The sequence below is a fragment of the Narcine bancroftii genome, chromosome 12, assembly GCF_036971445.1.
Source record: "Narcine bancroftii isolate sNarBan1 chromosome 12, sNarBan1.hap1, whole genome shotgun sequence".
Lineage (NCBI taxonomy): Eukaryota > Metazoa > Chordata > Chondrichthyes > Torpediniformes > Narcinidae > Narcine > Narcine bancroftii.
The window spans coordinates 74,734,863-74,806,951 of record NC_091480.1 but is presented as its reverse complement, the minus strand read 5'-3'; the positions used below and the strand labels follow the sequence as shown (position 1 = coordinate 74,806,951).

Sequence of the window (72,089 nt, the reverse complement as noted above, 5' to 3'; positions counted from 1 at the left end):
TCCATAGTGAAATTTAACACCATAGCAAAAAAATCAAACCACTGGTGAAAATCAGCCGGTTGGAGGCCATCTGCGGAAGAAAGGTGAAAATCAGCCGGTTGGAGGCCATCTGCGGAAGAAAGGTGCTGGATGCTTTGCTTCAAAATCCTTGATCAAGTCCCAATGAAGGGCCTCAGACAAAACATCGACAATTCATTCCCCTCCGCAGATGTTGCTCGACCTCCTGAGTTCCTCCAGCGGTTTATTTTGCTTCAGATTCCAGCATCTTCAGACCCTCTGTCTCCATTATAAACCCACAGCCTCTGACTCAAAATCAAGAATGTTCCCATGGAACCCAAGCCAAAAACTATCAAAGGGCTTGGCTTAAGAAAAAAATCCCATAATTCTTTGAAGAAAAATGTGGGGCTTTTTGTGACAACAGAATTTGCTTCCTGAACACTTTTGGGTGTATTTTATGGATTTTGGCGTGCTGATCACAAAAATCAACTTAAACGTTTCCTACCATGTACCATTTTTTTTAAGATATAACCTCTTTTTGTGATTTCCCATCATATTTTAAGTCTACTTCAAGCACACAAAACCAGGAAGTGCAATATGTCATTGAAAATTCATTTTGTGTGTTCACACTTGGACTCCTTCCCTGCTGATCTTGGTGCAGTCAGTGATGAACATGGCAAAAGGTGTCACCAGGACATTGCCACCATGAAAAAGAGGTATCAGGGCAAATGGAATCCATCAAAGGTGGCCGACTATTGTTGGACACTGACACAAGGGCCATCTGATGCTGAGTACAAATGCCATGTGTTAGCATCATTATGTGATTAAACATGCTAAATTCAATCAGAGTTAATTCAATATTTCTCCAACTTCCTACGTGATACAGCAATGCAGCAAATCTCAAATTATCTTTGTGTTCATCTTGAAGTTATCTTTCATAATCCCTATTTTATTTAGGAAGCAAATCTTTGAAAAGAATTGGGTCTTCCAGAAGATATTGAAGGGACAGATCTGGTGAAGTTTTTTCAGAAATGGATACCAGAGATGTTGGGAAAATATGTTTTTCCAGAAGGATTGGAATTGGATAGAGCACATAGAGCGATACGGCGGAAGTCTTTTCCATATCAACCACCACGAGCGGTGCTTATTCGTTGTTTAAGGGTTATAGGTTTGCGTTTAGATATCCTGCTGGGTTGAAGGTGTTTTATGGTAATTTTCAGGCTCAGTTTTTCGATGATGAAACTGAAGCTTTGTCTTTTGCTAATTCTTTGCCAAATAACCCACATAGTTTTGAGTTGCAGAAACAATCGAAATCGCAGGGATCTCCGAAGCGGAACGGGAATGGGAATGGTAATGGCAGAAAGAAAGTGGAGGAACAACATCTGATCCAGAGGGGAGATGATGATCAAGTTACTGGTGCCATTGGTGTTGAAGATCAAGCAACTGGTGTTATGGGTGCTGTGGACTGAATTTCTTAATACCATTTAGTGATTTTTTGAGATACGAGAATATCAGCTGGGGGGGGGGTGGGTGTATGGCTCTGTGCCTTCTGAAGTCATCTGCCACTAGTGGTTTAGACCACACCCGGTTTGTAGAGGCGGGTACCACTTTGGTGCATTTTTTTCCTTTTGTGGTAGTTGTTTTCATTTTGGGGGGGGGGGTGGTTTAGTTTTACCTTTTTTTATTAAATTTTCTTTTGGGTAGATTTAGAGAGGGGGGGTTCCTTTTTTCTTTTTTATTGGCGCTTATATTTTTGTGAAGCTTTGTTGTTTTTGGGTGTCATTTGTTAAGACAGAATGAGTAAATTGAATTTTGCAACATTTAATGTCAAAGGGATGAACCATCCGATAAAATGGAAGCGTGTGTTGGATTACATTAAGAAGATAAAGGTGGATATTGCTTTTCTGCAAGAGACCCATCTGACGGAAAAGGAACATTTGAAACTGAAGTGAGATTGGGTTGGACATGTCTTGGCATCTTCCTTTAATTCCAAAGCCAGGGGAGTAGCGATTTTGATACACAAAAAGGTGCCTTTTGTTTCAGAATCTTTTTCTGAAAATGCTGGAAGAGTTTTGAAGGTTAATTATAAACTGTTTTCGGAAGCTTGGACTTTAATGAATTTGTATGCACCAAACAAAGTTGGTTGATTCTTCCTGATAGATTCAATTATAACTGCTTCAATTATTGTGTATAATAAACTAAAATTGTCTTCTGCTACATTCTGAGAAGATTATTATTGGTGCCTAGGTAAGTGGCACACAGCTTCTCTATACACAAGAAGAGGGTGTCAGGAAGAAAAAGTTAAACGTGTTCAAAGGGTTACGGAGAATACTTGACAAATCTATATGTCAGGCAGACAAAATATGTTTGTTTGTCAGGTTACAGTATAAGATTTTTAACCAGAACTGTGTCCTGGTACATTTCTAACAGAGTGTGAATTGTAATCCATGTTTCAGTATTAAATTCTATTGCCTATCACTGTGCTCATCTTATCAAACCTTTAATATCATTCTGTAGCTAAAGATGAAAATCTATGTTCTCATAACGACCACCAATTCTTCTATTATTTGCAAATTGTTGATTGTCTGTTCATATCCAGATTGTTAATGCACAAAACAAACTGCAAAATTTCCCACTGGTCATAGTCGTCCAATCACAAAACCATTGCTCTCCACCTCCTATTGCCAAGTTGACTTCCTAAATTCCCCTGGATCCCATAAACTCTTACCTATTGCATAAGCCTTATCAAAGACCGATTGAGAAGAAGACCAACTGAACAACACTCACTGACAGACTTAGTCACCTACTCATAATATTCAATCAAATCAATCATACAGGATCTCGACTTAACAAAGCCATGTTGACAAATCCCACCCCTCAGTAACTTTTCCAATTGTTTCCCACTGATCTATAATTCCTGGTTTATCCTTTACTGCCCTTCTTTGAATTGTGATTGTATTTGCTCTCTCCCAGTCATCTGGCACCTCACCAGCAGTGAGAAAAGAAATTATTTGCTTTTATGAGAACCCTATCAATCTTCTTTCTTGCCTCTCAAAAATCATCTAACTTAAGCCTGCTTATTTAGCCTCCTGCTTTTCAATGGTGCTTTCCTCTTGAGTTTCACCTGAATTTTAATTTAGTTTTTTAATTTAAACACACAGCATGGTAACAGGCCCTTTTGGCCCACGAGCCCGTGCCGCCCACTTACACCCAATTGACCTATAGCCCAATACAATTTGATCGGTGGGAAGAAACAACAGCCCCCAGGGAAAACTCACACAGACATGGGTGTGGTGCGCTGAGGTAGCAACAAGCCAGCACAAACTCACAAAAGACTGTACAACAGGCTTTATTCCAGTAAAATTCCAAACACGAAATTTATGCCTTGGTGGCTCCCCATGTGACTGGCTCAGGAGGGGCCGGCTCAGGTTTATATTCAGGTCGGCAGATTGACAGCCGGCCAGGTGAAATCAGCTCCTTAGGTGGTCTTCCTGCAAGTACAGAGATCGCCCCCTGCAGTCGGCTGGTGGTCATATCACCACATTGGAGAGAATTTACAAACTCCTTACAGCATTGCACGAACCGCTACGCCAACCATGCCATCTTGATTTCTCTGGTGGTCCCGTATACTTTTTCATAGATTTGTCTTTGCTATGTTTTATTATTTAGCAGGTGCTCAGTTACAATTTCAACTGGCACACAATGAAGTAAGTTCAAGTTCAAGGTTACCTACATTCTGTACAACCTGACAAAACAGCATTCTCTGGTTCGTGGTGCAAACACATACAGACAAACTCTCCATATCCACAGATACATAGAACCTACGTGTCACGGTTAGTGTGGGTGGGTGGGAAACTCCAATGATCCTCCCTACCACTCTTATGGTCCTGTGAATTGATGTCCAATCCATTTCTCTGCAGTAACCACACCACACTGTGATGCAACCGGCCAGGACACTCTCGATAAAGTTGTTGAAATTTTCAGATTTCAGATTTCCGACTTATTGTCAGAGTACATGTGTGAGATAACATACAACCCTGAGATTCCTTTTTCCTGCGGGCGTGGCAGAATTATCAGTAATTGGTAGTGCAAAAAATAAACTGTACACAGCATAAACATGTAAATAAATAAAGAAATGTAAACAGATAATGAACGTAAACAAACTGACTGCAATACAGAGAGAACAAAAGAAAATCAATAAAGTGCACAAGGGTCCTTAAACGAGTCCCTGATTGAGTTTGTTTTTGGTGGAGGGCGAGCAGCTGTTCCTGAACCTGGTGGTGTGCGTCTTGTGGCTCCTAGACCTCTTTCCTGATGGCAGGAGTGAGAACAGAGTGTGTACTGGATTGTGTGGTCTTTGAATGGTGGCCAGTAGCCATGCCCGCTTCAGTCTTCCAAGGAAGTGCAGTCACTGTTGAACCTTCCTGACAAGCCAGGAGATGTGTGTCCAGGATAGGTCATTTCTTAAGTGGACTCCATGGAACTTGGTGCTCTCTCCACTACTGAGCTATTAATGTGGTCCTCCTGATGTCTACAATCATCTTTGTCTTATTCACGTTGACACTAAGGTTGTTACTTACATCATTTCACAAGATATTGGACTTCTTCTCTGTAGCGTGACTCATAGTTGTGGCTGATGAGGCCAACTACTGTCATGACATCTGCAAGTTTGATGATTTTGGTGGAGCTGGATCTAGTGATACAGTCATGGGTCAGTAGCATAAACAGGAGCGGGCTGAGCCCACAGCCTGTTCTCAGCATGACGGTGCTTGACATTCTGCTGTTGACCCAGACAGACTTTCCATTGGGAAGTGCAGAATCCAGTTATAGAGAGGGGTGTTGAGTTCCAACGAGGACAGCTTCTACACCAGCCTCTGGGGTATGATTATATTAAATACTAAGCTGGTCAATGAACAGCACAGCCCGGTGTCGTTCTCCAAATGGATCAGGATGGAGTGGAAGGACATGAGTGGAACGGTTCCTTCTGTAGGTGAAGTCACTCGGAGGCTCCATCACCAGACGCTTGAAGCATTTCATAATGGTAGAGGTCAGTGCTACTGGTAGTCATGTAGTCATTATGACCTGTTACTGTTGCCCTCTTTGGTATTGGGATGATGGTAGCTGCCTTAAAACCTGCAGGAACGATGGACTGCTGCAATGACATGTTGAGGATCTCCATAAGGACTTCCTTCAGTTGGTCTGTCCTTCAGTACTCGAGGAGGTGTGTTGACGATTCTGCTGTCTTGTGCAGGTTCACCCTAGATAGGATTCTCCTCACCTCAGCAGCGACTATGCAAAATTCTGTTCTTAGCCAATCCTATTTTAATGAAACACCTGAAGGGATTTTTTTGGACCTGAAGGTAAATCTCAGGGAAACAGCTCCTCCCAATGGCTCAGTTAATAAATGCATGTCTAAAAAATACAGAAGTTCCCAGTTTTCTTCAATGGCCTTCAATATCTGAGTTTTCTGATCTACAATTGTCCACTGGCAGAGTAATCCAGCCTCGAGAATTGTCTTTTAGAGTCTCCAGGTAATGGCAATTCAAATTATAGACATTGCTATAAACAACTTGAAAAATTTTTACAGAACGTTAAAAATAATTCTCAGACCTTGTGATTTTGGTGTTAAGAGACTTGCATTTTTTAGGCACCTTTGATCACACCCCACTAGTGCTTATGATGTAGAAATGAAGCAATGAATTTGCAGGCACCAAACTCTTACAAAGAGTTATCAGATCAGATACTGTTTATTGTCATGTAATAAAACAGAAATGTAACATTACACAAAATTGTGTTTAGTGGCAAAGATTTTCCATTAGCATCATACAGTCAGAGAAAGAAAAACAAAAGAGAGTCACCAAGTGTCAGTGGATTTGCCTCCAGCGCTTCTGCAGCCTCTGCAGCTACACAAGGCCCCACTTCAGTTCAAACTATCAACAATCCCAGCCCAGATCCAAACCTCTTAACATGATGAGGAAGCCTTCAGCGCACAGGGCCCTTTAGGAGCCTTCCTTGCCCTCAGCATTCTTTCAAATCCTGGTTTTCATGAACCAATCTCCAGCAGCCCCTAGCCTGGTGTTAGACCTCTTTGCCAACAGCCTGCGGCCTGGGTGTGTCCTTCAACCGGTGAGCATCTCTCTGGTCCGCCACCATGGTCATTGTCTCCTCTGCTCCTTCTTCTCAGCAGGGGATATTCTCCCTGTCACTTGTGCCCTGCGCCAGGCTGCTGCTCCCCTGGACTCTGCAACTCCTCGCGGCCATTGACCAACATAGGTAGCACCATCCTGGGCCCAGACCTGCGGTCGCAGAATTTTGAATAAAACACCGACAGCTCCTTTATCAGGCCATTTAAAGTCTGTTCAGAGCCATCAGCAGTAGGACTGGGCAATAGGACCCCGAGTGGCAGCACTGTGTCACTGTGTCTCCGTTCCATGGTCACCCCTGGTCTGCACCAGTGGCAGCGTTGTCATTAAAGGAGCACTGGTAGAACTGCCATTTTTCTTTAGGGATGTTTTTGAATATCTGAGTTATCTGATCAGACAACTCAGATATTCAACCCAAAACATTGATGGATGCTGCCTAACCTACTGAGTTTATCCAAGCTTCTTTTTCACTGCTCAGGGCCGCAGCATCAGTAACTTTGTGTGTTATACCTAGATAACCTGCTTTAGATATTGGCTCAGGATGCAATGGTTAACTCTTTGTTCCAAAATCATATAATTATGTTTATGATATCAGGACTTCTGAGGTGAACAACGAGACTGGGATCCTGAAACTCTATGACACGTAGGTCAGGGGCAGCGTGACATGACAGACTGAGGTGTTTCCCTGTTTCTACTCTTCTGGTTTCGTTTTGGATATCTAGCATCTACATAACTTTTCCCCACCTCTCAAGTGAGTTATTTTGACACACAAATTTTTGGAGTTGTGGCTGTTTGACCTAATTCACTTTTTCCTTCGGCAATTGTTCAGGATGGAGGATGATTTTTTTTCTACTCCAGCACTTTGGGTTCTGATGTGGCTGATGAGGCCGAGGTGGCACTTGTAGACTCCGTCCCAATTGGAAGGGAGTGCACCTTTTATTGGTTCTATGTTCCCAAGGTTCATAAACTCAAGGTTCTCAATGCTTGGGACTCAACACCCCACTGTGTAATTGGATCTTGGATTTCCTTACCTCCAGACTACAATCAGTACTGGCGCACCACAGGACTCTGTCCTTAGACCCCTGCTCTACTCATTTTACATGTACGACTGTGTGGCTTGGTATGACAAGAACACCATCTACAAATTTGCTGACGATACCACAGTAGTAGGTTGTATAAAGAAAGGGGATGAGTCAGCACACAGGGTGGAGATTGAAAACTTGGCTGAATGGTGCACCAACAACAAACTTGGACTCAATGTCACCAAAACTCAGAAGCTGATTGTTGACTTCAGAGGTGTACAATCCAGTGATCATTGGGGAATCAGAGGTGGAGAGGTTGAGCAAATTTAAGTTATTGGGAGTCACTATCTCAGAGGTTCTTTCCTGGAACGATCACACTAATGGCATCATGAAGAAAGCATGCCAGCACCTCCACTTCCTCAAGAGTTTGTGGAGGTTTGGTATGACACCAGAAACCTTGGAAAATTCCTACCGATGTGTGGTGGAAAGTGTTCTGTCCAACTGCATCACGGTCTGGTATGGAAACCCCAATAACCTTGAGCATAAAGCCTCTCCAAAAGGCAGTGGACATAGCCCAGGACATCACAGGCAAAACCCTCCCCACTACTGTGAACATTTACAGGGAGCACTGATGTCGGAGAGCAGCAGCAATCTCCAAGGATCCACACCACCCAGCACACGCGCTGTTCTCACTACTGCCATCGGGTGCCATCCCAAATGGTGCCACGAAACTCACACCACCAGATTCAGGAACAGCTGCTACCCCTCCACCATCAGACTCCTCAACAACAAACTCAATCAGGGACTCATTTAAGGACTCTTGTGCACTTTATTGATATTTTTTATTCTTTCTGTATTGGCCAGTCAGTTTGGTTACATTCATTATCTGTTTACAATTCTTTATTTGTTTACATGTATATGCTGTGTGCAATTTTTTTTGCACTACCAATAAGTAGTAATTCTGTCTTGCCTCAGAAAAAAAGAATCTCAGGGTTGTATGTGATATGTCACATTAATTTATAGGGCTAGGTGTTAGTTTTGGTTAGATTGATCTTCTCTCATAGAATTAGTACGGTTGGTTGCCTCGATTACAATATGGAGGATGACCACTAAGGAATATTATCCGGTGTCGGGCACATCATCAGTTATATTCCCTGGGATCATTGGCTGTTTCGGCCTTTTAAACACAAGATACCCTCTTCCAAGGTAGGTCCACTACAGGCTGATCAGACCTGGGTGTATGTCCCATTGTGGCACAATCAATGATCATCTACAGACATGAAGCAAGTGTCAAGGGCTTTATTCATCAGAAAACTTTGGCATGTCTCTACATGCTGCTGGCTCATGTCCAAGGCAGGTATGGAGGGAGGAGACTAGGACTATCATCCTTTATAAGGGACCTTACGGGGAGGAGCTACAGGTACAGAAGGTGGGTGAGGTCAAGCCTGCAGAACCACATTCATACCTTTTGTTGAATGAAGTCCAGCGGGGTGACACGGGACAATCTCCATCGGCACTGGTCGTGTAGTCCATAACAGTTCATAGGTTCAGTTGATCTGATGGTTTTATCCAGCGCTTCATTCACTGCAGCACCAGCTGTGTTATTGGTTCCTGTGGAATGGTGGCTTGTTCGGCAGGCTGAGTGTTGGAGGGCTGAACTGTGTCTGTATTTACCGGTTCCTGGGGGGGGGGGGTGGGGGACTTGTTTGTAGGGGTGGAGGAGGTAGCAGCCTGAGGGGCCGTGGTGGTGGATTCACTTCGTCACTTGTCAGGATGGTCCCTGATGGGGGTTACTGCATGCATCTTCCGTGCCGGGGCCCCAGCTCGTCAGGTCCCGGGTGGACACAGTGTCGTCCCGTCTGGGAACTGTACCAGAGCATACTGGGGGTTTGCATGCTAGAGGTGCACTTCCTCAACCAGCGGGTCCACCTTGTGGGTTCTAACATGCTTCTGGAGAAGCATCAGCCAGACCGGCAGCGTGGTTCCTAATGCCGACCTCCTAGGGAAGGAGAACAATTTTTCATGTGGGGTGACATTAGGCACAGTGCAAACTAGGGGCCTGGTGGCATGCAGTGCTTCTGGAAGGATCTCTTGCTACTGGGATATGGGCATCCCTTTTGACAAGGGCCAAAAGGATTGCGCTCCAAATCGTGCCGTTCTCCATCACCACCTGCCCGTTCCTGCAGGGGTTGTAGCTGGTGGTTCTGCTCGTGGCTATGCTCTTGGAAAGGAGATATTGCCGCAACTCCTCACTCATGAACGTAGACCCCTGATCACTGTAAATGTAACTGGGGTATCCAAACAGGGTGAAGATGGTGCAGAGGGCTTTAATGACCGTGGATGTAGTCACGTCGGGTGGGGATGACGAATAGGAAATGTGGGTACTTGTTCATGATATTCAGGAAGTACACATTCCGATTCATGGACAGGAGGGGCCCCTTGTAGTCCATTCTGAGATGTTCGAAGGGATGAGTGGCCTCGATGAGCTGGGCTCTCTCCAGTCATTAAAAATGCGGCTTGCATTCTGCGCAGACCGAGCAATTGCAAGTCCATTCCCTGGCCTCCTGCACTGAGTAGGGGAGGTTATGGCCCCTCACAAAATGGTACAATCTTGTGACGCCAGGGTGGCAGAGGCTATCGTGGAGGGCATGGAGCTGATCTACTTGTGCTCTGACACAGGTTCCCTGGACAGGGCATCAGGTGGCTCATGGAGCTTGCCCAGCTGGTACAAGATCTCATAATTATAGGTGAACAGCTCAATTCTCCACTTTACGATCTTGTCATTTTTGATCTTCCCCTGCTGTTTATTGTTAAGCATAAAAGTGACAGGTCTCTGGTCCATCAGCAGAGTGAATGATTGCCAGCCAAGTAGTGCCTCCAGTGGTGCATGGCCTCAACTATAGCCTTCTGAATGGCAGAGTGCCTGAGTTCAGGACCCTGGAGGGTTCGGGAGAAAAATGCCACTGGCCTGCCTGCTTGGTTCAGTGTGGTGGCCAGGGCAGAGTCGGAGGCATCGCTCTGCACTTGGAAAGGGACGGATTCATCAATGGCGTGCATCCCCACCTTGGCAATCTCATCCTTGATGCCCTTGAAAGCCTTATGGGCCTTCGCCGACGGGGGAAAAGTGGTGGTTTTCACCAGGGGTTGGGCCTTGTTGGCATGGTTTGGGATTCATTGGGCATAATACAAGAAGAGCCCCAGGCACCTTTTTAAAGCCTTGGGGTTCTGGGGCAGAGGTCATTTCAGAAGGAGTCACATGTGCTGGGGGTTGGGAGCGATGACATCATGCTCCACCACATACCCCAGGATTGCCAGCCGCTTGGTGCTAAACACGCACTTTTTCTGATTGTACGTGAGATTGAGGGATTTTGAGGAGGCCAGGAACCTCCGCAGGTTCTTGTCGTCTTCCTCCTGGTTCCAGCCACAGATGGTGACATTATCCAAATAGGGATAGGTAGCTTGTAGTTTTTGCCATCCACCATGCGATCCATCTCCCTTTGGAACACTGACACCCTGTTTGTGAGGCCGAATGGGACCCACAGGAAGTGATAGAGGTGGCGGTTTGCCTCAAATGCCATGCAAGGCTGGTCTTCCAGGCGAATCGGAATTTGGTTGTACGCCGATTTCAGGTCTATGGTGGAGAAGAACCTGAACGGGGCAATCTTATTCATCATGTTGGCTATATGGGAAGAGGGTAAGTGTCTAATAAGGTGACCCAGTTGACGGTCTGACTGTAATCTATGACCATCCGGTACTTCTCCCCCACTTCTTGCACCCTCCAGGGGCTGTTACTAGCCTGTCCTATTATGCCCTCCCCCAGCAGTCACCCCACTTCCATTTTTATGAATTCCCTGTCCCCGGGGCTGTATCGCCTGTACTTAGTGGTGATGGTTTGCAGTCCAGGGTGAAGTTTTGGAAGGGGGGGGATGGCAGAGGGATCTGGAAGGTCTGCTACCCTGCCCAGCATTCGGGCGAGTGATTGTACGCATTTGGGAAGACGGGCAGGCCCTCTAGGAATTGATTATTACTGACCGTCGGTGGTGGGGGGAAAGGGTCCTTCAAACTGCATCAGCACACCCTTAAGCTGGCACTGGAAATCCATCCCCAGTATGATGGGTGCGCAGAGGTGAGGCATCACCAGCAGTTTGAAGTTTTTATATTTCGTGCCCCTTACAGTTAGGGTCATGAGGCAACACCCGCAAATTTCTGTGGAGAGGGATTTGGAGACTAGCGCTACCTTGCACTTCGCCAAGGACGCAGTCAGGGAATAGCGTTGGGCCGTACCCAGCTGTATGAAACTCTCTGTGCTTCCCATGTCGAACAGGCAGCCCATGGTTTGGCCATTCACCTCGATGTCCATCATCGATCACCCCAGCTGGTGTGGCCTGTTCTGGTCTAGCATGATGGAGGCCAACATTAGCTCACTGTCCAAATTGCTGCTGCTATATCATTGGGACTGTTGCCGCCAAGATGACCACCTGGGAGATCACGAAGATTGCCGCCCCTGTGGATCGCACGTGGTGGAGTCCGGAAGAGAAGCCGGATGTGACTCCTCCGTGTCATTGCGCCCTTGGTCTGAATGCTCAGTTCTCGGCAACAGGAAATGACGCCGGAAGTGGGTCGGCCCAAGATGGCGACACAGGCCACGGTCTGCACATGGCACTGCTAGAGTAGGGTTTAGAGCGGCATGCCTTTGCACAGTGCCCCTTCCTTCAGTAATTTGAGCAGGTCACACTACGGGCCGGACTGTACTTCTGTGGGTATTTGCTTTGGCCGTAGTAGTTGCATCTTGTTTACTCGGGATTGGCACCGGCAGTCAGGGACCCTGAGTTCCAAGATGGTGGCACCTGTTCTCCCCACCTGGTAGCCGCATGGCCTTCCATGCTCTTTTGGGCTGTCTCCAGTGAGCAGGCCATCTGCACGACTTCCTGAAGGGTCTGGTCACCCTTCTCCAAGAGTTGTTCCCTTAGGTGATGGGAGTGGAAGCCCGTGACTAGCCTGTCGTGAATGTGATCCTCACTGCATCTCAGCACCTGCAGGCTCAACCCAGCTCTCACAAGGCCCTTACAAAATCATCTACTGACTCACCAGGGCCCTGATGTTGGGTGACCATGTAGCGGGCATACATGGCATTCATCGGGGCTCTGTATTGCTGTTGCAGTCGGACCATTGTCTCTTCGTACCCATTACAGTCACAGATTATCTAATCTGCGAAGAGCAGATCATATCGATCACCATCGGCTACATGTAGCCACATGTTGAACCTGATGGAGGCCTCTGGTTCCTTTGAATCGGTTTCCAGATTCTCCAGTTTAATTGCTTTGTCCATGGCAATTAAAATTTCTGATTAGTACATTGTGGCGTGATCAATGACCACCCGCAGACACGAAGCAAGTTGTCAAAGGCTTTATTAATCAGAAAACCTCAGCATGCTGCTGGCTCGTGTCCAAGGCAGGTATGGAGGGAGACTAGGGCTCTCAGCCTTTATTAGGGATCTTACAGGGAGGAACTACAGGAACAGCCTAAATAGGATCCCCCCCCCCCCCCATTTTTTTTAGCCAGAGCCAGTCACTGCTCCTTTCAGCTGAGTTGGAGGGATTTAATTGCCTTTCTGAGGGTCTGCCCTGAGACCCCTACAGAAGCTTAGTCATGGATTTGTTACCGACTTCAACCGGGCGCACCCTCACTTTCCAGCCTTGCTCTTCTGCGGTGTGTCTAATCCATGTATGTACTTTTGACAATAAATCTGAAATCCCTACACAAAAACGATGGTACGTTATCCAGGCAAGTCAACGTCTATGTGGCACAGCAGGTAGGGCAAGAATAAAGACAATGTTACCGTAAAAGTGGCAGCATTTTTCACGACTGTAATGAGGGGACAAGGACCGAGCCTTGAACTCGGAGGTCATGTTTCCGAACTCACGTAGCTTACGCCAGAAGGGAGGAGGAGATTCTGGTCGACGTGAAACATCCTGATCCGCTACGTTGAAGCAGCACAATTGCCAATGGAGAAAGGTTTGAATTCGGAGACCGTCAGCTGACCAAGAGGGGGGCTGATCCGAGTGGAGTCGGGACGTCCGGAACGAGGTAAGGGCTTCAATCTCACCCTCTCTTTTCCATCAGCAGAGTGAATGATTGCCAGCCAAGTCGTGCCTCCAGTGGTGCATGGCCTCAACTATAGCCTTCTGAATGGCAGAGTGCCTGGATAGATCTCATCGCCCACTGCCGTGGATCGAAGGAAGTGACAGGACAGAGGGGTTGCCATTCGACAGTTTCGCTACTGTCTCCATTTCATCGTCGCTTTGAGCCCCTTTCTGTGGCTCTACTGGCAGACTTGCAATGCTCCAGGTGAAGGGCATCCAGTCGGGCCGCTGTGAAGTGGCGGATGGATTGGGCCCGGGGAGCTGCAGTGACATCTGTTATTGTAGCCATTGCGAGCCGGTTCATTACCCTTCTGACTCCTGTCAGGCTGCCTGTCTCCTTCAGAAGGTCACAGATGTGGTTGCTGCTCCAGTCAAGGCTGATCCTCCTCCCGGGCCAGCGCCGAGGAGGGACTGACTGCCCCGTGGGAGGTGCTACGCTCTTCCGAGAAGATTTAGGTAGTACTTCGCCGTTTCCTAACGAGTATTCACCCGGTCCTGAACTCGGGTCCCTGCGTGTCGGCTACTTCACCTGCTGTATTTCCGACCACAGCGGCAGAAGTGCCCAATGTCCAATAGGGTGAACCGACCTGAAGTGGGCGAGGCTCGCAGAGTTCATAAACTACCTTTATTTCGGTATTTTAAATAAACCATTTTCCAACGTTGTTTGGTGACATGGGCGGAGAATTATCCGGGACGGGGTCCAGTGGGAAAAGGAAAACAATTAGCACGCCAGGCATTGACAGCCTCGACCCCGACTCCTATCCCATGAAACCAGTGTTTCCAGTTGAGGGGAGACTCTCCTATCCCCGGGGATGAGTTGTGTGTTCAGTGGCAAGTGTCCTGGTTAAAGGTGGCCCAGTGGAAACAGCACAGGCGGCTTCCTCTCCCGGGATGCTGTACAGCGAATTAACTTGGGCTGCCAGTGGAAATAGGGCTAATAATTATCGTTGCCTTCACAGGGTCGGGTCCAGCAGTTGGAAGCGTGATTCTGCTTTGTTTCTTGTTGCACTTGGATGTTCTGATTGTAGTTGCCTTGGCGAACTGAGAGCAAATGATAAAGTGAGGAAGTTTTGGGATGAGGGTTGATTATGTGTACAAGTACTATGCAGGTGTGCGGTAGAGAGTGTAAAATGTACTGTGGCCATATTATCCCCTAGTGTGAGGAAACCATTCATTCTCCAGTAAATTTCCAAAATTAGGTGGAATTGTAATTCTGAAATTAATTTACAAATTCATCTTGATGTTGATGACATGGTAGGATTGATATTGCCCAACTTTGCTATTGTATCACCCTGAGATACTCCTTTGTTGCAGAGGATTCAACCGTTTTAAGTCAGGGACCTTGAAGGAATAATGACTGTCCTGGAGAAGGGAGTGCAAATGAAAAAAGCCTTGTGTTCTAAATCCCATGCCTGTAGGTAATACAGACTTTGGTGTGATATCTCCCTTCTATGCAGAATGGCAGAAAGCGCCCTCTGTGTTCCCTCGTCTTGTGACTGCTTTGTTGCTCTCCCACCGGCCACTGAAAGGAAAGAAGTGATTTTTGGGAAAAATTCAGACAGACCACGGGAGGAAGTCCAGGAAGTGGTCTACTTTCCTGCAGCCGAGCATGCAAAAGGCTCCAAGGTAGAGGTAAGAGTGTGGATGCTACATGTCAACTGCAGCATTGGATTCATGAGTTCCATGTTTGTGAGGAGCCGGACATTGATTATAAACCAAAAATTACATGTCATTGGGCTGCCAGCATTGACAAATAGATTGGCATGGAATTGATGCCCTTTATTTCTTCTTCCCTTGTGTCTATTTCACAAAAAGCAAAGAATAAACCCACATTTGTATCAGATGGAGGTGAGGTCAGATTAATGGCTCAGGCAGCATAGTGGAGGCATTTGATCATAAGAAATAGAAGTGGACTGCATGTCTCCCTCTGCCGCTCAGTAAAGGCAATAATCCTATAACTCAAATTTATTTTTCTGCCTGAACCGGATTCCCTACTGTCCCAATAATTGAGATCAGTGGACTATTGGGACCAAGCCTTGCAGATACTCATGATGAGTTTAAAGGTGCAGCCATCTGAACGTTCCAAAAATATGTAACCTTCTATGAAGAAGTGCCTAATTCACGAATGGCCAGTTTAAGGCGATTACCTTGGGATTTTTCTCCATCTCCGAATCCCATGATTAAAATTAAAGTGGAAGGCTTTGCACAGACATTTATCACGAAACATTTACCTTTGCAAAAAGACTGCGAAAACCAAGAATTTTCACTATTGGGTAAACAAGTCTGCAGATGCAGGGAAACTGAAGCAACATGCACGAAGTGCTGGAGAATTTCAGCAGGGTCAGGCAGCATTCATAGAAAGCACTAGACAGTTGACATTTCGGGCTGAAAACCCTTCATCGAAAATTTTTACTATTGCATCTAATTTGCAAGTTGAAAAAGATGATTATTTTTCATTTGCATATATACACAACAAAATCCCCAGTATCCAGCACCTATGGGGATTGCGGATGCCGGATATGTGAATTTCCTGGTTGCCTGAAACACACTTTACAATGCTTAACTAATGTGTTAAGAATAAACAGTTATTTTCAAAAAAAAAACAAAAGACAGTGCGAAACGTAAAGTAATTTGAAAAATAATCAGTATTGTAGACCTTAATTATGTCAAGTTCATTTTAATCAGGTAATTCCCGTAACTTACAAAATTTAAATTCAAACCCCGGTCGCTGGCTCTGTAATAGCGTTATGCTAACTGCTACGCTAACTGCCACCATCATAATTAACTCCCCCACCCCACCCCTTTCCCCAGGTTTAGAGAAAAAGCCTTACTAATATACTAATAAAGATAAAAATTTACTAGGCAGGGATAGGGAGACACTTTGGGAGAGACGCCTCAATGGTGAGTGGCATTGGCCGGCTCTTCATCCTGGGTGTATTCAAACAACTTTAGTGAAACTTTATTCAAACAGCTGCTGTGGGCAAGGCATGGTCGGGATGATCTGCCGGCTGAAAGTTTGCTCCCATCTTTACTGAGGGCTTGTGTGTTGCTTTGGAGAACATTAATTTTACTATTTTAAATTTTTATTTATTTTTTATTTATTCTTATCTATCTTACATTTTATTTATCTGTTTATTTCCTTAACCTTTTTTGTTGATGCTTGAATTCTGGATAATGGAGATTTTTAATGTACCTGGAATCTAATCTGTGCTTACAGAGCCTTGCGAGAAAGAATGTGAGGGAGTTTGACAGGGATATGAATTTGATCATGTATACAGGTGGACTGAGCCACATTAGGTACATTATACATTACTTTGTGAGAAATGCAATTTTTTGAACAAGCTGACACTTGAATGGAAGCCAAGGTGGGGAGGGAGGGGGAGGGGAAGAGATTTGTTGAGTCTAACCTTTTTTCATATTGTTTCAGAAGTATAAAGTTAGCTGTAAAATGTTATTGACACTTAATATCCAAACAATATCTCTTCACATTCTCTGAAGAATGATCTTGGAGAATCATGGATTCATGGCAGTTAATGTGAGTTACATTACTGGATGAATACTTAATATGTTCAAAAATTCTCTTCCCACTAGATTAGAGGAAAATAAAATATCTGTTTGGGGTAATAACAGGAATTTGCAGTGAGAATGTTGAACAATAAAGTACAAGCACGTAGTATTTTCAAGGTTTTGATGTATTGATAGCTCTCAATAGAGATCCTTTGTAATGCTATAATTTTCTATGTATCTTATTCTCTGGCAATAGTTCAATCCTCCATTACCAGTTGAGAATAGTTTATTATTCTTTGTTCTGAGGCATGCATAGCTTTTAATTTTGCTATATGAAAGATTACATGGTACAGATTTCCTGTGCACTTAATTGGTGCCTTTTCCTGTCATAGAATTGGGAAAATTAATAACACTAGAGAAGAGATGATTCTTCTAATTTCAGACAATTAATTTCAACATCAAGGTCAAAGTAATTATGCTTTGTTGTGAGGTGAAGGTAGAATTTGTTGGGCCATTGCACCAAATATTTTCTAATTGTTTCATTAACACTGCCATGGATGTCGATTTGGACACAATGCTTAATTTGGTTAATAGCTCTTAATGAATAACTCGCCATTGTCTATTACAATTCAAAGTGGTACATGGAGCACATTTGTCTAAGGCTAAATCATCTCACTATTATTCCGATATGACTCCCTGGTGTGATAGGTGTAAGAGCAGAGAAGCGTCATTAATTTGTATGCTCTGGACTTGTCCTAGTCTAGAAACATACTGGAGAGAGGTTTTACACACTTTATCAAAAATTTTTAATATAGATTTAACACCGAACCCTTTGGTGGCCTCTTCGGCACAACAGGAGGGAATGATTCTTCTTTGTCTCTGGTTCAGAGTCGCGCCATTTCTTTCGCCTCTCCTTTGGTGAGATGTGTGATTTTACTTAAATGGAAGGATTCTGCCCCACCTACTCATGGTCAGGGGTCGCGTGACATCATGTCCTGTTTGAATATGGAAAAGATTAGTTATTCAATTAATAATTCAGATATAGGATTCCAGAAGTTATGGGGGTCATTTATGACTCACTATCTTACTTTATAATTTTACTCCAATGTAATTAAATTGTCCGACTTGTATCTTTTCCACATTCCTTATATTTTTTCACCTTCGTTTTTCTTTTAATACCAGTTCAATATAACATCTGGCAATGTGGTTCAGTAAAGGAGGTTGAGGTTTTTCTCCTCTACTACTATTTTATTCTTTCCTCCTTTTTTGTATTATTAGGTTTTTTAAAAAAAGGTATATACTATTTAGAATATGAATTATGGATATAATTTACAATTTATGTCTGTTAGTGATATACAGAATATCTTATTTAGCTTATGTAACTGTCCATACTATCTTATTGAATTGTACCCTTTTTGCTTGTATAAGTTCTTTATTAAAATCAATAAAATATTTTAAAAGGAAAAAAAAACAGTGCCATAAGGTTTGTCAGTTGTGACCATTCATTAGTCAAGAATGTGAGGTCTTCCTCTCACCTCCCCACCTACTGACTAAAGTTTTTTTTGAATATTTTGTTTTTTTATATAAATATAATATAGTAAACTCTCTAATATCAAAGTGTGTGTGTGTGTATATATATTCTTACAAAAAAAATCAAAACAAACCAAAACAACCCTTTCCCCCCCCCCCCCTCCCTTTTCACAATATAAATCCAAACCTTCAGGGCTCACATTTATGGTGACCGTTTTAATAAAAAAAAATTAAATCTCAATGGGGAAGTCACTTACATTTATACTAGAGCAGCATTTATTATTATCCTTTTTAATTATTATATTTATAATTACAATTGGGCACCTATATGATCCAAATATGGCTGCCACATCTTAATCAATGTCATATTTGTTGTTTTAGTTGTATATCATTTTTTCTATAGGTATACCACTATTCATCTCAGCATTCCATTGTACTATATTTCCAAGTATTCGCAATACATTTCTTAGCCACTGCTAAGGCTATTTTAACAAATAAAATTTGGAATTTAGTTTATTACTTATTTCAGTGAAGTTGCCCAAAATATAAAGCTCTGTGACATCCGTGAAGGCCACCCCTGTTATCCTTGTTAGTATTTCAGTATTATCCTGCCAGAAAGGATTCACCTTCACACACGACCACATAGCATGTACAAAGTTCCTCTTTCTGTCCCACACCTAAAACACATCTCTGATATTTCAGATTTTGATTTATGTAATTTCTGTGGTGTGAGATATAATTGGTATAGGAAATAATATTGCACTAATCTCTATCTTGAATTTATAATTGACATTATGCTATCCAAACACCAATCAGACCAGCATCTTTCCATTATTGCAACACCTAGATCCGACTCCCATTCTCTCTTGATCTGTGTAAACTTAGTTTTGCACTTTCATTCTGGAGAGCATAGTAAAACTTAGTTATAAATTTAGGTGTCTTCCCCAGCCAAATGATTTGTTCCAGTTCACTAATTTCAGGTGGGGCCAAGTTTGGCTCCCATCTTTCTTTTAGGAACAATCTTAGCTGGAGAAAACAAAAGAAAGCCCCATTAGCTAATCCTTAATTATTTCTTAATTGTTCAAAAGACATAAGAGATCCCTCCACATAACAATAATTCCTTTATCACACCATGAATTCAATATTTTGTTACCTAGGTTCATAGAGAGCAACATTTTTACATAATGGGGTCCTTAATGATATCCATGTTTTTTTCCATGCACTCATTTATTTCTTGCCATTTTCTAATCATATCCATCTTTTTTGTTATTAACAACATTCCACTCATAAATAAAGTCCTTTGCTGTCTCCTTTTATTGAATCCAAGAGGTAGGTAGGTGGGGGGGAGGGGGTACTGTCTCCTTCGAAGAAAAATGATAAAAATATTGTTTGTACTGATAAATAGAACTCTTAAAATCCGGGAGCCTAAGTCCTCCTGGTTTACAGTCCCATGTTAGCTTTTCCAATCAAATTTTCAGCACTTTGTTATTCCATAGGAATTGCCTTATGTAATTATTTAATAATTTAGACATTTTTAGGTAGTGCAATAGGTAACAATTGAAAAAGATACTATAATCTTGGCATCATCTTCATTTTAATACAATTTACTCTTTTCACTAAAGTAATCGGCAGGTCTTTCCATTTCTATAAATATTTCTGTTTTTTTCTAAAAGAATAGTGTAATTAAATTTGTATAAATTCTGTAAATTATTTTCTATCTTTATTTCCAAATATTTGATTCCATCGATCTTCCATTTAAATCTGCTACCTTTTTGATATCTTTCATAATCAAAATTCTTCAATGGATTATCTCAATCTTTTCCATATTTATTTTATAACCTGATATTCAACCATAGTTTTCTAATATTGTTTGTAATTTTATCAAGGATTCAGCCAGGTCAGACAAATATTCCTGTCCAACTTTGAAGCCCTTAATATCCTGATTTCTCAATATAATCTCCACCAGAGGCTCAAAAGCTCAGATAAAAAGTGCTGGGGTCAGAGGATATCCCTGACCACTTAATCTACTCAAGGGGAAAAACCATTGATATCTGATTCTTAGTTATAATTTTGGCTTGTAATTTATGATAGAGTTCAATTCATAAATTTTCTGCCTATATCGAATTTTTTCAATATTTTAAATAGGAAAGACCATTCTAATTGGTTATTTTTCTGCATCTAGGACAGTGGTTTTCAACACCCCCCCCCCCACACATACACACTTACATTCCACCTTAAGCAATCCCTTTGTTATAAGTGCTCTATGATTAGTTTTTCTTTGGCTTGGCTTCGCGGACGAAGATTTATGGAGGGGGTAAAAAGTCCACGTCAGCTGCAGGCTCGTTTGTGGCTGACCAGTCCGATGCGGGACAGGCAGACACGATTGCAGCGGTTGCAAGGGAAAATTGGTTGGTTGGGGTTGGGTGTTGGGTTTTTCCTCCTTTGCCTTTTGTCAGTGAGGTGGGCTCTGCGGTCTTCTTCAAAGGAGGCTGCTGCCCGCCAAACTGTGAGGCGCCAAGATGCACGGTTTGAGGCGTTATCAGCCCACTGGCGGTGGTCAATGTGGCAGGCACCAAGAGATTTCTTTAGGCAGTCCTTGTACCTTTTCTTTGGTGCACCTCTGTCACGGTGGCCAGTGGAGAGCTCGCCATATAATACGAGATGATTAGTATGATTAGTAAGGGATTGCTTAAGGTGGTATGTGAGAGGAAAGAAAAAGTTTGAAAACCACTATTTTAATCATACCTAGTTGACTTCTTATGTGCACAGTTTCATAACTCCAAAGGAAATGGGCCAATAACAATTTTTCTCACACAAAATATTTCAGTAACAATTGGGTCCAGAGTAGTGATTCTCAACCCTCCCTTCCCACTCACTTACCATCTTGAGCAATCCCTTACTAATCACAGAGCATTTATGATAAAGGGATTGTTTAAGGTGGAATGTGAGTTTGAGGGGCAGTTTGAAAATCACTGATCAAGGGAGATGGTTATACTTTGATTCAACTTTGATTTTGACATATGCATTATATTAAATGGTCTATCCGCCTGGCAGATGTAGGCAGCCTCCAAGAACGCGGCGCGGGCTACACACTCTACTGGTCTGGCAAGCCTTCGGATGAACGCCACATTGACCACCGCCAGTGGGCTGATAACGCCTCAAACCGTGCATCTTGGCGCCTCACAGTTTGGCGGGCAGCAGCCTCCTTTGAAGAAGACCGCAGAGCCCACCTCACTGACAAAAGGCAAAGGAGGAAAAACCCAACACCCAACCCCAACCCCAACCCCAACCAACCAATTTTCCCTTGCAACCGCTGCAATCGTGTCTGCCTGTCCCGCATCGGACTGGTCAGCCACAAACGAGCCTGCAGCTGACGTGGACTTTTTTTACCCCCTCCATAAATCTTCGTCCGCGAAGCCAAGCCAAAGAACTTAGACTATTTGAAGAATGTCTTCCTTTTAAAAATCCCACCTGATCTGCATGTATTAATCTTGGTAGATATTACCCAGTCTATTAGCTAATGCCTTGCCAACATTTTATTATCAGCATTGAAGAGTGATATGATGCGATCTCTACCTTTCTTTGGTAGCACTGTAATTATAGCAGTTGAGAAAGATTCCAGGAGGGTCTGGGTCTCCACTGCCCAGTCCAATACATCCATCATAGGTATCAATAAATCTTTAAATTGTCTATAGAACTTTGGCAGAAACCCATCTTCCTCCAGAGATTTGTTAGCTTGTAAAGTACCCAAGGCTTTATCAATTTCTTCTCTTGTGAAAGAGGCAGCTAAATCAATTCATTCTCTATCTTCTAATTTTGGAAGTTCAACATTTGTTACAAATTTGTCCATCTCATTTTCATCTCCTAATAGTTCTGATTTAAATAGTTTTGTATAATGTTGTCTAAAAGTATTGTTTATTTCTTTTTGATTATATAATATCAGCCTCTGTTTTTATTGCACTTATCAATCTAGATGACTCTTCTGCCTTTACCTGCCAAGATAAAACTTTGTACCCGTTCTTCTAATTCATAATATTTTTATTTGGTTTTTAATATCATTTTTTCCTTCTGTTCTATACATTTATGATGCATTATATTTCAGATTTTTATTCTCTAATAATCTATATTTTTCTTTGACCCTGTTCTCTGAATTTTTTTCTAATTTTGTTATATCTTTCTCTAGACCATTCAACTCTGTAGCATATTTTCTCAAGATTTTTTGTATAAGAAATAATTTGTCCTCTTAGATAACCTTTAAGTGATTCCCATATTAAAAAGCTATTATCAGTAGAAGCAAGATTAGTTTCACAAAATAATTCTGTCTCTTAATAAACTCACAAAAGTCCTTCCTATTCAACAGTGTGGCATTGAGATGCCATCTATACACACTTTCTTGATTTTCAATGATTACATTAGTTAAAGTTAATGGCAAATGATCTGATAAAAGTTTCACCAAATATTCTGTTTTTACCACTCTACTTTTTAACCAGGAAGACATTAAAAACAAATCAACTCTTGTATGTGAGTCATGTACCATTGAGTAGAGCGAATAGTCTCTTTCTACAGGGTTAGGCTGCCTACATATATCAATCAAATTTAAATCCTTCATAAATGATGGTGTTGTTTTTGCAGCTTTATCCAATATTGGATCAAGACAGAAATTGAAATCTCCTCTGATTAGTATATCTCATATCCCCTCTGCTGTTTTTAATTAGATATCCTTCATATAAACTTCATCATCATAATGTGGTCCATAGATATTCATAAAAGTCCATGATTCTGCATAATGTGTCATTACAGATCTTCTGGCTTGGTCAGTCAGTGTCTCTTCTATTATTATTGGTATATTTTTAATTAATTAGAATTGCTGCTACTCTTGCTTTTGAGCCAAATGAAGACTTGTCTTACTTGTTCGACACATCTTCTTTTTAACTTATGTAAGGTAAAACATCATGAGATGGGAATGTGTAAGGAGTTACCCTGCCCTGTACAGGGCTGTAACAAGATGTAAATGCATCCTTGTACTTACAAGATAAGAGAGACATTGATGGATTGAGAGGCAGGAAGCTAGCAGGGAAAGGATAGCAACAGTTTTAGTCATTGGACAAGTAATGATATGATGATGTTCTAAGCACATATCCAAGGGTATAAAAAATCACCATTTTGCTGATAACGGCAGAATGCATTCTCCGACTAACATGTTTAGTCGCAAGTGTTACAATCCGGTAATAAAGAACAAAGAACCCTGATTTCGACTCAGCCTGGTGTTTGTCTCACTCATTCATGAACAAAGCAGACCTAACACTTAGCATGTTCTGATTTAGTAAGATGTGTTTCTTGTAGAACGTCTATATCTGCCTTTCATTTTTTAGGTGTTCCAAGACCCTCTTCCTTTTCACCGACCCATTTATCCCATTAACATTAAGACTAAGAAATCATAATGTTCTATCCACATAGATTTTCAAACAAATATTGTTTAACAATAAAACCTTTTTGATTGTTTAAATAATAGTGATCTTTCCCCTTTAAAAAAAAACCCACATACAATGTCCCTGCCCTGACGATGATGTAAACTGGAAACCCTGAAAGCCCCCAACAAAAGTCCATGGAATCCCTCAAGGAAGAAGAACCCCTTCCTTTATCACCATCTTTTATAGATACTCCTCTCTGGGTGTCATTCTCCCCCTTAGACTGGAGTCTTCCCCTTGCTACTACTTTTCCCATGTTTTCTCTCTTTCCTGAGCTCTCTGTGAACATTTCAATAAAATTTACTTTCAACAATATATACAAGACAGTTTTTTTTAAAACTTTTACAGTCTCATTGTAAACATTCTTCACAGTATTCTTCTTTGGTAACCTCAGCCTTTTCATAAACCTCGCAGGAAGTCTTCCACCTCATTCTTAGTCTTGAAAAATTGCCGATTACCTTCTGCTGCTTCAACCCTCAGTCACAGGGCATATCATTGAATATTTCAACTTTTTGGAACGCAATTTTTTTTTACATTGTTAAACTCCTTCCTTAATCAAAGTAGGACTAGAATATTGAAAAAATAGCACTTTTTCATGATCAATCTTGGGCGGACCATTATTTTGCTTAGAGTGTTCATATGCTGCTCCCAGAATTGTGTCCCGTTCCTGGTAACTCAAAAGTCAGCAGAACCAGTCGTGGTTGCGAATCACCAGCTCTCCTGGGTCTGAGGGTCCGGTGAGCCCTTTCAATATGTAATTTTTCTCTGAATTTGTCTTCTCCCAGCACACGTGGGATCCACATTTCAAAGAAGTTCACAGGATCTCTTCCCTCAATTCCTTCTTTCAGACCAATAATTTGAACATTATTTTGTCTGCTAAAATTCTCCATATGGTCGATTTTTGTCCAGCAGATCTTGTCTGTCCGACTCCCATTGCTTCGTATCTTTCTCCAAAGCTTTTAGCCAAGTGTACTTCGGCTTGGTTCATTCTTTCCATTAAGTCCTCAACAATTTCTTTAATTTCAGTCATCCTTTCAGTCATGTCTCTTATTACATTTTTGATGCCTACAAATTGATTACTAAAGTTTTCCATTTTCTCCAGGTTAATATTTAGTTATTGTCCCGACTCCCCAGCTCTGCCTGTGTCCACAGCTCGATGTTCCTGGCTGAGTAGAAACTTCCTCAATTTTTGTTCTCGGCTGCCTTGGTTTCTAGTACATGTTTTGTCCTTTTTTTTTAAGTGAAAAAAAATCTTAATTTTAAGATTTTGTCTTTTTAATACTCTTCACAGAGTGCTCGATCAAAACACGTCTCAGTCCTTCACATGTCCACGCCCGCCCGTCACTGACTAAAGTTAATGGAGCAGAGAAATGTATGGGGGGGGAAGAAAAGCACATCCAGAATTGCTGGAGGAATTCAACTGATCTCACAGCATCCAGATATATTACTGGCATTTTGGGTCTAAGCCCTTCTTCAAGGAATAAGCCTTCCTGTTCTTTGCTTTTACCCTGAAGAAGGGCTTGGGTCCGAAAATATTTTTTTGAGACAATGCATGGTAACAGGCAATTTCTGACCACTAGTCTGTACCGCCCAATTTACACCCAATTAACCTACAACCCCCGGTGGGAGGAAACCGGAGCCTCCGGGGAAACCCACGCAGGTATGAGGAGATCATTCAAATCCTTACAGACAGGGCAAGATTTGAACTCAGTCCCGACCACTGATGTTGTAAAGGTGTGGTGCTAACCACCTAACCAACTGTGCCACCCCAAATAGTTACAGGTTCTGGCCATTTAAACCCATGTTGCTCAATTTCAGCGACAATCCTGTATGTTTTGGAAGGTGGGAGGAAATCAGAGCCCACAGGAGAAACCCAAGCAGACATGGGGAGGACATTGGAAATGCTGGCAGAAGACATCAGATTCGAACCCGGGTCACTGGCACTGTAATAGGTATTGTGCTAACCACTACCTACTACAATTCGCCTATCGTCACAATCTCTCCACAACAGATGCAATATCACTGACTCTCCACTCAACTCTGGATCACCTCAAAAATAGCAATTCATACATATGGCTACTCTTCATGGACTACAGGTCGACCAACAATACCATTATTCCCTCAGTGCTGATCAAGAAGCTACAAACTCTAGGCCTCTGTATCTTCGTCTGCAACTAGATCCTTGACTTTCTCTTTGGAAGACCACAGACAGTACAAATTGGGAACAACGTCTCCTCCTCACTGATCTTCAACGCAGGTGCACCCCAAGGATGCGTACTTAGCCCACTGCTCTACTCATTATACAACCACGACTGTGTGGCCAGGCACAATTCTAATGCCATCTACAAGTTTATTGATGACACCATAGTTTTCGGCAGGATCACAAATGGCAATGAGGAAGCATAGATCAACTAAGTTGAATGGTGTAACGACAACAACCTTGCACTCAACGTCAGCAAAACCAAGGAGATGATTGTGGACTTCAGGAGGACGTCAGGGGAATGTGACCCAGTCCTCATCGAGGGATCAATAGTGGAGAGGGTCAAGAACTTCAAATTCCTGGGTGTCAACATCTCCGAGGATCTGTCTTGGAGCCTCCACGTTGATGAAATCAGAAAGAAGGCTCACCAGCGGCTATACTTTGTGAGGTGTCTGAGGAGGTTCAGTATGTCATCGAAGACTCTCATAAACCTCCACAGGTGTACTGTGAAGAGCACTCTGGCTGGTTGCACCACTGCCTGATATGGAGGTGCCAACTCTTAGGACAAGAATGAATTCCAGAGGGTTGTCAACTCGGCCTGCGACTTCACAGGCACCAGATTTCACTCCATCGAGGACATCTACATGAGGTGCTTTCTTAAAAAAGCAACCTCTATTCTCAAAGAACCCCCCCCCCCCACCACCCAGGCCATGCCCTCTTCACTCTGCTACCATCGGGGGAAAGGTACAGAAGCCTAAAGACGAGCACTCAGTGGCACAAGGACAGTTTCCCCGCTGCCATCAGATTCCTGAATAACCAATGAACCAAAAACACTGCCTTACTTTTCGTCCACTACTTTTTTTTTATACTAATGCTGTAAGATGGTTATAATGTGAACGTTTGCGCTATGATGCTGAGGCAAAACACCGAACTTCAATTCTGATTCTGATATCTTTAACTCCTCTGGAGTCTGCAAGACCGGCTGAGTTCCTCCAACATTTCTGTGTTTTTATTGTAATCACAATGTCTGCAGACTTTTGTGTTTCACTGAGAAATGTATGGAGTCCACAGTTAATCCTATTCAAGTTCCCTCTAGACCAGTGTGTCTACAGAAAGAGCTGTTTTATCTTACAACTCTAACAATTGTACAAGGGAGGTCTATGTATCCTCTTCACTGAGTGTTCATTTTTAGAATGTATGATGTAACTTTTTCCAACATTCTCCAGTGAACATCTAGCTACAATGGTACACCTGTATTGACTTAATTTAAACAATGCATGAGTATAGAAACAAGTTTTTTATTTATTCTCAAACTGCTTCCATTTAGTTGGTCTTTCCACACATGTCTATTTGCCTTGGTTCTAGATTCCTAATACTCTCAAGCTCTAAAATGTTCCATTAGCTTTTGGGCCCCTATAGGTTTTTTTGGAGGTAAATTCCTAACTTCCATTACCCTTTGTATAAAGACCTGTTTCCTAACATGGTGGCTAAAAGAGCTGATTTTAAGCTTATATTTTCTTGTTCTGGATCGCTCCATTGTTTTTCTCTCTCTCTACAACCAAAAAGAATCATTTAACCGTAAACAACACAATCAGACTGGATCTCCAGAGACTCAGTTTTTATAGGAGATTGCAATGTTGTAATTCATGGATCCTATTGTTTGTATACCTATTTCACAAAAGCAAAGAATGACCATTATTTGTTTCTGTCCTGTATTTTATTGAACAGTGCACGTACATTGAAATCAACCAGGTGGAGAAAACTCACGCAGTGATCCTCAGTCGCCCAGCCTGGTTGTGGGGAGCGGAAATGGGTGCCAATGAGCACAGTGTCTGCATTGGCAATGAGGCTGTGTGGACCAAAGAGCCTACCAATGAGAACGAAGCACTGCTTGGAATGGACCTTGTCAGGTAGAAGCATCTGTTCTAATTTGTATTGTTTGGCATTAAGTTCTTAGTTTAAAATAGGAATTACAATGCAATTTGATTTTTTTTCCCCACAAAGAAAATAACCCATAAAACACTGCAGGAGAGAAACAGGCCCTTTGGTCCATGCTAAATTATAGTTGGTTGTTTTAGTGGCAGCCAGGGGGCGGGGCTTCATGTTCAAATTATCTCTGTAATACCGGCTGACCATGAGTCCCAGGAGCCCGCGCTGAGATGGCGCTAGACCCCCTCCACCTCTGGGACGAAGCCCGCAGGCTGAGAAATTCATCAGGAGTGTTACTTTAAAAAGTAGTCTAAAAAGAGTTTAAAACAGTTCTTGAAAAAAAACACACCAATGCTGGAAAAACTTAGCAGATCAAACAGTACCTTTATGTAGCAAAGGTAAAGTTACATCACCAATGTTCAGGCTTGAGCCCTTCATCAAGGTGTGGGGGAACATGAGAGATGTCCGAACAAAATGGGGAAGGGTGGGTGGCAAGGGTGGGAGATGATAGGTGGGGGGAGGGGGACTGCAGGAAGGGGGGTTGTGGTGCACACAATAATCACATTGACATGATGGAGTGATTAAACAACTTTAATTACCAAAAACCTGGTATTACTGATACACTACTTGGCCAGGTTCCAGGTATAGGAACAAGAGGGGGAAAGTCCGGGCTCGCCAGCCTTTATTGGGAAATCCGGGGAGGAACCAAGGGAGGGGTTAGGGAAGGTCAGGCAGGTTCAGGCTGGCCAGTCCATAAATTTATGTAAATTTCTTTCACCACGGTGGGGGGGGGGGGGGGGGGGGGGGAGAGAAGTGGGGGGTGGTGAGGATGGGAGATGATATGTGGTGGGGAGGGGGGGAAGGACCACAGGAGGGCAGATGGGGGGGGGGTTGAATCTAGGCTAGGTGGAGAGAGAAAGGAAGTAGGAACTGGAATAACTAGTTAAAGGGGGAGGGGAAGGGGGAAAACGCATGCTGATTAGTCGAATGCAATGAATTCAATGTTCATGCCCTGGGGTTAGAGGGTTAGATGGAAAATGAAGTGTTGTTCCTCCAGTCTGCAGGTGGTCAGAATGGGGTTGTGTGAAAGGGCATGGACAGACATGAGAGCTTGAGAGTGTGACTCAGAATGGAAATAGTTGGCTACAGGGAGGTCACTTTTGTTGCAGATAGAGAGGAGGTGCTGGGTGAAGTGATCTCCTAATCTGCAACTGGTCTCTCCAATGTAGAGAAGGCCACAGAGGGTGCACTGGACACAGTAAATGAGTTCTTTATTGGTACAGGTTGTTGCTTCCTTCAACTCATCCCACTACCTCCAGATTAAAGGAGTAGCCATGGGTACCCACATGGGTCCTAGCTATGTCTGCCTGTTTGTTGGTTTTGTGGAGCAAAACATGCTACAAGCCTACACAGGCAAGACCCCCTAACTCTTCCTCCAGTACATCAATGAGTACATCAGGGTGGCCTCATGCACCCGTGATGAGCTCGTCAATTTCATAAATTTGGCGGCCAATTTCCACCCTGACTTCAAACTCACCTGGTCCATCTCTGATGACTCTCTCCCTTTTCTGGATCTCTTGGTTTCCATCTTGGGAGACAGACTCTCAACAGATATTTATTACAAACCCTCTAACTCCCACAACTACCTGGACTACACGTCCTCACACCCTGTCCCCTGCAAGGACTCCATCCCCTTTTCTCAATTTTTCCGTCTCTGCCGCAATTTTTCCGTCTCTTCCAGTCCAGAGACTCTGAAATGTCTGCCTTCTTCCATAAAGGTGGCTTCCCCTCCACCACTATTAACTCGGCCCTCACCCGCATCTTCTCCATTCCCTGCTCCTCTGCCCTAGCTCCCCCACCCCTAGAAACAATAAATACAGAATCCCCTTCGTCCTCACCTACCATCCCACCAGCCTCCGTATCCAACACATTATCCATGAGAATTTCCAGTACTTATTACAGGACCCCAGCACCAGACACATTTTTCCTTCTCTTCCCCTCTCAGCCTTCCATAGGGACCACTCCCTCTGTGTCTCCCTTGTGCACTCTTCCCTCCCCACCCATCGTGCCCCCACTGTGGTCATAGAAGGTGTAATACTTGCACCCACACCTCCTCCCTCACCACGATCTGAGGTACCAAACAGACCTTTCAGGTGAAGGAACACCTCACCTGTACCTCCAAAGAACTTACTGCATCCGGTGCACCCTCTGTGGCCTTCTCTACATTAGAGAGACTGGTTGCAGATTATGAGATCACTTCACCCAGCACCTCCTCTTTGTCCACAACAAAAGCGACCTCCCCATAGCCAACCATTTCAATTCTGAGTCACACTCTCAAGTTCACGTGTCTGTCCATGGCCTTTCAGACTACCCCATCCTGACCACCCGGAGATTGGAGGAGCACACCTCATTTTTTCATCTGGGGACTCTCCAGCCCCAGGGCATGAACAGTGAATTCACTGCATTCCAGTCATCAACTTGCCTTTTTCCCCCTCCCACCCACCCCCCTTTTAACTAGTCATTCTAGTTCCTACTTCCTTTCTCTCTCCACCTAGCCTAGACTCTTTCACCTATCATCTCCCACCCTCACCAACCCCCTTCCCCCTTTTGTTCAGACATCTCTCATGTTCCCCCATACCTTGATGAAGTGCTCAAGCCCAAACCATTGGTGATGTATCTTTACCTTTGCGACATAAAGGCACTGTTTGATCTGCTGAGTTTCTCCTGCATTTGTGTGCTTTTTCACATAACCATGGTGTCAACAGAATCCTGTGTTTTACTCCTTAAAACTGTTCTTTGCTGATTACAATGTGAGTCAGTATTTTCCCTTTAAGATCTCCCTTAAAAGACACCACAGTTATATTTTTTAATATAATTTATACTTTTTTTTGCAGGACTTTTTGTCATTCAAAGGTGTCAGTGGACCACTACCTTGCACCTTCTGCTAGGTAGGGACTTCTGAGATTTAGACATGTAAATGTAGGGATGGTATTCCCATGCATCTGATGCCTTTCCCTTCATGGTGTTAGTCCTATGCTATTGGGAGAGGTTTAAACTAGATTGACAGAGGGGTGGGAACCAAAGTGGGCGCGCAAGTAGAGAAAGCTGGTAGGGAGTTTGTGTATAAGGCAGGTAGAAAGGGCAAATTTTCATTTATGGGGATGGGTTGCAACAAAGACGCAGTAAAAAAATTTTTAAAATGTGACAGACAGAGGGCTGAAGGTTTTATATTTAAATGCACGCAGCACAAGAAATAAAGTAGTTGACCTTGTAGTACAGCTACAGATTGGCAGGTATGATGTTGTGGCCATCACAGAGACTTGGCTAAAGGATGGATGTCATTGGGAGCTGATTACCCAAGGATACACATTGTATCGAAAGGATAGGCAGGTAAGCAGAGGAGGTGGGTGGCTCTGTTGGTAAGGAATGACATTAAATCATATGAAAGAAGTGACGTAGGATCAGAAGATGTAGACTCATTGTGGGATGAGTTAAGAAATGGCAAGGGCAAAAAGATACAGTAGCCAGGATATGAACAACAAATTACAACAGCAAACAGAAAAGGTGTGACAGAAGGGCAATGATATTCTTCTCAAGGGCAGTGAGAATGCTGAACAACCAAAGGAACTGCTCACACTAACCATCCGAGACTCTTATTTGTACAAAACAATATTTATCTATTTGTATAGATAAAATACTTGTCCTGCATATCAGTTATTTGTCTGTATGTGTGTTATATCTGCATATTTTGCATCAAGGATTAGAGAATGCTGTTTCTTCAGGTTGTACTTGTACATTCAGATTACAATAAACTTGACTTGATATGGTAGTCATGGTGGATTTTAACATGAAAGTTCATTGGGAAAACCAGATTGGTACTGGATCTCAAGAGAGAATTTGTAGAATGCTTACGTGATAGATCATAGAACACTACAGCTCAATACAGGTCCTTCGGCCTTCGATGTTCAACTGACCCATATATTTCTTTATTTTTAAAAAAAAGTACAAAACTCTTCATATCCTGTAACCTCTATTTTTCTTCCATCCATGAGCCTGGCTAAGAGTCTCTTAAATACCCCTAAAGGTTCAGAATAAAGGGGACTACAGAGGAATGGGAGAACAACTGACAAAAGTTAATTGGAATGTCACACCAGCAGGGAGGATGGCAGAGCAGAAATTGCTGGAGTTTCTGCAAGAAATAAGGAAAATGCAGGACACGTGTATTCACGATGCTTATTCATCATGAAGAAAGCACGTCAGTGCCTTTACTTCCTTAGGAGTTTGTGGAGGTTTTGTATGACACTAGAAACTCAGGCAAATTTCGGCAGAGGTATGGTGGAAAGTGTGCTGACATCACGGTCTGGTATGGGAATACCAATACCCCAAGCACAAAGCCCTCCAAAAGGTAGTGGATGCAGCCTAGGACATCACAGGCAAAACCTTCCTTACTTCTGAGTACATCTACAGGGAATGCTGCCGTCGGAGGGCAGCAGCAATCATCAAAGACCCACACCACCCAGAACACGCTTTGCTCTCGTTGCTACCATCAAGAAAGCAGTTTCTGTGCCACAGGACTTGTACCACCAGGTTCAGGAACAGCTGCTACCCCTCCGTCATCAGTCGCCTCAATGACCATCTCAATCAGGGACTCATTTAAGAGCTCTTGCTGGTGCACTTTATTGATTTTCTTTTTGTTCTCTCTGTATTGCACGGTCAATTTACTTACATTCATTATCAATTAGGTTTTGATATTTATTTTTCTTGTATTGAAAAAATGCATTTTTTTAAAAAACAAATGCAGACTAATTCATAGTGTGGATGTGGAGATGTTCACGTAACACAGTACTGTATAAGGAATATCAAGTTCTCTTTGTAAAGAGCAATAGCAAATCAGTTGTTTAGAGTTTCAGTTTTGTTTCTAGCCATGAATGATCAGATGTATTTAATTTCACAGCTCACCATGGCAATACAAGGTCATTAATCCACTGTTACTTGTCATTAAATAATTTGAAATTAATTATCACGTTCATTAAAAACAAATGAAAGATGAGTTTCAAGCATGTGAAAAATCCAATTTGAAAACAAGTGTTTTAAGAACTTATCACAGTGGTATCATTAGAATGCATGAATGTATGAGACTTTATGATGAGCTTGACATACAGGATTCTCCCCAAAGGAGGATTTGGCAAATATTTGCTAGTTTTCTAAACGGTACAAATTTTACCATCTTCCTCTTCATTCCTATTTTCCTCCTCTTCTGTTAGGCTTGGCCTGGAGAGAGGTTCCACTGCTAAAGAGGCTCTGGATGTCATTACCTCTCTGGTGGAGCATTATGGCCAGGGAGGGAACTGCAAGGAGTCTGTGGAAGCATTCAGCTACTATAATACGTTTCTAATTGTGGACCGAAGAGAGGCCTGGGTACTGGAAACATCTGGGAGATACTGGGCTGCTCAGCAAATTACAGGTTAACTGCGGTGAAAGAAATTGAAAAACTATTTGAGAGTGTTCAATTTTTTGTCAATAATGCAATTTTAAGAATGCCTCCTGTCAGTGCTCTACAATTACCATATTGAGATGACATCTGCGGTACCAAAGCAAAATTCAATATGTGTATGTAAATACATATATACACACAGACACACACTTCACAAACTAACAATTCATTTTTGAGGCAAACACGACAGTGTAGGTCTTTAGCTAAATGATACAGTGCCAACAATTAAACACCTATTTGCCCTAATTTTGTATTTAATTTCATTTTTATATTTTCTTATTTCTTTCCCAAAATGTGCTTCAACTGCCTCCCATAACAAGATTCTAGGGCAACAAAACTTGCCAATCCACACATCTTTGGGATGAGTAGAAACTGAGGCACCTGGCAAATCCCTATGCAATCTTGGAGAGAATGTGCAAACTCCACACACTCAGCTGGATTTCAGGATTGAACCCAGTCTGCTGAAGCTATGAGGCATCAGTTCTGTAACAGCACCAATGTGCTGCCATTCATGGGAAATGCAAGCCTCTTTCTGATGCTTTAATGAAACAAGTGTAATGCATGATTGCAAATAGTATCATTAATAAAAATGCCAAATGTCTTGTGTCAGATTGCCTAATTAAAATAACCAAGTTAATCTATTTATTTACAAAAGATAATAATTTTTCTCCCACAAATTTCAGAAAACTATTTGTCTTGGCCTCCCTTCATCCGTAATATATTCTTGGTCTGTTCTTGTGACCTAAGAATGGTCCTTAATACTGTATGGCCAATTGTTCTTTCAAGTGACTAAGCCACCAGGAGGCTTTGATCATCTACTATGTTGCTTAGTTTAATTTTTTTTATTAACTTATTCTGAAGCTTTTATAGGGTCTAGAAATGTATTTTCTTAATTGGGTCATTTAAAACTGGAATCTTAGGGAACAGATTATTACTCTGTTTGACCATGGTGTGGTAAAATTGGTTCCATTGTTTCAAAACTTCATGTTGTACAGTTGGATTTGCAAATAAATTGCTTACCATAACCTTTCCAACTTGTAGCTGAGGGATATGATGATGACATTTCTTTCTGATGTTGGCTGTCCTCCAGTGAGCTCATTTACATGGGTATGTGACTTTATCATTGCAATCCTGCAAATTTTAACCAGTTAGATCATTCATTTTTATTTGTGTACCATCTACAACTGACAATATCAGATATCGATCATGCACTCAATCTACATTCCGTTCTGTATTTCTCACCGTCTGGAATCTGGAAATTGCATCGTGGCTGTAGGAAGGTTGAGTTCCATTTTCAGGTTGAAACCAGCATGCCTTTCTAAATGCAATATACAAACGTGCTGGAGAAACTCACCAAGTCACACAGCATCTATTCCTACGGATGTTGTGTGACCGCTGAGTTTCTCCAGTACGTTTGTTCATTGCACTTGACCCCAGCATCTGCAGACTTTATTGAACAATCCTTTTAGGGGCGGTATGGTTAGCGTAGTGGTTTGTGCAATGCTGTTATAGTGGCAGCGAATGGGACTGTGGTTCGAGTCCTGCACTGTCTGTAAGGAGTTTGTTTGTTCTCCCCATGTCTGCGTGGGTTTTTCCTGGATGCTCCAGTTTCCTCCCACCATTTAAAACATACCAGGGGTTGTAGGCCAATTGGGTGGCACAGGCTCGTGGGCTTAAAGGGCCTGTTACTGTGCTATGTCTAAATTTTTTTTTTTCCTTTTCCAATCTCTTTATTGGTTTCTTGAGAAAAAAATCAATAAACAAGATACTGACATATGATCCATGTGACTGATTTTTTTTTTAAAAAGAAAACTCACCTATTACTAATCTAATTTCTAAACCCACCTTTTATCTGAGCAATTTCTAGCAAAGTCAGGTGTCAATTACTGGTTTCAATACTAATAGGTGCAGAAAAAAGAAACAAAGAAATAAATTAATAAAGACCAAAAATAATCAATCTATACATTTTGAAAATAACTGAACCCCAAAGAGAAAAAAAAATACTCGTTTTAGTAGTTGAACCCCTAATTTTCTCTAGAGAAAGGGATGCTATCAAAGGGATGCCATCAAATCCAATAACCATTGTGTCTGCGTGGGAGGGACAAAATCTTTCCACCGCAGCAAAATAAGCCTTCGAGCAATCAGGGAAGCAAAAGCAACCATGGGATTGAGATGGAGTCAAAATTAAGTCCATTGATCCACTCATTCCAAAAATAGCAATAAAAGGGAATTTCATGTTCGGAATTACCCTCATCTGCACCTGATCTCTGAATTGATTGATCTTGCCTGGGGTTCAGAAGAATTGACATTATCATGCATTCTTGTAAAAGAGGAAAATAGAGCTAAAGCACCAGAGTCATTGTTAATTAACTGACTAAGCCATGATGAGTATGGAAGGATATGACTAAAGACAAAATTGTGTGTATCAATTAAAATGGAAAATTCAGGAAACACTCACTAGGTTGGGCAGCATCTATTTAACATTATTAACTTCATTAAATGTTTTAGTATAGGCACATTATATTGTTGTAACAAATTTATGTTCCACCTAAACAAAAATTGATGTATTTCAAATTCAGAAATACTTGCCATCTCAATTTTAGCCCAACTAGGAGGCCGTACCAAATCCATCAATGAACTAATACATTTAAGTTGGGCTGCTTCATAATAATTTTGAAAATGTGGTAAACGTAGTTCCCCCTAACTCATATTTCCAAGTTAATTTATTCAAAGCTACACTCGAAAATTTACCCCTCCATAAAAACTCCCTAACCATTTTATTCAAATCTCGAAAAAAAAATTTATCAAGTAAATACAGAATAGATGACTTAACATCTTTCATTCTGATTCCATAGATCCTGACTGTTCTGCTGCGTGTTTCCTGCATTTTCTATTTCCACTTCAGATTTCCATTATCTGCATTTTTGTTTTAATTTTCATCAGGGGAGCTGTGATGTAATGAATTAACTGCTCTCTCAGAGAAAAGTCATTGCTAAAGAAGGAGTCTAACCAGAGGGTGGATGGTACTTGCAGAAATGTACCCCATGTGACTAAGTAGAGAATTAAGCCAAAGCTCATTCAGTATTGTAGCCTGTACTCTCTCAAGAAATCACCCAGTGCCTATATGCTGTTGTGCTCTTTGTACTTAACAGAAGGTGCCAAAAATATTTCCAATCAGCTGACCATCACCACGAAGATCAATGTGGAGCATCCTGACCTTCGGAATTATGCCCAGAGTCAGGGATGGTGGAATGGTGAGGAAGAGTTCAACTTCTCCCAGGTTTTCTCTCTGAATAACCCACCAGTGAGAATGGAGGCTGCAAAGGCTCGTTATGCTGAAGGCCAGAAGCTGCTTCAAAAACAAGAAGGTGAATGATCCGTGAGCTCAAAAGGCAATTTATTATTGTATGGTCAAATTGGAATGAGGTTGAGGTAAAACTTGATAAGGTGAAAATATATTTAGACTTTGTGCACAGCAATGCAGAATTGACTATCTGTTGTCTTCTATGAAGCAAATAGAACCACAGAACACTACGTCTCCAGAAACAGGCCCTTCAGTCTATCTAGTCTGTGCTGAAATATTTATTCTGCCTCATTCCATCGACCTACACTCAGACCATATCTCTCCCATCCAAGTTCCTATCCATTCTTAAATGTCAAAATTGAACCTGCCTTTGCTGGCAGCTCATTCCGCACTCTCTCCATCCTCTGAGTGAAGATGTTCCCCTAATGTTCCACTTAAACCTTTCACCCTTAACCCAGGTCTTCTAGTTCTTGTCTCACATAACCTATAGAAAAAGCCTGGTTGCATTTAGCCTATCAATATTTTTTTTTAACCTGTATCAAATCTCCCCTCACTCTCTGATGCTCCAGGAATAAAGTCCTAACTTGTTCAACCATATAATTCGGCTCGTCAAGTGCCGGCAAAATCCTTGTAAATTTTCTCTGCTATCTTTAAACCTTATGGATATCTTTACTGTAGGTTAGCAACCAAAACGGCACAGGATAGAACATAGAACACTAAAGCAAGGTTCACATCCTTCAGCTGTCGATGTTGTGCTGACCTACACAGTATATTCCCACCAACATAAAAAAAACTAAACCCTACCTCATAACCCTCTATTTTTCTGTCATCCATGTGCCTGTCTAAGAAGCTCTTGAACACCCTTAGTTTTAGCCTCCACCACCACCCCTGGCAAGGCATTCCAACCACCCATAACTCTGTGCATTAAAAAAAAATCCCCCTGATGTCTCCCCTAAACTTTCCTCCCTTCACTTTGTAAAGATGTCCTCTTGTTTGCTACTCCCACCCTAGGAAAAAGGTGCTGGCTATCTACCTTGTCTATGCCTCTCAGAATCTTGTTGACCTCTATTCTATGTTTCAAAGAGAAACACTGTAGCTCTGCTAACCTAGCCTCGTAAGAGATTTTCCAATCCAGGGAATATCCTGGTAAATCTCCTCTGCACCCTCTCCATAACTTCCATATCCTTCCTGTAATGAGGTGACCAGAACAGAACACAATATTCAAAGCATTCTCCCCAGAGATTTGTAGAATGACAACATGATTCTTGAATTCACTCCCCTGACTAATAAAGCCCAGCATCCCATAGGCCTTCTTAACTATCCTATCAACCTGTGCGGCAACTTTGAGAGATGTATGAATTTGGACCCCAAGCTCCCTACGTTCCTCCACACTGTTAAGTATCCTACCATTAATCCTGTACTCAGTCTTCAGGTTGACCTTCAAAAATGCAGCATCTCACACTTAACCAGATTGAACTCCTTCTCTGCCCATCTTTCCATCCTGCCGATATCCTTTTGTAACCTACAGTAACCTTCAACACTATCCACAACTCCTGTAACCTTTGTATCATCTGCAAACTTACTGACCCATCCTTCCATTTCTTCATTAGGGTCATTTATAAAAATCACCAAGTGTAGGGGTCCCAGAACAGATCCCTGCAGAACTCCACTAGTCACTGACCTCCAGGCAGAATACATTCTGTGAACTCTCTGCTTGCTACAGGCAACCCAATTCTGAATCCACACAGCCAAGTTGCCATGGATCCCAGGCTTTGTGACTTTCTGAGCGAGATTCTCGTGAGGGACCTTGTCAAATGCCTTACTAAAATTCATATGCATCATGTCTCCCACTTCACCTTCATCAATTTATTTTGTTGTCTCCTCAAAAAACTCAATTAGGCTCGTGATGCATGACCTTCCCCTCACAAACTCATGCTGGCTATCCCTGAGAAGACTTCTTGAAATGCTTGAAATCCCTTCTTGAAATGCTCACAAATCCTGTCCATGAGAATCCTCTCCAATAGTTTGCACACCGCTGACATAAGTGACATGGTGTGTGGCTTCAGGCTGTGGTGTTGCCATGCATTTGTCCATGAGCTTGGTAAAGTTAGGAGTCTGTGAGGTGAAATAGTCTTGATGCGTCTCTGCAAGCATTTCATAGTCCGGATGCATTGCGGCACAACGTGCCAATGAGAGAGTGTGGTATCACAACATTGGAACTATTGATTATTTGCTCATCTTGACTGCAGATCCAGAAACAATGCAATGAAAATGCAAAAAGCTGCATGTCTTCAACAAACAAAAGTTTTTATTATCTCACTGCAGGTAGCATTGGAGTAGAAACTATCATGGACATCCTTCGCGATAAGGAGAGTGGCATCTGCATGGATTCTGAAGCCTTCTGTACCACAGGCAGTATGGTGTCAATCCTGCCTCAAGAGGATGACTTGCCTTGCGTGCATTTCTTTACTGCAACCCCTGACCCTTCAAGGTCAATAACCCAGTGTTGGTAAACACTCTCCGCAACACCTTTCCTTGACATGCACGTAGTGGGTATTTTCTCAGTTCAGAGCTTAGTGCCAGTGCATTAAAGTGTAGCATTGATGGAATCTGCCTTTTATCCTGGCATTTAATATCCTACTTTGTAATGTTACACCTCTCATCAGGATTGCCTTAATGTGCAAACCTCAAAAATTAGTCGAAGCAAAGTGGTAATGTCAATGTTGGAGGGGTAGAAATTTTTAAAAAAATGCTTTGTAAGCCAATATTCTTGTGTATGAAGGGAGGATGTTTTGATTTAGTTCTACCACTTGCTCTTTCCCTTTGCGTTATGTCTGTCATATTTCTTTTAATAGCAGATCTGTCTTCAAGCCCTTTATCTTCATTGATGATGTAACACCAGTTCCCATGGTGATTTCTCCATATTATGGTCATGATGATCCTGTCAGGAAGCAGCCTCGATTCCAGAGCAAGCAGGATCGCAGACATGAATTGTACAAGGTTCATCAGTGTGCTGAAGCTGCAATGGAGAGTGGGCAGGTACTGTTGGTTTTAATTTGGGAAAGAACTCCAGTAAAGCTCCAATAATCCTGAGACTTTGGTGCTGGAATAGCAGATCTTATTATTGGATGTTGTTAGTTCCCCAGCATACTTTAAATTTTTTTCAAAAGATGAGAAATATTCTTATTTCCTTTCAGGAGCAAGGTGTAAAGTTGTGCCAGACCATGAAGAACCTCGAGATGCAGGCACTACAAGCCATCAAGAACATGTTGTCTAGTGGAGGATCCTTTGACCCAGAAGAAATGGCAGATCTGTTCTTTGATTGTGTGGACACAGAGATCAAGTTTTACAAATAAACATTCTTGAGTGTTACTTTGCAAATCCTACCATAGGTACCTCTTGTTTAATTAAATGCATTTCCTATCCAGCACTGGGACTATCCTTTCAAGAGATCCAGTGCAGAAATGAGTGATACAAATGGGGTGGCGGGAAACTTGCTCTCGGCCTGAAGACACACCTGGGTTTTTCAGTGGTCAGGTGATTGAGAACTTTTGGGTGGAGGGTTCCAAGTTTTAACTGGATTCAGGTTGAACAGGAGCTGCACATGATGTAGGCAGAGCATAAGGAGTCTTAATACCTGGTTCAACCAGTGATTTGGGAGGTAGGCCAAGGTCCAGATTTCTCACCCAAGTCTGAAAAGTTCTGGTAAATTTTCATAAATTAGCAGAGCTATGCAAGACCAAAGTATTCTCCGGCAAGTGTAGAGTTTAGAGAGATGAAGAGAAAGGATAGTGGGATGAAAATGTCAGACTTGCCAAACCTAACCTCCATGTGGAAACCTTTGCTAGAAGCACATAGAAACAAACAAGGGTGGCAGGGTGAGCACATCATTGTTGCAGCACCAGCAACTGGGGTTCGAACCCAGTGCTGTCCATAAGGAGTTCGTACATTCTCCCATGGGTTTCCTCCAAGTGCCCCAGTTTCCTCTCACCATTCAAAAATGTACCAGGGTGTAGGTCAATTGGGTGTAATTGGGTGGCACGGGCTCGTGGGCCGGAAAGGCCTGTTACCAGGCTATATGTCAAAACTTAAAATTTAAACATTTACCCCAGATTTTCCTCCAACATTTCAAATATAAAAATCCACTGAATGTTTTAGCCTTTTTGCCTATCTAATTGTGTTAACTACCTTTGTAATCTTGTTGGTCTTCATCCTAAAGTGGCTGTGAATTTGCGTTAATCAAAATCTGGGACTCTTCCAATCCTAGTGCGTCTCTTTAATTATGGAAGACTTGTGTTTCAATTTATTTAACCAGAATGTCTTGGAACTTGCTGGAATGTAGTTCAATTTTTACTGTCTTTTCGTGAAACATCATTCAGAGACCAATAACTCAGAAGAGGTCTCAGTGAGAATACATTAAAAGGTGAAAACTCAGAGTATTTAAATAATTGATGCTTCCTTTCATACTTTAATTCCTGTTGAGTATTAAAATCATCCTATAAAGTTATAAGATCCCTAGACAAATGCAATTGGAGGATGGGCAAGTTTGTGAGTTTGAGGTATGCTTAGTTTTGAGGGAGGTGTCTCCTAATGATGTGTGTGTGTGTGTGTGTGTGTGTGTGTGTGTGTGTGTGTGTGTGTGTGTGTGTGTGTGTGTGTGTGTGCGTACATGTGTGTCCATCCATGCACACTTGTCTTTGTCTACATGTGTGCATGAATGTCTTTACCTACATGTGTGCTTGCCTACATGTTTGTTTACATGCATGTGCATGCATTTCTGTGTGCGTGGCCACCTGTGGGTACGTGCATTTCTGTGTGATTATATGTGTGCCTACGTGTGTGTGTGCGCACGCGCATTTATGCCTGGGTGTGTGTCTGTGTACGCGTGCCAATTAGTGCATTTCTCTGTGTGTGTGGGGGTGGAATCAGTGGTAGGTATCTTATATTTGTGCCTGTACCAAATTTGCAATCCTGCACAAAATGGGGTTGGCAGTGCTGGAAAATATCCACTGGCTCCAGTATCTGGAGCAGTGGTTCTCAGCCTTTTTCTTTCCACTCGTATACCATTTTAAGTAATCTCTATGTCATCAATGCTCTGTAATTAGTAAGCAATTCCTTAAGGTGGTATGTGAGTGGGAAGGGAAGATTGAGAATCACTGCCCTAGACCCTATTGTTACTGAAATATTTTGCGTGAGAAAAATTGTCATTGGCCCATTTCCTTTGGAGTTATGAAACTGTGCACATAACGAGTCAATTAGGGTACAATTAAAACAGTGGTTTTCAACCTTTTTCTTTCCACCCACATACCATCTTAAGCAAACCATTACTAATCACAGCACCTATGGCATAGGAAAAAGGTTGAGAACCACTGATCTAGAAATGAAATGAGGATAAAATATCGTATTTGTATTCTTGTATTTGTATGTGTGTGTTCTTAGACAACACATGGATGAAGGAAAAGGTTCTTTAAAGTTGATGTAAACAGCTCATGAGGCATGCCATGAGGCTGCAAGCCTCCATTACAGATCTTGCATACAGCAGTCTCCTGCTCTGTGTCAACCCCTGCTGGCAGCCAAACAGAAACTATATCCTTAAGACCTTGCTAGTAGCAAATGCAACCATGATCACTATCATTACAGAGGGTGGTGAATGTGGTGGCAAGGTGGGTTAAAATATTTTGATATTTGTTGGGAATGGGCTTTATTAGCAAAGTTTAGCCCTAATCATTCACCAGAGCCAAGCACAAAAGGAGCATAAGATGGACAAGGGAAGCATGTTTTCCCTTCATTAAATGGGTTTGAATGACAATCCTGCAATTCAACATCTACACTATTTTAGATTTGTTTAATCCAAATTTAAATCTCCCAATTACTGTGATGTCATCTGAACTCTGATCATTAGTCGAAACCTTGAGATATTAGCCTAGGAACCCTATCTATCATGTCTCTAGTGGTCAATAAAGTCATATACAGTTCTATCCAATGGAATCGCATGCAAGAAAAAAAGTACAAAATAAGTTGTACTTGTTCAAAACTGTCAATAATCAATGCTTGAACAATTGGTGCTTTTCATCCAGTGGTCCCTCAATGTTTTATTTTTTTTTGTTGCAGATGTTGGTAACTGCCAAACCATTGACCTGCAGAAGCAAAAGCATTGGGTGCCTTCCTTGGAATTGTTTTTGTAGATATGTCACACACAATCTGTGCTTAAAGGTCCTCATCTGCCCAATGGATTTACAGCTGTATTGATTGTTAACTGAGCCAATTTTGTCACTTGTTGCTGCTATTCTTAAGAGGCTGACTGGTGATTATGTTTACAATGTACTGCAATCTGAAGTGTTTGACAGTCAGCTAACTTGATTGGGGCAAATTGATAAAACCCACTGAAAGTTGGAGTATGTTTATTTTGCAAAGCTGATCTGACCTTTTAGTTTTGCCTGTTTCACCCTTTTGGTTTCCCTTTGGGAATATTTAAACATCTGCAGTTAAGGGAAAATTCTGCAACATTTGCTTTATATGCAATTTAAAAGGATCCTTTGTCTTGAGGGAAACATCTTAATTGCAGAATTAATTAAAAGAAAACTAATCTGCTAAATTGTTTCATTATCCTTTATATAAAAAAATGTATTTATTGGCGTCTCCTTGTCTCTCCAGGCTCTGTGGGGTAAGATTTCTCCATTACCTTTTTTTCTTTTGTAATTAAAGACCATCAACAAAAAAAAGCATTGCATGGTTTTGCCATGTTTCCATGGTTTCAAAGTTACATTCTTGGTTTGTGTGGTGGGGAACTGGCATTTCCTATTCTCTCTCTATTCACCAGGATGTTGCCTGGAAATTTCAAATACTAAAGACCACAACTTTAATATGAGAGTGGGAAAGTTTAAAGGAGATGTATTTTAAATTTAAACATTATGGTAATAGGCTCTTCGGCCCATGAGTCTGTGATGCCCAAATACCCCAATTAACCTAGAAACTTGTACATATCTGGTTTTATAAAGTTTCATATTTCAATTTAACATTCTCTCTCAAAAAAGATGTTCCAGTGGTTCTGAGATCCCTGGGAATGTCAGTTTCAAACAAATGTTAATTTTTGTCCAATGGTTTTGAAAGATGAAACAGCATGAATGTGGTGCATGTTCAGATTATACCATAGTATTCAATAATGTGAGTAATTTGGGTACACTTTCATTTATGCATTCCAGAATGTGAAATAAAAAGTATTGATCTCATACTACACCAAGTGGGAGAGCTTGTGTGCACTGCTGTAGATAGAATTCTGAATTAGAAAGACCAGCAAAACAAGATGACACTGCTGCAGTCCATGATACTGTTAACTAATAAAGTATATGAGTGACTATTCAAAGACTGATTTTTTTTTTTGGTGTGTGTAACACCTAAACAGGTTGGAAATTAGCATTTATAAATGTACTTTGCAAGTTTTAACTGCTGGCATAAAGCCCCACTCCAAAACAAGGAGACTGTAACTCAATTAGTAAATGCAGTTTCCATTCTGAAGCATTATTGATCCATGTGTAATAATATGTACTCCATTAGTTCTCCTGCACTTTATCTAACATCTATAAATTCGACTCCAAATGATATCAAGTGCCATATTTTAACCCTATTAGAGATTTGGATTAATTTTTGATCATCCATTCTGCCCTGTGTGGAGGAGTCCCTGCCTATGCCTAAGAAACGCTTTGGAAAATTTCAGACATCTACCAGGCTGTCCTGAGCTACGTTTGTTTGAAAGAAAGGGCCTGATCCCATTCAGCATAAAGCTGTCAGTTCTGTTCTTGATCGGCCATTGAAAGAGGTTGGAGTTGTGAATTCTTGCAACAGGAAACTCTTGATGAAAACTCTTTGGACTTTCATAAAGCAATTTCAAGGTGTAAGAAATGTGCCAGTTCAGCTCCAAGAGCATTTGTGGAAAGGGAAACATAAAAATTAGCTTTTAATAAAGCGTAGAAAATGGTGGAACCACTGAGCAGGTCAGGGAGTGGAAACAGTTCAATAATGACCGTATGGTGGAACCACCGTTAGGACTGTTTGACATATGGCCGGCCCGCCCCTTGCTCATTGTACCTGTGGCTCCTCCCCTGATTTCCCCCAATAAAGGTGGCAATGCCATAACCCCTCCCCCAGAACAAGCTTGGGTAAGCAATGTGAGATGTGCCTTCTGTTTATGGTAATAAAAACCTATCAGTCGGGTAACTTCTACTCTTTGGAGTTATTGATAGTGCATCAGACTGATAACCCCCTCCAATGGTCTCTCTCTTCCCCTACCCCTCTGTCTCATTTCCTCCAGCACCCCACCTCTTCTTGCTATCAGAAAGCCACCCTTCCATTCTCAGCTTCTTCTGCCCTCTCACCTGCAACAACCTCTTCCTCACCACCTCTTCCCCTTCCCACCTCTTCTCCCTCTTCCTCCCTCCCTCCCCTCCTTCTGCCTCTTCCCCCCTCCTCCCTCTTCCCCCCTCCTCCCCCTTCCCCCCTCTTCCCCCCTCCCCCTCCTCCTCCCTCCTCCCTCCTCCTCCCTCCTCCCCCCTCCTCCCTCCTTCTCCCCTCCCTCTTCCTCCTCTCCCCTCCTTCTGCCTCCTCCCTCCTCCCCTTATCCACTCCCACCTTCTTTTCCCGATTTCCCCACGGGCGTCTCCCTCCCTCCCCCGGTGACTGGCAGGAGGCCACGGAGCGAGCGCGCGCTCGGCGGGTTTGCGCGCTCGTGCGCGCGCTCCGAACGCCGTGGCCCCAGCAGCCCGGGCAACGGCGCACCGCGGCGGCCGGCTGCAGAGATGGCGGTGGTGAAGGTGGTCGATGCCGGGCCTGGGGGAGGCCCCGGAGACGGCGCTGTGGAGCAGGAGTGTGATCCAGCCCAGGGTAGGTAGCGTGTGTCGTGGTGGATCGGCCCGTCTCTCTCCCTCACGAGCGCTGCTCGGCCCGCTGTGAGTTCTCCGCAGAAGATGGTTTGTGCTCATGGACTTTGCCCGGGTCAGGCTGGTCAATACGAGCTGGGAGAGTCATGAACCGTATCCTGCAACGGGGCAATCCATCCCAAATTCTCTCTCTCTCTCTCTCTCTGTACATGGACAGTAACGATCTATGTGATAATTGTGTAAAGAGAAGCAAAGGAATGGGAATCAGTTTCAGACATCCAATAACAGTTTCCACACTCATTTTCATAAACATGTGGCTATCGATTTTGATCCATTTTACCAAAATGCATAGCCTCACACTGCATTTCCCAATCTGTCCTATATCCCTGTTTCTGTAAAAGCACCCCATTGTGGGACGGGGAGAGGCATGATGGCCTGAATGGTCTCCTCCCCTTTGTGGAATCTGGCTGCTGGTTTTGCGATAACGCCTCAGAGGCCAGCTTTGTGGAGCAATCCATGCTGCCAGCCTTCAGGGCCGAGACCCCCTCAACTCTTCCGAAGAGCTCGTCAACTCCATCAACTTCGTGTTCAACTTCCACCCCAATCTCCAACTCACCTGATCCATCTCTGACAGCACTCTCCCCTTCCTGGATCTCTCTGTCTCCATTTCAGCAGACAAGCTTTCCACCCCCTGTGCCCTGCAAGGATTCTATCCCCTTCTCTCAATTTCTCTGCCATATCTGTTCCCAAGATGAGGCCTTCCAATCCAGATCTTCTCAAATGTCTGCCTTCTTCCATAAACATGGCTTCCCCTCCACCATCATCAACTCAGCCCTCATCCTCATTTCTATTTCCTGCTTATTTGCCCTGGCCCTCTCTGCCCCCAGACACAACAAACATAGAATCCCCCTCATCCTCACCTACCACCCCACCAGCCTCCGCATCCAACACATTATCCTCCAGAATTTCTGGCACTTACGACAGGATCCCACTGCCAGACACATTTTCCCTTCTCTTCTCTTTGCCTTCCATAGGGACCGCTCCTCTGTGATTCCCTTATGCACTCATCCCTCCACACCTAACAAACCCCCCCCCCCTCCTCCCGGCACCTTCCCCTATGGTCGCAGGAGGTGCAATACTTGTGCCCACACCTCCTCCCTCACCATGGTCAAACAGGCCTTTCAAGTGAAGCAACACTTCACCTGCATAGCCATATGACTGATTTACTGCATCCAGTGCTCCCTCTGTGACCTCAACATCAGAGAGGCAGGTTGCAAATTGGAAGATCACTTCACTGAGCACCTCCACTCCCTCTGCTACGTTTACAGAGACCTCCCAGTAATAAACCATTTCAATTCTGAGTCACACTCACATGTCTGTCCATGGCCTTATGTACCGTCCCAACCAAACCACCTGCAGATTGGAGGAACAACACTGTAGCGACTACTTCTGTAGAGCTACTAAATTAGCACACATACACAGAATTAGTCAACCAAAGATTGTTCATTTGAGTTTGCCATGCTTCTTTTATATCCCTCCCGGCCTGGGCTCCATGGGACGGGGTGGTGACGTCACTAAATGTTTGCCACCAATCCGTGGGGCTGGCGGGTTTAAAGTACACATGGTGGGAGCCCCGCACCCTCTAGAAGGAGGCATATCAATCCGGCATGCTGTTACTCTGCACGCAGTACCACGCATATGGGGTCCATTACCCAGGTAAGTGCACAGCGGTCCAGCCCACGGCTTCACGCATTCGCTGGTGAGGTGCACCGGCGACGGTTCACAATACCGCGCTGTGCCCCTGCTCGGCCCGCTACACAGCTGCTACAATACCTTATTTTCCATCAGGGCACCTTCCAGCCAGATGGCATTAACATTAACTTCTTTGGTTTCTGCTAACCTGGTTTGCCTTTTTTTTTGCCCCTTTCCAGTTTTTCCAGTTTTCCCCCTCCCATCCTCCACACACCCAGCCATCCATCCTTCCCCACTCACAGCTGTCCCCTCCCTCCCTTCTCCACCTACCATGTCCTGTCTTTGTCTCCCCTCCCACCCCCCCACCTTTTTGTTCAGATGCCTGCTAATATTCCTCCGTATCTTGATGAAGCCCAAAACGTCAGTTATGTATTTTTACCATTGCTACATAAAGATCACTGTTTGACCAGCTAAGTTTCTCCAGCATTTTATGTTCTTACCAGCACAGAGGCCCACTCCAATACTCCAGAAAAATCTGTTAGTCCATCACCATCAAAGTCTCAAAGGAGCTGGATTATCAGAGTTTTACTGTAAATAATTTTGATGAATGCATTGATGGTGTGGTTGGCAAATTTACTGATGACACAAATTAGGTAGAAAACTAAATTGTGAAGAGAACATAAGGAAGATTGAAAGGAGAATACATGGGTTAGGTGAGTGGGCAAAGGTCAGGCAAATGGAGTATAATAGGGCAGCATGGTTAGCGCAATGCTGTTACAGTGCCCGCAATTGGGACTAGGGTTCTGATCCTTCACTCTTTATAAGGAGTTTATACATTTTTCCTGTGTCTGCGTGGGTTTCTTCCGGGGGCTCCGGTTTCCTCCCATCATTCAAAATGTACTAGAGGTTGTAGGTTACTTGGGTATAATTGGGCAGCATGAGCTTGTGGGCTGAAAGGGCCTGTAATGTGCTGCATGTCTAAATTTAAAAAAAATTAAAATGTGATAAGATGCAAAATTGATAATTTTGGGAAGAAAACCGGTTTGTCCCTCATTCCAAGGTATACTGGTGCTCCTCCTGGCATACCTTCCTTCATTTTTCATTTCCATGTTACAGAATGTACACTTTGGTCCTTAATTTGAGTAACATTGTGAGCATCTTGTCACTCAAGGGTGACATACCAGTTTTGACTGGAAAGCTGGTTGGAAAGATCTGAATGATCTCTTCTCCCTTCAATACCACATTAAACAATGTGACATCTGGATGACATCTCAATGGGGCAACCTAACCAGAGATGATAAAGTGTAGAGAGATGGATAGAGGCAACTACCTTCTTTATTCAGTTTCTGCAATATGGTGGCGGTGCCGGACCCGCTGTAGCAGCAGCGCTGCTGCTGGTGCAGACCTGCAAGGAGCAAGGGAGTGGAGATGCAACACTCTTGCGGGGTCCAGCCGCCCAGTCGTCTGCCATCGGTTCCCCACAGGGTTTGAATGGCCCGTTGAGGGAGTCGACTGTGGTTTTAGTTGAAATCCCACAACTGCGAGTCTGTTCCCAAGATGGCGGCGCCTATTGATCAGCAGCGGCCATGGGGGGTTGCAGACTCCGGGGAAGGAGAGGACAGGAAGATCACACCCTATCTGAGAAGGAGAAGGGGAGGAGACAACACGTGGGGACGGTGACAATGGCGGTGGACCAATGAGAGGCTTTGTGGCTGAGTGGTCAGTGCATGCGGCAGCTGCTGGTGACTCAAGGCTGCGGACTGCTGGAGACTGGCTTAAACTGGAGGGGTACCAGGTATTGGAACTGGGATGTGAGGAGGTGCTGAGGGTGCTGGAGGGTTCCTGACTGCGTCAGAGTTTCGGATCTGGAGCTTGGGTTGCCAGTGGTTTGGACTGGACTCTGTGTGGCTGCAGTGGCTGTGAAAGTGTTGGAGGTGAATCTATGTTCACTCATTAACTCTGGGGTGTGGGGTCTCTCTTTTACTTCTCTCTCTCTGACAAAAAGTCTGACTGTAAGAGGTGCTTAGGCAATTCTTGCTGGTGGCGAACCTGTCTTGCAGTGGGCAAAAAGAAATATCACGTAATATGACACTGTTATTATTATGATAATTAATTGAATTTTCCAAGGTTAAAAGATACATCATGTAGTTATTACGTTCTACTGTATAATAACTTGTTTAATTTTGTTGATTTCAGAATACTCACCTGAATCGAAGAATTTGGTACAGATTTCCATGTTGCTGCTTGTTGAGCAAAACTTACAGCTGTGTGCAAGGGGGCAAAGATTGGAAGATGTGTGAGTAGCAGTTCAAATATAGGAATTCATAATGAGCAGAACTGTGCCTTTTGAAATAGCGTGGCAGTACCTTAATTACATGAAGAAGCTTCCACAATAGTTTTCCGTTAATTGACCTTGCCTAAGGTGCTATAAGACACGGAGTTCGAAAGATCCAAGGTTGATTGATTTATCTTAGAGTAGCTGTTCACCAGCAAGGCAATGATGTAATTGTCCCAGTGGCCTGGAGAGGAAGGGAAGGACTCATTTCTATTCCGGTTTACTATCCTACAAATGTTACAAAGTTTTGACTCCATCTTGGGGTCCTATGTAGTAGAACAGTGTGCAAAATCTCATATGTGAATTATGGCCACAGGTCAGGTACTCCAGGGCTGCCAACATCATAGGTTGGTGTGGGAACTAGTGAGGGAATCGGCATGGATGCCAGTACGGTGGATCTCGGGACCTTGGTAAGCATCTGTGTCTTTTGGATCTGTGTGTGGCCAGGACTGGGTTGAAAATCCGTATTGAAGGCATCAGGAGTTCTGGCCTGCAGGCGGCCGAGGCCAAAGCATGAGAATTTGCAACCGAGGTATCAGGAGTTCTGGTTGCGACCAAGGTATCAGGAGTTCTGGCCTGTGGCCAGCCGGGGCTGAGATGAGAGACCAGGGTCGAATTTTACGAGATAAATAGAAAATTCCAGACTTTTTTGTCAAAAAACAGAGTGTTAACTTTTATATGCAATCACCTTTACATGAGTATATATGGTATCTTCCCCATATTTATGAATAAGGTCTTTTTACATTCATGGAACATTGGTCTTGTCTTCTGTTCAATGTCTTTTCAGTATCAGCATTACCAACAGTCTTAGAAGGCCTCACATTAGTTACTTTTCTTTCCTTAGATTTGTTTTTTTTTCAATTTATGATTATACTGTACAGTAAATTTGTTTTGATAAAATTAATGCAAGGACTCCATCTGGTGGTTGTTCTAAATGCCTTCCTATTTGCAAACTACAGTCTAAAAAGTGTCTTCAGGTATACCAAGCAATATTAAGAGTTTTCTTCATTGTCCTAGTTGTTTTATGTTAAACTAAAATTCTTGTTGATGACCCTACATCTTCCATACAGAAAAGAAGCTCTGGCAAAGCTCACGACTGTTCGATTAGACCGAAAGAATGTGGACATCCTTGGAAATTTTGAGGGCTTGGAAAATGTCTACAATCTTTACCTTCAGCAGGTAATTCCTGCTCCCGCATTCATTGAATTGATTGAGGAGAACGTGTCCAAGTTTGTTTTGATAGCTCTTTGAATAAATTACCTACTGAAGAATTAAGGCTTACAAATTGTAAATGCAGATTGTGCGAAGTTAGTTGATGCAAATTCAAGCTATATAGTTTGAAATAAAAACAGAATATGCTTAAAAAAAACTCAACAGGATGGTCTTGATATGAAGTTTAAAATGGGTGCATGTTTTATTTATAACTCCTCATGTAAACTAGGTGAGGATGGTTTGAGCAGCAGGAACTCAAGACCAGAAATTATTCCAACTTTAGAACATTAGAACATGTGAAGAGTGAGCCTTTAACCAGATGTTTACATCAGTAATTCATTCACTCCTTCCATCTCTTCAATCCCACCACAGAATCAAATTAAGAAGATAGAAAATTTAGAATTGCTTCACAATTTAAGGTGAGTTTGATGTGAAAGTAAGATTCATTGTTCGTGGATTTTGTCACTAGTGAACTACTTGCTCCTAATAGTACATGTATAGGATGCAATTGCTCATTTCAAGCTTCCTTCTCATGAATCCTTCTCACCACTGATCCTTCCTCTCCTAGAATCTTTTCTTATTCAAAGTCTCTTCACCCTGTAACATCCTTCCTCCAACTTTTGCAGCCTCCTTTTTTTGGACCATATGGTTTGGTCCCTTTCTTCCTTCTAAGCACTGGGTACAGATAGACCCTGACTTACGAGTTCCAACTTAAGATAGTTTAGTTACGATAGTCAGAATCCATACTTTCTTTCTAAATATTTTTATAAAATTTTACATGAGTAAGCAGGTATATACTGAAAATTTGTAAAATTTGTCAAATATAAAGAAATCAACAGAATTATCTAATTTATAGAGTACATCTATAAATTAACAAATCGATAAAGTAACAAAACATCTCACAATTTTATATTTTAATTTTCTCCCCACCTTTTAAGTCCATTACCAAGTCAAAGTTCTATAATTAAAGTATTCCTTATACCTGGAGTAATATAGTATAATGAAGCTTTGGAAGATGAGCTTTATAATAATCTAGAGGTTCTGAAAGTAGCTCATGAGGTCCCCATACGTTTTGAAACCCTATATCTAAGTTACTAACAGAATAACAAATCTTTTCTCGATTTAAACAGGACATAATATCCCTCAACCACTGAGCATGAGTGGATGGGACAGCATCCCTCCATCTAGTAATATCGCACATCTGGCCAAAAGAGAGGCAAAAGACAGAACCTGAGATTTAATTGGGGACAAACAGATGTCATCCTCTCCAGTGATACCAAAGACAGCAACCAGAGGGTTAGGTTCGAGGTTTAAATTAAGGATTAAGAATAGGGTTTGGAAAACATTCCTCCAGTATTTTTCAAGGCAAGGGCACATCCAAATCATATGAATAAGAGAGGCCTCATTTCTCTCGCATTTCTCTTCTTCTTTAACACAACAAGAAATTACATTTATTTGAATAAATAAAAGATAATGTAGCTTTGGACCTATGCATAACTTTAAATTGCAACAAATAATGACAGGCACAGAGGGATGTGGAGTTAACCAACTTAAGGATTAAATCCCAAATCTTAAACCTGACAGCTTGTCATAAATAATGGATATGAAACCTTTAAGAGGGGGTTGTAAATTAAAAAAAAACACATCAACAATGTTCGTATCAGGTACATCAGGAAAGTTAGGTATCTGAGAGTGAAGGAAATATCTGATTTGCAAATATCTAAAAAAAATGAGTATTAGGTAAATTGAACTTTTCAGAAAGTTGTTCAAATGATGCAAAGCAATTATCAATGAAAAGATCTTTAAAACACTTAATACCCAGTCTATACCATTCTTTAACTGTGCAAGGAAGGTTCAAAGGTATGCCTCACCAGCAGCAATTGAAAGGCGCATAAACAAATGGATTAAGTTTAACACAAAATTTACTAACAATTGTCAATTATATTATTATCTCAATAAACTTAACACCCAAACATAAGCCTTTATTGCAACTAAATACTAACAATGGATATTTATAGTGTGTATGTGAAAAAAATACTCAGACCATTACAGTCTAAGCCCAAATTAAACTCCCAAAACAAAACCCCAAGTCAGTCTCATCAAGTAAGTTGTCAAAAGAACTGTCCACAGAATCTGGTCTCCAGGCTTTGATGCACAGGTCTTTGAGTTGAACGTGGAAGGAGATGACTGTTGTCACTGAGCAGACTTATGACCTTGTCAGGTGAATACAGGATTCTTTCCTTAGTTTCCTGTGTGGTATTGACCACCTTCAGTTTTCTCACAAGGGACTTTCTCACAGTGACCTCCTACTCACTAGCACGAAGTCTGCACCTCCAAAACTCTCTTTGGGGTTACACCAGGTGCCCCTCTGTCACACAAAGTTTTCTCTGCCAGAACCCTGCCTTGGGTAATACCAAATTACTTTTGTCACACAAAGTCCTCTTCTCGAAAGGGGACTGCAGAAGCACAGGTCAGATACACACACTGGGAATCAGAGTGTAAAATCTGCTGTCAGAACCCCAGTGCTGGCATCCATGATCAGAGCCGCTCAGCCTCCTGCCTTTTAGGTAGAGCTGCTGGGTGAACACACTGACAGTTCGTTCCTCAGTGCGCTGGACAGTTTAACTGCCGCAGCGCTTGTCTTCGGCGCTCCTGATTGGAGGAGAGGGGTGGACAGCAGTGGGTGCACTCTCAGTAAGCCCACCGGGTTCAGCGCGCGGCTCTTGCACTCCACACAGCTGTTCCCTCTCCCAGCTCACAGTTCCGGTGCTCCATAGAGTGTGTGCTCCTTTCTCCCGTTACACAGTCAGTCACTGTCCCTGGTCAGAAATAAAACTGTCCATGGTCCATAACTGAAGAAATGATTGGATAGAATAGGGCTTGAACGAGAAAAACTATAAAATCCAAAATGTTTTCTGAACTGGGCCTGTATCCTTACAGTGTGCCTAACAACAGAATTATCAATAGATTTATCTAAAGAAAAAGGAAGTGAGGATCCAAGAAAAGCTGGAATGGAGAAATTTTTAACTGTATGCAACTCCATTGCTACCCACAATGGACATTCAAGTCATTTAGCAAAACGTATCCAAAATGTAAAGTTGCATATGTTAGCTGCCCAGGAATAAAATCGGAAATTAGATTTTTGAAGGTGAACTTCACTTAATCAAGGTCGCCTACTCTTCCGTATATAGGATGATATAATAGAGTCTAATGAGTCAAATAAAGATCTAAGAATAAAGTTGATATAGTCTTAAAAAGATATAAAAATTTAGGCAAAATATTCATTTTGATAGAATTAGCGCGGCCCACCAAAGATGTGGACAAGGGTGACCACTGCGTTAAATACTGTTTCACGTATTTTAACAGAGCAAGCAAATTTTCCTTAAAAAGACACGTTTTCTTGTAACTGTAATACCTAAATAAATAATTGATCTTTCACAACCTTAAAAGGAAGTTAGTATACATTGATGCAATTGTATTCAAAGGAACAGTTTTAAAACTGACTAAATAGAGTAAGTAATGACAACAGGGAGGTTTCAGGGTTTGATATGCAAAATAAATGATCATCTGCATAAAGGAAAACTATGTTGCACTCCCTTCCTCCAAATCCTAAGGTGTCCTTGCAGGTTCGAAATGCAATTGCTAATGGCTCTCTAGCCAAATCAAAAAGTAATAGACTCAGAGGACACCCTTAATGGGTTCTCCTTTGGAGAATAAAAGGTTTGACTGATGAAAGGTAGTAAGAATTGAAGTAGTTGGGCACAAGAACAGTAATCTTATCCATGCAATAAAACTTTGACCAAAATGAAATTTTTCTAAAATTGTAAATATATACCTCCACTCCACACAGTCAAATGCTTTCTCTTCATTTAAAGCAGAGGTTCTCAACCTCCTTCTTTCTACTTACATACCACTTTAAGTATTCCCTATGCCATAGGTGTTCTGTGATTAGTAAGGGATTGCTGAAGGTGGTACGTGAGTGGAAAGAAAAAGTTTGAAAACCACTGTTTTAATCGTACCTAATTGACTTGTTATGTGCATGGTTTCATAACTTGAAAGGAAATGGGCCAATTTTTCATCAAGCAAAATATTTCAGTAACAATTGGGTCTAGAGCAGTAATTCTGAACCTTCCCTTCCCACTCACATACCACCTTAAGCAATCCCTTACTAATCACAGAGCAATTATGGCATAGGGATTACTTAAAGTGGTATGTGAGTGGAAAGAAAATAATTGAGAACCACTGGTCTATATAATTCCAGACCTCAACGACTGAACACAACCACTTCTTGTATCCACTGGAGAGTGTGATACGGAGTCATGCAGAATATAGTAGGGAGGGCTTAAATCCTTGGTTGTATAATTCTAACATTACTTCCCTGTACTCAGCTCACTGATTCATAACTTTGGGAATATAATCTTCCACCACTCAAATCTATTGATCACGATATTCCAGTTTCCCTCTCTGTCGGACCTCTAGGATCAGAGTGTCCTTTATCAGATAATGATGTAAACGAATAATGATCGAGCACAATCTCTGTCCCTGAGCCGGTTTAGATACTAAAGAACAGTGAGCTCTATTGATCTTCAGCAGGGATGGGAGTGTCTCCTTCCCAAAACCTGACGTAACAAATCAGAGGAGAACTTTGTAGGTTGCCCTTCTTCAGTAGATTCTGCAAACTGCTCCAGCTCTTCAGATCAACAACTTTAGTCATCAAGTTACTTTCACGTAAGATGAAGCAGACATCTTCTAATTCAGTAGCACGTTGACTTAAGTATTCAGAAGCGTGCTCCATAGATGACAAATGCTGATCATGCGCCTCCACTAACAACCAGATTTGAACAATTTTAACTTCTAACAGGCAAAGAGAAGCTTTGTAGTCAACAGTCTGTAGATCCGGTAGGGTAGAAATAGTCTCTATTGATAGGCTAGCGGCCGCTTCTTCTTTTTCCCTGGATTCCCTATTTCTTGTAGTTATTTTGAGGCAAACAAGAGTTTAAAAAAAAAAGGAAAGCTACAAAATATATAACGCTTTGGTTGAAAACTAGAAAGGTAAAAAGTGAAAAAGATAAAGGGTAGACAGGAGCGCCTGATAGTTGCATCTACACCATGTTGTAGCTGGCCGAAAGTCAGAATCTGTACTTTCGATTTCAAGTTCTGATGTTTATCTGCACTTGCCATGTCCTGGCTGCTCGTGAATATCAACTCCCAATGCTAAGGCCACCTGCACATACTAACTCTCTACGCCACAGCTGCAAATGCATACTAACTCCCATCACCATGGCCATCCATGCATCCAAGCTCCCAACGCCCAGGCTGCCCATACATCCGAGCTCCTGACATCCCGGCCTGTCCCTTTAGCATCCCCATCATCCAGTGATTAATTTTAGTGCAATACTTCAAAAATTCTTCAAGCCCACTGTGCTTTCAGCTGTGTACATTGTAGTAATGTTTATTTCAGTGTAAATGGCTTTTGAATAAAGGTTTTCAGTGTTTAAATAAAAAAAAACGGTAGAGTGCTGTATTGTTTCGACTTATGATCATTTCAACTTGCAATGCAAGTCCTGGAACCGAACCCCATCGTAAATTGGGGTCTACCTGTATTCCTTTCCCTCCAGACATGGAGACAATCCAACTACAAATAGATATGTTTATGAATGTGGAATAACTTCAGGTCAACAAGTCATGGCAAGACTCAGAGAGAAGGTAGTATTACAGGGAAATGAGAGCAACAGAGCCTGGTGGATCTGCTTCTCTCTCTCTCTCTCTCTCTCTCTCTCAATTCTCCCTCTACACTCAAGCCCCACAGTGTACTTCCCCATCATGACTTTCCCCTTCACTGTCCATCTACTGGCTGCTCAGTTGTTTAGCCTAAATCAATGGCAAGTGTTCCTGTTTGCATACCCAGTCACATTGTTGGAAAATGGTTAAAATTAATCATCGCCTTCAGTGTCCCAGCACAGCCTTTGGCCATTTGAGGAAAATAGCATTTGACATTCAAACCCAGCACAAAGCCAATTGTAGTGATTCATACCCTCTGGTATGAATCAGAGATGTAGGTTATTTACAGCAACCACCAGAAAGAATTAGAGAAATGCCACCAATGTTTGTCGAATATGGAAAGAGCCCCCCCAAACTACTCGTGCACCCATCCCATCAAATGCATATCACCCCACCTGAATCTGCAAATCCCACAATCCATCAGCCACCTCAACTCCCACAGAATTAGAGTGAAGCAAATCATATTTGATTGTGAGTGATTGCCTGAGAAGAAAAAGAATAATGATACACAGGTACCGTTCTTTTAAAAATTTGTACAAATATTCCTAGTCTCAGCAAGATTCCACTCACCCAATGTGAGAGTCTATATCCTAATCGAGAAAGTCATCAGTCATTCAGTGTAAGCCATTATTCATTCAGTTCAATGATTCCTGTTTGTTCTGCATGGTGTTATTGATCTTGTAGATTATTCGGTTTGTGGATCTATAATAACTAAATTTGAGGGCATTGCTCATTTCTTTTGTAATTCCCAGTATAGAAGTACCCCGTGTGAGGGTACTTACACTGCAGAATGCTTTATTTAGTTCAAGATCCATGTTGAGAGGGAGCCCGTGTATAATGCAAGTATATCTGAAATGAAGAGGGAAATGCTGAGCTATTTAATTCAATGTTACAGATTTTTGACACTGGCTGGCAACAAAATCCAAAAAGTGGAAAACCTAAAATGTTTACAAAAGTTGGGATTCTTAGACCTCTCAAATAATCAGATAGAACAACTGGATCCAGGTTTGTTTGTTTCAATCATCGTTTCATAGCTCAAAGTAGGTAGTTTCCAATAATTTCTTACTCTAATCTGTCTGTCGTTTTATTTCCAGTGGTTATTTTGATTCACACCAAGTCAATGGAGGCAAAGAATTTTCTCGTTGATGGACATTTGTGTGATTAATGAAATTGGTTACAGAAATCTCAAATCATAAATAGAAATTAACATGAAATTACCATAACAGCTCAAGTTATAATTTCAGTGCCAGAGTTTTTGGAAGAAAATCTGTCGGTGACGTTTTTCATGTCGTAAGCATTAAGGCACCTCTTTGCAGCAAAGAGCCTCTCACTAAGCTGTAATTTACTGGCATAAGAGTTGTTAATGCTGAACATTTTTATTTATCCACCAGTAATAATAAAAAAGATTCTCATGAAAAACACATGTTCCAATAAAATTAAAATTCCTTTTTTCTCTCATGTTACATGTTAAGGATTTTTTTAACTAGCAATACAAAAGGTTAAAAAACAGGTATTTAAAAGTCTGGCCAGAGAGGTCGAGGTTGCACGTCTAGACTCTACGCCATCTTGCCACGCCCCTTTAACTAGCAAAACAGAAGGATTTGAATTATAATACTTTTTAATTTATATGGTGCATTAATTACTTGAACGTTGAGAATTCTGCTGTGGTGCATTTGAAGTCGGGTTCCTAGATTATTAATCCAGGTTTCTAGATTACTTGACCAACTCCCGTAATTTAACTAGTGCACCACTACTGACACCTGTAAGACAATCAAGAAAATTCTGGATTACGTGCAGTTTGCCACGTTGCATCATAATCACAGTTAACTAGCAATGTAGACACCCCCCCCCCCCCACTTCCTGATAACTAGAAAGTAGTTCATCCCTCAGGAACCTGTCCAGTTCCCTTTCATAAAGCCTGAAATAACGACTTGCTGCATATCTCACATGTTTGTTCCCAGGACTAAAACATCTCTGAAAAGTGAATGCCTGCAGGCACACAGATTAACTCTTTGCTTATGGACCGCATTATAATATCTTCTTAGTTGTATAATTTTTTAAGTGACCATTTCAAACAAATTGCATTTAATTTCAATGTTGTAAAAAGCTCAAAATATTGTTCAGTGCATTGGCCAAGAATATAATTACATTGTAATTACCTTGTGAAAATCATTGTATCAGAACTAAGAAATGGTGACATTACTTTCCCTCCTCCAATCATGTCCAAGTCATTGGGCAAAATAAGATTATTAATGACGTTTATATCTGTGGCTAACATTGTCCTGACAAACTCTTCAAACAGGCAAGATGTTTAGCTTATTATTGACATTTTTGTCTTTGTACACTAAGGTGAATTTCCAGATCATCTCATAATTCTGAATATGTCAGGCAATGACTGCACAAAACAGAAAGAATACAGGTGAGGCAAGAATTCTGATGTATTTTCTCAAGGGCCAGATTTTGAGGAGATCACAAGGGATGTGCAAAATTGACCAACAGAGAATAGTTGATATCTACTCTGTGGAGCAATGGAAAGGAAATTTGGATGTTTTGACGTATTAATGTCTTCCTGGATTAGAAGAAAAATTTTAATAATGGATTGTAGACCTTGTCATGGTCATCATTTACTACTCTCCCAATTGCCCTGAAAATGGTAATACGCCATCTAGAGAGATGCACCACAGAAATGCTTCCTGCGACCCACCTTATCTGTTCCGATAATCAGTCATTTATTTACACTAATCACATTATTCTTCCCTATGTTCCCATTAGCTACATTGCTAATGACTTGAGGGTCCCTCCACCCTCAAGTTTCTATCACTCACCTGCACATGGGGTGCAATGAATAGTGACCAATTAACCACAAACCCATGTCGTTGAGATATGGGGGGGGTCCAGAGCATTAATAGCAAACCCACCCTGTGATGAATGTGCAAACTCCATACAGAATATCTCTGGGGCTGAATGGCAGTGGCTCTCCGAGCTCTGCCACCTCAACTGCTTGCAGTCAGGTGCTGTTGGGAATTGTAATCCAGTATTTAGACATGGTGACAATGAAGAAACAATGTTTATTTTAACATTAGTATCGAGGAGAACCCATAAATGGTGTCATTTCCATGCACCAGATTCCTTTGTCCTTCTTGATGTTAGCTGGATCAGGGAATTTCTGTTGGATAATCATATCAAATAACTGCAATGGTTTTGTTTTTAGATGGGACACACTACAGCTATGCATGTGAGTAACAGAGGGATAAATATTTGGGGAATTGAATAGGATGCCTGTCACGTGGCCTGCTGTTGAGCCTTGAGTATTTTTGATCACAAAACTATTCCATCAGATACCTGCCGTGTACCTTTTTTGATGGTGGAAAGAGAAAAAACTCGGTATATATATTGGCTGCTTACTTTAAATTTGTGCGTAATAATTACTCCTCAGATATTGATGGTGGAGTGATAATGTCAGTGGGAATGGTCATGACCTGGTATCTGTGCTGAAAGGCCTGGACAGAATAGATATGGCAAGGATGTTTACTGTGGTAGGAGAGTCTAGGTCAAGAGGGCCCAACTTAGGATAAATCCATTTAAAACAGATGCGGAAAAATTTCATTAGCCAGAGGATCACGAGTCTGTGGAACTTGTTGCCACAGGCGGCTGTGGAAGTGAAGTCATTGGGTGTATTTAAGGCAGAGATTAATAGGTATTTCACTAGTCAGGGCATCAAGGATTACAGGGAGTGGGAGGATGCATCAGGTCATGATTAGAATGGTGGAGCAGACTCGATGGACCATGGACCTACTTCTGCTCCGATATCTTGTGATCTGTGTGGCACCAATATGACTTGTCTTAGAGCCATCCATGCCTGAATGTTTCCAGGTCTAACTGCTATGCTGCTTTACTTTCTGAGGAATTGCAAATGGTTGGATGCAAAGAGGCTAATTTTAACCAAACTCATTTGACAGAGCATCCATTCACATCCTTCCCACTTTCCCACAGATTACAATAGGAAATAAAACCTGTATCTGTTTGAAATAAATAATCAATACATTCCTGTCAGTTTCCAACCTCCATTTCTCTCTGTACTATGGAATAGCTGGTGTATATGCTCTATCTACCATGTAACATGATGTTTGTCTTCACTGATAGGGGCTGATAGTGAATTCCAATATTTTACAGGGAGCAGGTAATCCAAACTCTCCCTGCCCTACAGCAGCTTGATGGTATCCTTGTCCAAAGAAAGAAAGATCCCAATGAAGCTGATGATGTTGGAGACGGTCACGATTTAGATGGTTCTCAAAGTGAGGAAGATTCCGATGAACCATATGACACTGAATCTGAGAAGAAAGATTCACTATGTGACATCTCCGTCTCACCAGGAAAAGTGAAAGGTGTGGAGCATTAACGGCATGATTTATGAGTTGCCATCTGTAATTCATTCCAACATGTACAAGCCCTGAAATTGCATCCCCCCCCACTCCCCCACCCCCGTTAAAACTTACTTCAACCCTTCACCCCACAACCATCCCTTGCCGCCACCATCCACTTCACCTTCCTTACCGATCCTCGCCGGCTCTTCTCTCCACAACGTGCTCTTCGTCCTCTCGTTCCACCGAGCCCGCATCTCGGGGGAGGGACATGTTGTGCGTGCGTATGTGTGTGTGAATGCCAGTTGGCAGTCTTTGACTCTCCATTCCCCCTCCCAGAGACCCATCAGGGCAAACAGCAGAAGCAACAACAACAGTAATGAGCAGTTAGAAACGTTTGGTTTGAACACTGGGATACAAGATCACTGAGGCAAATTCTCCTACTCTCAGGGCCTTTTATGTTTCAATTAGGCAGGACTATTTCAGCTCTGTCTTATTCAAGAAAGATACCACAAAGAACACAGGACTTCACTGGGATATCAGCAAGAATTTTATTCAAGAACAACATTCTCAAATCCTGTCCCTTGGAATAACCATTTTAAAATGAATGTTCATTCTCACCAACCTCAGACAGCCGCTCTGCATATCACCTGCTGCTCTGTGGGTCTGTATAGGTGAAGCAGCGAAAACAAGGATGTACAATTTACAATAAAAAGGCAAAAATTTGCAAAAAAAATTCCCACCAAATCGAAACAAAATCCGACCCAAAATGCTGACAAACCACTTGTCTCCATGGGATTCGCTGCAAACTACTGCCTCCTTTTTGAGCTCCTGTTGAGCTCAACCCTCTCCTCCTTTAGGTTTTTTTTTTACAGGTGATCTGGCATGTGGGTGAAAAAGATAAGAGGTTGAGAACCTCTGCTATAAGCATAGTTTACCAATAGATTGTTCCAAGGGATACCAAACTTTGAGCGGGGTAGGTAGACTGTATACATCCATTCACACTCACTTCACACCTGTACACCCAGATAAACATCCAGGCTGAGAGGATTCAATAACCCACCTGTGTGACCTGTCTTGTTGGGCATACATGAACTAGGTACCAAAAGCAGCTGCAACTATGACCCAGATGCAAAGCTGGCAATGAAATCACCTCTCAGTTCCAGCCCAATCAGCGGTTGTCTGGACACATGCATTACAAATAGCAGAGTGCCCAGATGAATTGTGCCAGAACTTTAGGATAATCTACACAAATTCAAAAGGCACTGACCTCTCAGAGATTCACCCTCCCACCCTTCCATTCACAGAGATCATTCCCACGACAAATTCTCTCGCTCCATCACACCTCCAAGTCTTGGGAAACCGTTTTGTTTTGGAGTCGTGCCCCTGCTCCAGTGATCCACAGAGTAGTGACCTGGAGGAAATTGTGCCATGGAATAGCTGCCTGGAATAAACATCTGACCAACAGCGAAGCCCACGTCCTGATAGGTAGAACTCTGCCCATTCCTTAAAACACAACCTCACCCCGACTCAGATATCCGGCAGAAGGCATGGAGTAGATCAAGGGATGGGGCCTGGGGTGCCAGAGGGACATGACTTAACCATGCTGGAACCGTCTTTGAACCCACTGGAGAACCTCCCTGTGAACTTGAATGGTCGCCCCACTGAGCACCGTCCGGCCAGGGGCATCAACGCAGGTAGGGTTCCAACACCATCAGCACCCGGGAAGAAGCTTCCCTCTCACCGCCAAGCCACACACCGGGGCCTGGGTCTCTCTGCCATTTGTCCGTGCCAGAGGCGACCGGCCGGCGCAACAGCCTACCCAGGGCAGGAGAACTGCAGTCAGCCAACAGAGGAACACATACACACACACACATCGGGCTTCCTCGGGGCAGGCGAGAACAGTGGCGCCTAGGGCACATGCCCTGGTTGCCATACCTGAGATACACCTATGGGACTCGATTAGAATTGAAATCTCTTAATCCCGCATAAATCAGAAGCACTTACATTTCAAAATTCTTCCATGTGCCCGGAGAGGCTGAGCGCAACTGTTTGTCACACTAAACCATTTCAGAGGGCAGCTAAAAGACAATCATACTGTTTTGGGTATGAACCCAGAACAAAAATATCTGATTTTCTTCCCTGAAAAGATTATAATGGTAATTTTAGGTTTGTTTAATTGGTTGAATATAAATTTGCCACTGTTCAGGTGGATTGAACTTGTGTTTTTAGATTGTTGGTCCATTCCTTGGATTGCTAGTGCAGTGTCATAATGTCAGAAATTTATAGAAAGAAAACAGGGCCTTTCGTCAACTTGTCCATGCCGACAAATTTGTTGACCAAGCTTGTTCCATTTGCCTGCATTCCCCAAAACTTTTCCTATTTGTATGTCTTAAATGTTACAAATGTGGCTGCTTCTACAACTTCCTCTGGAAGCTTGTTCCACATACTCTCCACCCTCTGTGTAGAAAAAGTTGCCCCTCAACTCCCTTTAAAATTCTTCCCCTTTCATCTTAAATCTATGGCCTCTAGTTTTAGATTCCCCTACCCTGAAAAAATTTTTATGACTATTGACCTCTTCTGTGTCCTTAATCATTTTAGAAACTTCCATCTAGTCCCCACTAGGGTTAAAAGTCTATCCAACCACTCGTTATAATTCAGGACCATCAGTCCAGGAACCTTTTTGTGAATCTTTTCTTCACTGTTTCCAGGTTAGTTATATCTTTCCTAACTGGGAACCAGAAATATGCATTATACTTTGTGTGGTCTGACCAACACCCTATACAGTTGCATCATGATGTTCTTGCTCCTGTATTCAATGCCCTGACCAATGAAGGCTAGCATGCCAAAGCCTTCTTCACCACCGTGTTTGCCTCTGAATTGCATGGAATTTTGTACTAGTACCCATAAGTCTCTCTGTTGTATAACCCTACCCAGGCCAGTAGCAATCATGCCCTGGTTTAACTTGCCAAAGGGCAACTGTTTGCACTTCTCCAAGTCCCACCTACCATTCCTTGACCCACTTTCCAGTTCATTTCGATCCCGTTGTAATCTTAGATAACCTTTTCATTAACCATTTTACCATACTAACTACATTGATATCCAAATAATTAATAAAAGATGACAAACAGTGGACCCACCACCAATCCCTACAGCACAGCACTGTCCACAGGCCTTCAATCTGAATAAGCACTGTCCACGACCATCTTCTAACTCCTAGACCAAAAATCAAGATGCCAGAAATCCCAACCAATCCAAGAATCTGTTACTTTTCAAATACTCTCAAAGTTTTTAAATGTAGTGTATGCACACGCGCGCAAGTGTTGGCTATTTTGCTTCAAAACTTCTCACCTTGATAAATGAAGCATGTTGTATTTGCTAATGAATGAACTATCAAGATTTACCTGTTCTTCTTTGCCTGTTACTTCTTTATTCCTCCTTAAATTTGAATTTTAAAAGTACTGCCTGAGAATCTGCAAAATCTGACAATCTGGAACAACCCAATTCCCGAGCACTCCAAATATTTGGACTTCTACTGTATTGAGCCAATTCTGGAGCCATTTGGCCAGCTCACCCTGGATTCCATGCGATCTGACCTTCTTGGCTAGCCTACCATGCAGGACCTTAGAAAGACTTTGCTAATAACAACTGCTGTGTTGCAGTGCTGTAGTACCAAGAAAATATTTTCGAGTATTTGCTCATTTTTCTTTACAAGATCCAATTTTATATTTTAAGTAGTTCTAACACTGAACGCCTTCTGTTGGGTCTGGATCAATCCCAATTGAGGACTTGATATGAATTGTTGTGTCCTCTTCATTGACAATAACGAATCATGTGGCAGACGGTCACATAGTATGAGTTGTGTGTCTGACACCGTCCACACCTCACAAGCAATCAGCGCAAAGAAATAAAATCTTTCAAGCTTAACATCCTTGATAATATTTTCAAAAATGGAAACTAATATTTTCAAAATTGATTTAAAAACCAGATGTTCCTACAAATGGGGCAGAAAAGTAAAAGTGAATCTACCTATATATAATGTTATTCTCTTTTTAACCTGCAGCGTTTGATCTTATACATTTTTGACTCATTTAAATAGAAATCTATGCTGATACAGCAATAGAAACTAATCCCTACCAAATGAATACAAAATGAATCAAATGAGTGATTGCCTGCTGTTTGAGATTCAGATAATTGCATAACATTCTGATGCATTCCATAACCTGGACATTTGCCATTCTTTGCATTTTATTGACCATTTGTCTCTTAACTGAGAGTGATCTATAGCTGAAATTGCTATTCATTTTGCTGATATAATTAAAAAACAAAATTTGGTCCAATAATAGATTTAACAAAAAGGTTAATTTATTACCAGCTGTTGCGTGGCCAACACTAACAATGCAGACTGCAAGATTTTAACTCCTTTGTAAGATGCATTGCTCTTTATAAAAAAAATGCATTTATTTATTGAAAAATTTTTCTTTATTTTTGAGGTATTGAATTAAATTTTTCCTTTATTTCTGATATATTTGGGTTAGGTGAGTCTATTTTAATGTCTTTGTTTGCACCCAACTCCCAGGCCAGTAATTCACTGTAATCAGCCACCAGGAGGCACCTGAAACCATCATCTATAACAGCACTCTTAATCGTTTTCTTTCCCCATTGGAAGATATCACCACTTCAATTTAGGCCTTGTTTTTTCTCTTCAGAACCAAGTATGACTTCCACCATTTTAGTTGAATGGCCCCAAATGCGAGCACATTAACATTCAGGAAAGCTTGCCTGTTTGAATCCTACCTTTTATTCTCAATTGCTTTATTTCTCTACCCAAAGTTTCATGTCCAGTTTAATGGAGCTATTTCATTGAAGACATTCCTTCCACCTTTAATTATTTTACCTTGCTATAATAATGAAAAAAAGAAACATTGCCCCCTCCTTCTCGTTGTCCTCTGCTTAGCTGCATCCAATTACCAAGATAGAAAATGCAATAAAAGAACTAAAAGCACATAACCACATTGCCTGACTAAAAACAGCAGGAATAGTGCCGTAGCACATCACCAGAAAATTGAAAGCAATTTCATTATTTATAGAACATATTTACTTGATTAAAAATATAGAAAAGTTTATTGAAATTGTTTTTAAGTTAAATCTAAAATTGAATGTTATATTTAAGTATTACTTCCGAAGCAGAAACTACTGCTCCAATAAATTCATATCTAGTTTAGTAGATCTGTTTTCATTAACGTCATAAGCAAGGATTTAAACAAGTTGTGCAGAAAGAGTTGGGTTCCAGTGGATGAGGAATCTGTGAACAGGGCACATAAAATGTGCATGAGACAAGAACGAGAGGACATGGGTTAAGAGTGAAAGGTGAAATGTTTAAAGGGAACTTCTGGCAGAGTGGTGAGAATGTTGACATTTAAGAACTATTTGGACAGGGGCATGGATGAGAGGGGTATTGGGGGCTATGGTCTGGGTGTAGATCAGTGGGACGAGGAAGAATTATTGTTCAGTACAGACTAGATGGGCTATAGGATCTGTTTCTCTAGTGTTCTATGGTAAGAATTACCATCAATTTGGAGGTTGCGAGGAGAGATTTTTCTAAAAGGATCGAGTCACTGATTGAACCTGAAATTGTGTTATTATTTTAAGAATATTTCACATGATTATTGGAAAAAAAAGTAATAAAGGGAACTGAGCAGGCACATAGATGTAGGATTACTGCTGACATGAAGAAAAAATACTAAAACTAATGGCTAGGGCGAAACAGACTTCCGAATGTTAGAATTTTAACATAATTTGGGTCACTGCAATTTGCAAGAAAAATACAAGTAATAATGTTAACAAAGTTAACGATGCAAAGAGATCAATGTAAGCAAACTCCCCAAGAAATGCTCAGATTTTTGTCCTCACATGAGCTGTTACAGAGAGCACATCTTGACTGTAATATTAATCATGTGCTGCAGTTTAGAAATTTTACAACATTGCAGCAAAATAATGCAGATGCTGGAAATAAGATGTAATAATAAAAAGTACACAGCAAGCCAGGCAGCACCTATGGAGAGGGAATGAGTTAACATCTCACTTCAATGATCTTGTAGCAGGATTGAGTTACATCGGTTTTCATACCTGGAACTTGAGGTCTGAATGGCTGCATTTTTCAATATGTTCAGTTGCCTATGGAATTATCCAGATATGCAGAGACCTGAGTCTTCATCAAATTGTATCTATAATTCAACATTAAAATATTCTTCTGGCATAAAAAAGATATTTCAATCAAGAAAATGGGTTTATTAGTAGATAATGTTGATGAGTTTTACAATCTGGAGGCCTTGATTGGAATGTGGGATAATAAAATAGGATTTACATGAAAGGATGCTCAATCTAGTGGGCTAACAGGCCTGCTTTGTTTTTTGACTGTTCAATACCGGCCTGAGGTTAATGCCAAATATTTAAACAATATCCTAAATAAAAACACCTATCAGTAATCTTACCTGACAAATGTAATGGCCATAGTTGTAGTGCAGGTGTTAACCAACAAATGGATCAAAGCTTCAGCCACAATCGTGGGCAATGTGAAGTAAAAGGTTTCTGGTCTGCTTGTGTTTTAAGGTTTAAAGCACAGAATGGGAGGGGGTGAATGTGTTGGAATTGTTTAAAAGATTAATAAGGGTAATGTCACCTTGCTTTGTTTGGAGTGAATGTGAAGGGATAGGAACAGAAGAGATTTACAAGGATGTTGCCAGGGTTGGAAAATTGTAATTATGATGTGCAGTTGTCCAGGCTGAGTTGTTTTGTTTGGACCAGAGGTGACAGTGACATTAATTGAACTGTATAAAATTCTGAGAGCCCTAGAGAGAGTAAACAGCAACCTATTCCCCTCAGCAGTGAGGGTAGTAACTGGGAAATATAGGTTCAAGTTAATTAGTGGAAGGATTAGAGAGGAATTGAAAAATAATTATTTTATTCTCAAGAGATGAGGCTATTGAAGAATGGGGAAGGCAGCAACTTAATTGGCTCAATATTAAAAGCTGGGAAGTGGGATATTCCTAAACAGAAGCTTCTGTACTGTAATTCTGGAAATATTCTCAATTTTTTTAGTGCTTAAAAATATGCATTTCGTGTGTTCTTTTCCTGGTGTATAAATGATTTTAGGTTATGGCACATAGCTTCTAAGACTGTCTAAATAGTCGTAACATCAATAATTTATCCCATACTTAGTATGGATGCCTATGGTTTGCAGGTTTCTTTGCTGAACTTCACAAAGAAATGGTATGTCGATCTCAAGAACGGAGGAAGGAAGTTGAAAAAGACCACAAGACTAGGCTGAACGAATTGCATGAAATCCGTAGCGAGTTAGCACGAATGCGATGCAAACCAATGAGGATGAACCAAATTTCTGGTCCAAATTTCAGTTTGAAAGATGGGGATGATGGACAAAATGAAGAACGTGACACCCAGGCTAAAATCTTCGATTGATGGTCCAGGGCTGTTGTCACAGAGTCGCTGAGAAATTTGTTGAAACAGTTCAATGACTTCAGCTGTAAGAATTCATTATTATTCAGATCAACCACTAGTCCAAAGAAAGTTGACATGATAATATTTAAAAGGCAAGTCAAGCATGCAGGAGTAGAGCATTTTTTTTAAATTAACCAGCTTTATGTGGATCAAATTAAAACTAACAAATAAACTTCCCCTCATCTCCCTTTTTGTCTCATTTGGTAAATCTTCTGGGTAGCGGGTAACTAACTCCATGTTCATTTTGTAGATGGAGTGTAGGATTGATGATACTCAGTGGTTTGTCGTGCCACTATGCTGGCAAGTTTTGTACTCAGCCACATAACTTGGGTTGATCCATAGTATTCAGCAGGAGAGGAGGAGGAGGGTAGTCGCACCCTTTGAACATCCTCCACAGTATTCAGCTGGAGAAGGAGGAGGAGGGTAGTCGCACCCTTTGAATATACTCCACAGTATTCAGCTGGAGAAGGAGGAGGAGCTCTTTACACCCCGGCCAAGCTCCCAACTGAACGACACAGGTACTTACCGTGGCTAAAAGTAAGTATGCATGTAATAGTTGACTCCTAAATTTTACCCTAAAAATTGGTCCATAAAGTTCGGCTATTACACATGTATATACAGTATACCTCCCAAAAACTAGAAAACTCTCAAAATACTCAGCAGGTCCACCAACATCTGTGGAGAAAGCAAACCAGAATTAAAGTTTCATTGACGGCACAGTTAGTGCAATGCAATCCAGGTTTGAAGCTGATGCTGTCTCTGTAGGGACTTTGTGTGTCCTCCCTGTGTCTGCGTGGGTTTTCTCTGAGTTCAAGTAGACCCTGACTTAAGATGACCTTCAGTTCTGGGACTCGCATCATAAATCGACATTATCATAAGTTGAGCAGGGTAGGGGTCTCCAAGGTCCCCGCTCGAGTCGGAAGCCCAAAGTCCTCAATCCTGCCGGAAGCCCAACCTTCCTGCTCCTGCCAGGAGCCTGACCATCCCGGCTTCGGGAGTTAATATGCATGGGCAGCTGGGATATCTCAAGTCTGGATAAACGTCGTAACTTGAAATCGAAAGTACGGATTTTGTCCATCGTAACTTTGAAATGTCGTAAGTCAAAACATTGTAAGTTGGGGTCTATCTGTATTCCACTCTTCAAGGCATGTGGGGGTTGTGGGCCAGTTGGGTGTAATTGGCCTGTTAACTGTGTTGTATGTCTGAATTTAAATTTTAAAAAAATGATCCAGGCTTCATCTCAGATCTGTGCTAATTTTTGGAGATGCATAGGCTGACATGCCTTATTCATGCCTTTCACTTTCCATTTCATTTGACTTGAGCAACATAACTTGCTTTTCTTTTCTCCTTCATGTTTATTTAGCTTCTCCTTAAATGTATCAACTGCCTCCAAAGGGCCCAGATCTGAAATGTTGATTACCCTTTACTTCCTATGGACTCTACGTGTCTCACTGAGTTTCTCCAGGAAGTTTGTGCATTGCACTTGACCCCAGCATCTGCAGACTTTCTTAGTTAACTGTTTATGACTAAGTGCAAGTCCATTGTACTGTGACTGTGACAATACCACCTTCTCTTTTGATTGGACAGAAATTAGGTGGATTAGATTTATATTTGTCTTGCATTTTGTGAACAAGACATAGCAGAGAGGTTTTCCACAATGTTAGACATGCCAGTGTCTTAACAGATACTGCAATTGTTGGAAAGCAAGATGACTGAAAGAGAAACTTTCATTTTGACTCAGGCATATTCTTATATTGATCTGCTTTTATCGACGCAATGTACGAGTAAAACAGCCTCAAATTCATGTCTGTGCATTCTGGGGCAATGGTACGTTTGAAGGCTTCTTGAAATTGCTACTGCATTTGGGATGACTTGCCCATTCAGTGTACCATTTCATACATATTAATTGAGACAAAGAAGGTCAACACAATGTTCCACTATAGCTGTCAATGGAACATGCATGTGCACTCAGCAAAGATTTCTGCATAGCTTTCAAGAATATTGAATGTTTTCTATTTCCTACGTCAGAGATATTGAGCCAACTCGTGTCAGCATTGTAAAATCAGCTGAATCAAGGTTCAAATCTTGAATTTTGCTGGTCTGCTTCAATCATTATTAAATAATGGGATGATAATCAATTAAAATATACTTGGAAACATTTAAAAAATTATCTTTAGTCGTTCTATTGAAACAAAGCCATTCTTTATGGTAACTGAGCAAAAATTTGCTGTATTGCAGTTCCTTCACTAATTGTCCTTCTCAGTTATCCATCCCAAGTTTGCAGGCCCTCACTCTTCTCTCTGTCTCACAAGACTGCTTAGACCTTTGCTTTCCAGCTCTCTGCCTCGTGTCAAAAAGTTGTACTTCATTTTCTGTGGCAGGGATGTGGATATATTGGCATACAAGTGCACAAAGGGAATTGTCCAGATGGCCTGTTTATTACATTGAGGCCCAATCTGCCGTTCATGTATGAATGCACAAGATTCCTTGATTTTATATCAAAGTTCTGGAAAATGAGGGAATAGGTAGGAGAGGAAAGTAGTCCTGAGGCAAGAAATCAGCCGTGATCATAATGAAATAGATACAAGGGGCCGAGCAGTCTATCTGCTGGTGTAAGGAGCTGAGAAGTGATCTACAATGTGCTAGCTTGGGCTTCGATCTGAAACATAACTCTGTTCCTCTTTCCCACTTGAACTGCAGAGTGGCTGCAGCATTTTATGTTTTTATTTCAAATTTCCAGCATTATAGTTTAAAAAAAAAATTCACCTTACAAATGTACTTTGGATGCATCTCTCTGCATGCAGCAAGTGTGGACTGTCATGCCTGCTTCCACTCCGATGTTTCCAAAGAACAATCAATAAACAGGTTCTGCATGACAGACATATTTGTCAAACCTGGATTTCAGATTGCACATTGCTGACAAAAGCAATACTGCTTGTTATGTAGAAAATGCTGATGTGTTCAGAGAGTGATCTCACAAATACTTTTCATAATCCAATGGTTTCTTTCAAGGTCAAAGAAAGCTGGAAGAATAGTGAGCACATGCTTTCTGATTCTCCTCAGGACTCATTGTGTGCTCAGCCCCAATTTGTAAGCATTTTTTGCCTCATTGTTCTCATCAGTGATACGCAGTAGTAATCTGATCAAAATAAATATGAATATGAATTTTAATTTGCACTACTTTACATTGCACTAATTGCTGCAGCTCTCCATTTTCACAAAAAGGTTCAATTGCAAATGCAAAAAGGATAATAGGCGAACTTGTATAATTCTCTCCTGCATTATCGCCACTATATTTCCTTGGTATTTCCTCAAACTTGCCCTGAGCGTTGTTTTCCAGCATCAAATTCTGTGCAGATAATGAGTTGCTGTAGTTTTCTGACATTCCATTTGCAGTATTTCCCAAAACCTGCAGGTTTCTGAGACTCTAAAGCCACAGATGTTAAAGCACATTTACATTTGACATACAATGATCGTCTGACTCTTATTGAAGTTAAACAGGTATTGCACAGCCATGAAACACGGGAAAGGTGTATGGGCCTTGTGCTTGTTGATCTCATACCGCTTTTTATTTATGCTT

The 72,089-nt window shown here is 41.9% G+C and overlaps 2 protein-coding genes across 5 annotated transcripts; both read left to right on the top strand.

Moving 5' to 3' along the window:
• Positions 1-13,152: 13,152 nt before the first annotated feature.
• On the top strand, positions 13,153-40,123 carry scrn2 (secernin 2). 4 transcript variants are annotated; one of them, XM_069906870.1, is made up of 8 exons: positions 13,153-13,249; positions 14,763-14,937; positions 27,739-27,920; positions 33,204-33,403; positions 36,586-36,801; positions 39,063-39,228; positions 39,596-39,776; positions 39,935-40,123. In XM_069906870.1, exons 2-8 carry the CDS (start codon positions 14,764-14,766, stop codon positions 40,091-40,093), a joined length of 1,278 nt encoding a protein of 425 aa, XP_069762971.1. In that variant the 5' UTR covers positions 13,153-13,249; position 14,763; the 3' UTR covers positions 40,094-40,123. The 4 variants fall into 4 exon arrangements, with proteins under 4 accessions (XP_069762971.1, XP_069762970.1, XP_069762973.1 ...); XM_069906869.1 differs by having other exon boundaries at positions 39,593-39,776; XM_069906872.1 differs by having other exon boundaries at positions 13,158-13,249; positions 39,063-39,246; positions 39,593-39,776.
• A 5,263-nt stretch (positions 40,124-45,386) lies between these two features.
• LOC138747553 (leucine-rich repeat-containing protein 46-like) lies at positions 45,387-68,697 on the top strand. The gene is made up of 9 exons (XM_069906868.1): positions 45,387-45,614; positions 49,499-49,598; positions 50,708-50,816; positions 51,222-51,268; positions 57,526-57,635; positions 58,980-59,049; positions 59,842-59,865; positions 60,804-61,015; positions 68,235-68,697. The coding sequence occupies exons 1-9, from the start codon at positions 45,530-45,532 to the stop codon at positions 68,468-68,470; spliced, it is 993 nt and encodes a 330-aa protein (XP_069762969.1). The 5' UTR covers positions 45,387-45,529; the 3' UTR covers positions 68,471-68,697.
• Positions 68,698-72,089: the final 3,392 nt, after the last annotated feature.

Bases quoted from the DNA above. Each gene is read 5' to 3' on its own strand.
- scrn2 (XM_069906872.1), top strand. From the start codon at position 14,764: ATGGCAGAAAGCGCCCTCTGTGTTCCCTCGTCTTGTGACTGCTTTGTT. The intron at 27,921-33,203 runs GTAGAAGCATCT...CTCTTCTGTTAG, and splicing joins CTTGGAATGGACCTTGTCAG to GCTTGGCCTGGAGAGAGGTT. The intron at 36,802-39,062 runs GTGAATGATCCG...ATCTCACTGCAG, and splicing joins GCTGCTTCAAAAACAAGAAG to GTAGCATTGGAGTAGAAACT.
- LOC138747553 (XM_069906868.1), top strand. From the start codon at position 45,530: ATGGCGGTGGTGAAGGTGGTCGATGCCGGGCCTGGGGGAGGCCCCGGA. The intron at 59,866-60,803 runs GTGAGTAACAGA...AATATTTTACAG, and splicing joins GACACACTACAGCTATGCAT to GGAGCAGGTAATCCAAACTC. The intron at 61,016-68,234 runs GTGTGGAGCATT...TATGGTTTGCAG, and splicing joins CTCACCAGGAAAAGTGAAAG to GTTTCTTTGCTGAACTTCAC.